General features: G+C 37.0%; 3 protein-coding genes and 1 pseudogene across 8 annotated transcripts; 1 reads left to right on the top strand and 3 right to left on the bottom strand.

The window, feature by feature from the left end:
- The first annotated feature begins 9154 nt into the window (after positions 1–9154).
- On the top strand, positions 9155–11620 carry LOC137961908 (transcription factor TCP4-like; annotated as a pseudogene).
- A 1613-nt stretch (positions 11621–13233) lies between these two features.
- On the bottom strand, positions 13234–17662 carry LOC137961909 (protein IQ-DOMAIN 10-like). Of its 6 annotated transcripts, none has more exons than XM_068808537.1 (7): positions 17401–17662; positions 17249–17317; positions 17007–17124; positions 15456–15626; positions 14516–14743; positions 13986–14099; positions 13234–13904 (listed from the first exon to the last, which is right to left on the bottom strand). In XM_068808537.1, exons 3-7 carry the CDS (start codon positions 17076–17078, stop codon positions 13530–13532), a joined length of 960 nt encoding a protein of 319 aa, XP_068664638.1. In that variant the 5' UTR covers positions 17079–17124; positions 17249–17317; positions 17401–17662; the 3' UTR covers positions 13234–13529. The 6 variants fall into 6 exon arrangements, with proteins under 6 accessions (XP_068664638.1, XP_068664639.1, XP_068664641.1 ...); XM_068808538.1 differs by having other exon boundaries at positions 17007–17144; XM_068808540.1 differs by lacking the exon at positions 17249–17317.
- A 12906-nt stretch (positions 17663–30568) lies between these two features.
- On the bottom strand, positions 30569–51357 carry LOC137964016 (uncharacterized). Its single transcript, XM_068811279.1, has 9 exons — positions 50660–51357; positions 50333–50518; positions 50091–50228; positions 40310–40375; positions 40071–40212; positions 39721–39800; positions 39583–39622; positions 39300–39473; positions 30569–30734 (listed from the first exon to the last, which is right to left on the bottom strand). Exons 1-9 carry the CDS (start codon positions 51325–51327, stop codon positions 30606–30608), a joined length of 1623 nt encoding a protein of 540 aa, XP_068667380.1. The 5' UTR covers positions 51328–51357; the 3' UTR covers positions 30569–30605.
- Positions 51358–62078: 10721 nt separating this feature from the next.
- LOC137962217 (GDSL esterase/lipase At1g28650-like) lies at positions 62079–65189 on the bottom strand. The gene is made up of 4 exons (XM_068808958.1): positions 65019–65189; positions 63054–63210; positions 62415–62696; positions 62079–62344 (listed from the first exon to the last, which is right to left on the bottom strand). Exons 1-4 carry the CDS (start codon positions 65187–65189, stop codon positions 62079–62081), a joined length of 876 nt encoding a protein of 291 aa, XP_068665059.1.
- Between the last annotated feature and the right edge of the window lie 6900 nt (positions 65190–72089).

Genomic DNA, 72089 nt, shown 5'->3' on the forward strand with positions numbered 1-72089 from the left:
TTGGACTTCTAAAATATTTTCTAGGTATTGAGGAATTCCAGTCAAAGCAGAGGATTGTATTATCTCAAAGGAAGTGTGTTTTGGATCTTCTAGTGGACACATGGATGATGGGGTGTTGACTAGCAGACACTCCTATGGATGCCGATACAAAGCTATGTGCGAGCTCTAGGGAAGATGTTGATATATGTAAATATCATAAGCTTATGGGAAAACTTATTTACCTCACAATGACCAGAACGGATATATCATATGCAGTAAGTGTGGTGGGTCAGTAAATGCATAGACTACAACTTACCCATTGGCAAGCCTTCGAGAGATACTGAGATATTTAAAAGGAACTCTAGGGAAAGGGCTTCTCTACAAGAATCATGGCCACTTCAACATAGAAGGTTTTTTGGATGTAGATTGGGTTGGATCACCTGATGATAGGAAGTCCACTTCAGGGTATTATACCTTAGTTGGAGGTAACCTGGTTACATGGAGAAGTAAAACACAGAATGTTTTTGTGAGGTCTAGTGCAGAAATAGAGTACAGAGTCATGCTCCACATAGTCAATGAACTTCTATGGACCGAATTCCTTCTTACTAAATTGGGATTCTACAAAAGATCTTCTATGGAATTATATTGTGACAACCAAGCAACTATTCATATCACTTCAAATTTGGTCTTCCACGAGACGACAAAACACATTGAAGTAAACTACCACTTTACATGGGTGAAATTTCAGGCCGACATCTTATCTCTCAGACATGTTTCATCACAAGGGCAAGTGGCAAACATTCTTACGAAACCAATCACATCCAAAATTTTAACCACCATATGCAGCAAGCTAGGTATCTATGATATTTTCTCTCCCCTAGCTTGAGGGGGAGTGTTGGAAGACATCTTGAAGTGGCATCAATTAAGGAGGATGATGCATGTCTACTTATGTCTTTTCTTTCACAAAGCTTGTAGCCCTAAGGGCATTGTAGTTATTATAAACCTCCTTCCACAACTATAAATAGAGGCTCAAGGCATGGGGTAGATCATAAAGTCTCTCTTCTTCTCTCTCAAATTCGTCTCTAGAATTTTGCCCTCTCCCAAGCTCTCTCTCTCTCTCTCTCTCCATCTCTCTAGCTGAGTTTTCTCCTCTTACCCTCTTCTCCTTTTTTCTCTTTTTTTTCTTCGTCTCCCCTCTCACCACCTTGGTCGAGGACCTTGTCATGGGATCCTAAATCTAACACTAAGGTAGTATTATATATAGAAATATTCAAACAATATAATTTACTAGTGTGTAAAATCTTACAATTGAAGATTGGAAGTTGAAATAGATTCATGTTTATACTAGATGTCCTTAAAAGCTTCATGTTAAATTGATGTCATTATTATTAGACAATATTCATGATATTCGTGGAATGAGACATGCATAAGGATATGTGTACAAGGGTTAATAGTAGATTGAGATATGCATGCTTGTTTAGATAACCATGCATAAGTTTTGGATTTGATTATGTTTTGGAATCTCTATACGGTTTTGTAGTTTTATTGTGACTAGATGTAGAACTTATTGAGTTTGTTCACTCAAGTGTTGAAACATTTTTAGAGGATCGGGGGACAAACTGAGAGCTGCCAAATTGGGTTGTACCCCTAATTCCTTTGGTAGATAGTATAAAAGTAGGTAGGAGAGTCTTATTTTGTGTAAGAGACCGATGCCAATGCGATGGTCATCAAAGGCAGGGTAGATTGTATAAAAGTAGGTAGGAGAGTCTCTATACCGTTGCCATGTATATAAGTGAATGTCATTTCATAAATCTATTGATGAACGACGGGGTATAACATTCGGTATGTTAATGTAAGCTCAACTCCTTATCCTCTATAAGTATGGGGACCTATTTATAATTTTCCGAGCCAAACTAGCCATTTTTAAACCATTTATAAGAAGTTGAAAAAAGTGTTGATCGATCAACTATGTATAACAATTCTACGTTGTGTTCCCTAAGTCTATTGATCAATCATAAATCAACCAAAGAGTTTTGAAAACTCATTGATCAATTAATCTGATTTGATTAATCAATCATGCTTTATAGTTCCAACAATGCAAAGTTCAATATGATCGATCACTCCATGGGGTATGATCGATAATTCTTTATACACTGAACTCGCAATATTTTATATGATCAAGCATGCTAGACTGGTTGATCTATCATGCTTTTTAGGCTCAACTGGAAACATTTTATATGATCGATCATGCATTATAAACTTTTTCACACTGCATTCTATATAACTGATCAAACTCAAGTAGGGTGATAAAACAATTTTTATTCACAATCTTACATAAAACGAATCCAATTCATTACTCTAATGCTAGAATTTTCATTGCATAGAACCATAAATAAGAAATCAAGTCATCAAATTAATTTTAAAATTTTATATTATATAAATATTTATTCTAGAGTCTTATATATCACTAAATAAAAGAAATTACATATATCCAACGAAAGGCTTGGCCACATATCAAGAGTTAATAGGTGAAAAAGGTCGCTGACGGCCACGGGATCAGACTCAGCATGGAATGATTGAATTGTAAGTGCTAAACTGTTTAAGAGCGCGACTACTCAGTGAGTTGGTACTTGCGGCCAGACAAGCCCCAAAAGCATCGTACGCAGCGAGTCAGAGAGGAATAAAGACTCGTTTGACTCAGTACAACTCTAGTGATCAGAATAGGGGACCATGTTGCAAGTGAAACTAGAGTCTATCATGGGTTCAAGCTAGAATAAAAATTATGGGTTTTAATGCCCTCTAATAGAGTGTCAAGCTAGAATCTATCATACTCTTATGAAATGTTACTATCTAAAAAAATGGTAATTTTAGTCGTACATATGGTAGGATGATAGCGACTATCCTTGTGGGAATAGACCCGCCAGGCCGTCACGCTTTGCCGTGGACGTTTGGAATGGCGGACTGGTGCTGCGCGTGAGAAAAAGACCACCCCACGACGCATTGCGACTCACGCCCATTTGCTTGCTTTTAGATTTCTGAATTCTGAAGCGTTCTCCGTCAACTCCACCGTGTGGGCCGACCTCATGTGTCCCACCGCGGGATTGAAATTTTGTCGGTCGGTCGGTCGGTCGGTTGTTGACGGTCTATTCTGTCCGAATCCTCCAGTACAGACGTGGATTTCAATTTTTATATCAGGGAGAGTAGAGCTACTTTTGCTCTTCTCCCTCGCTAAAAAAACTGAGGCTTTTGGAATTCAATAAGAGTTTCACTAATATTACACATTGGGTATCCAACTAGTACCGGCAATGCTTTCTCACTCATTTGAAAAATTGTTTGCATAAAAAGTGTGAGCTATAAAGCCTGATAAGTTATATTCATGATCTATATGGAAATATCATGAGTCACATAGTTACTCTTTCTCTTCTCTTTTTACATCTCAGTTATTGCCCATTCTTATACCATGTTGAAACTTAGGATTCCATGATGTATAATCACAGTAGTAAAGGATTATGGTGTGAGAAGAAGAAGAAGAAAAATTGTGGAGAAAAGAGGAAGAGTGATGAATTTGGAGAAAAGAGGAGGATTATGGGGTGAGAAGAAGAATAAGAGTTGTATTTATAAATATCAAAAGTACTAATATTACAAGAATACCATTCACCTTAGTAAGAATGAATAAGAAACATAATTCATAAACTAATTACATCAGTGTCATCTTTATGATATGACTCTTTATTTACCATCATGCCACCACTGTGTGGGCCTGTGGGCTTGAGCCCATCTTCCACACACTTGGATGGGCGGCCCTTCCTTGGTCATGTGCGCTTGGGCCTATCTTTCAACACTCCCCCTCAAGCTGGGGGCGAGAGAACATTATGAACGCCCAACTTGGTGTATTGGTTATTCCCGTATAAAATGGCAGTCTTCCATATCTTCCAACAATCCCCCTCAAACTGGTGGTCTCTTTGTTCTTTGTTCTTTTCTAAGAGACCCAAATGGCCTCATGCAATTCTCACAACCTATTTTCTTATTAATAGGTTACCATCCTCAATGCTTATTCATAAGTCCCCACATTCATTGTTATTTTCCCTTCCTTTGAAGGTCTTTGGTGGCACTTATTTTGTTCATGTCACATCCCCATAAAATAGTAAGTCGGATCCCAAAGCTCTTAAGTGTATATTTTTGGGTACTCTCGTACCAAAAAAGGATATGTTTGCTATAATCCTTCTCTTTGGAAGTTAATTGTCTCCACATATCTCACTTTTTTTAGGACACATCCTTTTATTCTTCAAATGATGCTTCTCTCTGTGTTTCATTTGTTTAGGTAGCTCCAAAGCCTATCGTGCCACTTGATGCAGATCTACTTCAACCCCTAAAAGCGTCGACAGATACCACACCTATGAAGTTTTGGATCCCTCTGAGGTAAACCCATTTTCCCCTATTGTTTTTGGTCTTTTGTTTGATACTAGACCCATAGCTCTTTGAAAGGAACCTAGGACTGTACTAGGCCCTCCATTTCTAATCCTACATCCAAGTTTGTTTCTCACCATCGTTTGTCTTCTTCTTCTTGTCAATTTTTTGCATCTATTTCTTCCATCTTTGTCCCATAGTCGTATCAAGAGACTCTTAGGCGTCTAGTATGTAAGGTGGGAATGGAAGAAGAAATGAATGCATTATATGAGAATTAGACTTGGGCCCTAGTTCCACTTTCTCTTAGCAAGAAACCCGTTGGCTGTAAATGTGGTTTTACCATCAAGCCCAATCCATATGGTTATGTTGCTCGCCTCAAGGCCCGCCTAGTTGCAAAGGGACATACTCAATGCTATGGAGTAGATTATGAGGAAGCTTTCTCCCCGGTGGCTAAATTAAACTTGGTACAAATCTTATTATAACTCACTACTAATTCCTCTTGGCCGGTATATCAATTGGCCGGTATATTATAACTTCTACTTCTCTCCCTCAAGTTGGGGATAAAAAAGGATATAGAGACCCAGCTTGGACAAAACACAATATGGGAGAAGAAAATCATTCCTAGTTGTATGACAAAACTTCGTACACCAATCAAAATGGTCATAGTCTCTAAGAAACTTTACTCAATTTCAGGGGCAAAAAAATGACCCAATTTAAGGGCACAAAAACAAGACTACTTACTTTTTAAGGGTAACTCAAACACAAATCACCTCTTGGGTGAAGAATAAAAAACTTGACTCGAGGTGGATGTTGGGTGTACTCCTATACTTTTTAGATAGTGGTCTAAGTATTACTTTAAAGTGATGAAAATGGTAAATTGCATAAGTACCAAAGAAGAACAAGTTTAACCAAAAGATGGCGACTCTGCAACAGTCATACTTCAAAACAAACCTAGAATGTGACTTCCTTTTTTTGGGAAAAAAAATAGGGGAGAATGTGATGGTAGAATTGTCAAAATAATTTAATAAACCATTTCGACCAAGTATGACCTCAAACAAATTTTCTGGAGGTAAGCATAAATTTTGGAGATGACGAAACAAAAGATACACAACCATGTAAAAAAAGCAAAAAAACTGAAAACGGTATCTAAGCAAGATATCACATACCTTGAATGAGTATATCATGGAGAGATTAAGTTTTGTCAGACCTCTCTGATTAGAAGATAAATTTGCCTTAAAAACTAGGACTTTAGGAAAAAAAGAAACTCAATTTACGTCAATGCATGGAGAAGTAATAGAAGATCAAATCAGAAAAAGAGAGATTTTTTTGTAGAACTGACCTTTGATACTTTTAATATTGATATCTCCAAACGTATGGCTCAGAATTATAAATGATTTATTGCTCAAGAAACTAGACTCAAGGAACTTTAAGATTCTTTCTTGAATATGTTATGACTGTTTAATTTGCTTGATTTTGTAATATGCCATTGTCGACTCCAATAAGAATATTTTCTTACATATAAATTAGATTGACATGAAACTTGCTCCTTTTGAAACTAGACTTAGATAAATTTTATTAAAATATAATATTTTTTAATGAAATATATTTATTTTGAAAGAAAGAATTTGATAGATTTTGGACTCGGCAATCTGCTAGAACTAAGTACTCTTTCTTCTTTAGCCAATAAGACCATTGACTCTTCCAATATTAATACCTCCCTCTAGAAAACTCAAATTGAGAATTGGTTTGATATGTTATAAAATACACTTACAAATATTTATTTTGATATAAAATTCTCCATATAAAGCCTCATTCTTGATGGCATAAAGTGCCGAAAAAATTGAAGTTTTTTTTTGTTACTCGAACCTCTCTTGCTATCTGATTTTTCCTTCTTCAAATATCTATTTATTTTTTTAATTTTCAAAATTCCTTTTGCATTGGAAAGTAAACTCAAAGATCTTTTCATCAATATATAATTTTTAATATGAAAAGTTTGGTACACAGTGCAATTGCCAAAGAAATAACAAGTACAGGGACATGAAAGAAAGAAAAACATAGAATATGAAACAAAACTACTAGAGATGATAAATAAAAAAGGATCACATTATCTTTGTGGTTGACCGAGTCAACTCACAAAACCCGTTCTAATACCATATTGAATTTCTAGAAAAGATAAATACTTCACTGATTTGTTGTAATTTGAGTACAATGAACCTCTATTCATAATAGAGGAAACAAGTATAATCCAATCATAATTAAACTACACATTGCTCTAGTTATGCCCAAAGTCTAACACTAAAATATAAGTCCTAGAATAATTAAATAACTGACTATAAATAGAAGATTAACATAACTATAACTTCTTTAAACTAAACCTTGTCTATGAGACCTCCTTCCTATGAGACTGTTCTTGTGAGAGTCATGTAAGACTCTTTCATGCTTATTCTTCAACATAAACCAAATTAGTTTTATGTCCCTCTGTTTGTATTTTACTTTAGCCTTGTTGAGTGTTGTTGTAGTTCTAGTGATGCCACGAAGAGATTGTCCATAAGTGAAAACTATCTGCACTAACTTATCTCAGTCCTCTGAGATTATTTAGGTATCTTGTGTTCATGTCAAGTCCTAGTCTCAAGTAGCATTATTAAAGTCAGTCCATGGCTAGTGTCTTGAGTAATAACTCATTATATTAATCTCAGCCTACCCTTGTTTGTCTCCAATAGTCCTATTCTTGTCTCTCATCTTGAGTTTGGCATAGTTTAGGAAGTTAGATTAAATGTAGATATTGGCAACCTTCTAATTGAAGTTACTTTCCTATCTAACCCTAAGTCAAAGCTCTCTATCAATCTTCTATCATGTACTTAGTCCTCTCTAATCCCTAAATTACCAAAATTTCACCTCTATAAGAGCCCTATAAACTCTAAAACTAATCGTAAATCAAGTCCCTAGTCTGAGTTCCAGTCCCGAAATACTTAATTTTCAACCATCCGCTATTCAAACTCTAACTAAACCGATACCCCTACGTCCCCGAGCTCCCTAAATTATGAAGTATAGTCTTTGTTTCCCACCCATTTTAGTCTTAATCTTATCCCTAATCTTATCCCTATTGTTCCTTGTGTCTTTCTAGCCATATTTTCTACCTAAAACTAGTCATATATCCCATAACCAATCCATCCTTTTAAGTCACCTAGGTCACAAATGAGATTACCAAGAGAGGAGATAGTTAAATATGGATAATCTCCATTTCAATCTCTATTGTACAGGAATGTTACGACCATAGCCATGCCATGATGACTACGAACTACGAACATTCTGAAATTCTGATGCCATGAAAGGCGACAACCCACCTCCAATGCCAAGGGTCCCATTAGCCAGGACAGGTTACATCTGCAGCTAAATCATTCCCAATGAGCTATTAATGTTTTCAGTCGTCCGTAAACATTTCAACGAAGAAGACATCGAAGAGACAGGACCCACGGCTGTTAGGTGAAGCATCAGTACTGCAAGATTACCATGGAATTGACAACAGAGGTCTGAATTCAAAAGGTCGACGACCAACTGTACTGCGGCATGCATTGGACCCTACAGCAGCCGACCATTACATATAAAACGTAACAAAAGAGATCCTTCTTTAAGGGAAATGATGACCGGCGTCCGACCGCCGACTTCCGGCGTCCGTTCAGGAAGAGCCCAGATATTTCTGTCATTTCTAGCTCTGTCCTCCAGTATTCAATGTAGTAATGGGTGGAGCTTGGAGTGGGGTCGTAGCTTCTGGTATTTCCTCTTCAGCTTCATCATGTATTTACATGAGAGAGGGCCCTGAGGAAGGCGAGACCAACTGTAAAGAGAAGGAGAGACAAAGGAAGAGGCAGAAACCTAAATAATGGAGAAGCTACGGCCCAGGCCCCGCCCCCCTTGCTGCTCTCCGAGTGAAAAGATGAGTCCACATGGCTGGGGCGGCGAATAAAGGAAAGCGACTCGACGCACAGATTCACACAAAAACGCCATGCTTTTGTGTTTTTTTCTTTACGTCTACTTGTCAGAACCCTACAAGAAAATTACAGTAGTTAATATCGGAAGAAAGAAGAAGAAGCAAAAACAAAAAAAAAAGGTTAAAGGCCACTTTCTCTGTTAATCTAATTATAAAGCTTGCTTAGTTTAATCAGTTTACAAAGACAGAGATCGATTACAAATCAATCCAGTGTAAGTGGTAACTAATTCGCTTTGGTGAGGATAGAATATCCCAGACGTGGGTGGGTCTCCGGTCTCGGTCTTAGATTCAGATGAAAGCATTTTGCATTAATTTCGTGGTAGAAGAGGGGCGATGAAGGAGGGTAGATTCGTCATTTGATGACCCACCCAGCCGCGTCAAGTCGCTGTCGAAGCAAATAACTAATCAAGTCATGGGGCACAACGCCACAGGACCAGGGGAGAGATTACAGAAATGCCCTTTCCCTGTCTTCACAATTACGCACTTTTGGTCTGCGTCTTCTGGTTTCATCGTTTCCGTGTTTCCGTGTTTCAGAAGGGGAGTTATTTGACGAGTTCCCGCAAAAGCAATAAAGAGGCGAGAAAAACCAAAAGGTGGAAGGAAGTCGCTGTCTGGTTCTAATTGAGGTGAAATGCCTTTGTGGTTTTTGACGAGTAATAAGAGAAATTCCTAAATCCTAATCCCTGGCCGTAAAACCTCAAAGCCTCGAAGCATCAAAGCCTACTAAAAGCCTTTCAAATATATTATCTTAAACGCTTCACATTCTGCCACAAAGAATTAGAGAGACTTGGAGGGTTTCAAATTAAGGGTTCTTTTTTTTTTTTCTTTCCTTTTGGACAAGCAGCTACAGCTACAGCTACTGCTGTGGCAGAATGGTGTAGAGACGGTACAGACCCTACGCTTCTATCTAACGCTCGGACGGCTCTGATATATCACGCTGTCTCGGCTCTTTTCACTTTTTTTTTTTTTTTTCTCTCCCCTTATAAATGTTAATCTTTGCTGCTTATGCCGTCTCTCTTCTCCCTCTTCCGTTTGAAACGCGAAGATGGAGAAATTTTAGAGAAGGATGAGATGGCCCTCCACTGAGATGATGACGAAATGGGTTGATTGCGGAAGAGGTGGGGTGTTGATAAAAGCCTACTTTTTTTTTCTTGGTGCAGAGTGTTGGTAAATGGAATTTGGCGAGTTGAATGGCACAGGCTTTTGGGAGAGGCAGCAAGTATCAGAGCGGGAGCAGCAACAACAAGAGAGGAGGGACGAAGAAACCCAGTAAGAAAAAGGACAGGAAATCGAAAACTGGAAGAGGAAAAGAGGCGGACTCTGGATCCTCTGACGAGGACTCAGCACCACCTGATTCTAAAACAACCTGCCTCACATAGCGGCAGAGCGGACGTCGGATGCGTTGGAAGAGAGGAGCAAGATCGGTTCTTTGCAGAATCCATTGAACCATCCAAAAAACGATCTTACCTTCCTCCTACAAACGCCAGCCAATATGCTCGATTGGAGAGGATAGGGGGGAGAGAGAGTAATAATCAGCAAGCCCCCTCCTCCAGGCTGGGGCTGAGGACCTCCGCTGGCGGGGGCGAGATCGTTGAGGTTCAGGGCGGCCACATTGTGAGATCGACCGGCAGGAAGGACCGGCACAGTAAGGTTTGCACGGCCAAGGGGCCGAGGGACCGGAGGGTCCGCCTCTCCGCCCACACGGCCATCCAATTCTACGACGTACAGGACCGTCTGGGGTACGACCGCCCCAGCAAGGCCGTCGACTGGCTCATCAAGAAGGCCAAAGCAGCAATAGACGAGCTCGACGAGCTGCCTGCCTGGCAGCCAGTTGCCAGTGCTTATCTCGGAACCCACAAACCCGAACAAGAGGAAGTTGAAGATGAAGTCGAAGAAGTGGAAGGATACCAGCACAGCAAATCCGATGTGGTTACCGTAGCGATTGGATCGAGCAAGAAGCCAATGGAGGCAGAGCAGCCAGGCTCAGCTTATGGTTTTCACCAGCTGGACCAACAAACGACCGGTAGCGGCAGTGGGTCCGGACACGGCTTTTTGCTGCCTTCTCTGCACTCCGATGCCATTGCAGACACCATGAAGTCCTTTCCGATGGCGAGCTCTTCTTCCTCTATCCATTTCCAAAATTACCCGCCAGACCTCCTTTCGCGGACGAGCAGCCAGGCCCAGGATCTTCGCCTATCTCTTCAGTCCTTCCAAGACCCAATTCTCCTCCATCACCACCAGAATCAGACTCCGCCTAGCGAGCAAACCTTTTTCTCTGTCACTGCGCCTATGACCTTCGATACTGCAAACTCTAGCTGGTCTGAACAGCAGCTGTCTATGGCCCGCTTTCACCGAATGGTGGCTTGGAATCAGGCGAGCCCTGCCGGAGGAGGAGGAGGAGGAGGAGGAGGAGGATACCTCTTCAATCCGGGCCCGCAGGCGGCTGCGCAGCTGCTGGCCCAGAACCAGCTTTTTCCACAGAGGGGACCCCTTCAGTCCAGTAACTCACCGTCTGTTCGTGCTTGGGCAATGGACCCGTCAACAATGGCCGACCATCCGTCTCTGTCGCATTCTTCTTCGGCAACTGGGTTTGCTTCCGGAAGTTTCTCAGGGTTTCGGATCCCAGCGCGAATTCAGGGTGAAGAGGAGCATGATGCAGTTGGTAGTAAACCAGCGTCATCTGCTTCTCGCCATTGAACATATTGCCGAAATTTGTGCTCACTAGGTAAAAACTGTTTGCCTATATAATCCTTATTTCCAGTTTATTCTACTCAATACATTTGTTTCTCTGGTCGTATAACTTTCCAGGTTTCCAGGAATGGAGCATCCTATTGAAGGAGCATCAGAACGATCTTCTGTTACATCTTACCGGAAGAACATGATTTTGGCTATCTATTCAATGGTGTTTTACCGCTAAAGAAGAAATCTGCTGCGCAGGTTTTCTATTCAGCGGTTCTTTATTTGTTTTAGCTATCTATTCAATGGTGTTTTACCGCTAAAGTAGAAATCTGCTGTGCAGGTTCTCTATTCAGCGGTTCTTTATTTATTTTCTGTTCCTTGTTTCGGGTTTTAGCTCATGGAGCTCATCTTTTATCTTGCTAGTTTGATGGTTGTCTACTTTTATCTTGTTTCAATGTAATTCCGTCCAAGAAAGTTGCTCAATTTGCCTGAGTTTGGAGAAGATCCAACAATGTCCGTCCTGTTACAGCAGAGCGTTATGGGCAATACTTGGAACTGCTTACTGTAGCTTGATTGCTTCGATTTGATATTGTCTAATTTTCATGTCTGAATTGCACGCAAAGCCGAGGCTTTTTCTCCATTTAGAAACGAATGGTCCCTTTTGTTATGTCTGCTTGACCGGTGCCGCTTCCACTCTCCACAGAAACTCATCTCTGAAACCTACATTACATCTTTATCATATAAAAAAATACATCGTCCAGGTAACTCCCAAGTTCTTGTCTCTGACATAGCAGATACGGCTTTGGATAAGTTGTTTCTTGGTTTAGTTTATTTTACAATCCTAGTTGCTTTCAGCTTTCAAGAACAAAGCGAGCAGTTGGGTCAGGATGTGGAAAGCTGAGATTTCCTGTTTCTCTTCGTGCTTCATCTGTTTTGCAAGAATTGATTAGTTTCTTAATCTTGACGGCGATATCTTTTTGGTGGTCATTCGTTTGTTTGGTCGTTTGGGTAGCAGAAGAGGGGGTATCAGAGAGATTGTAATTCATTGGTGGAAGCTTTTACAATTCCTACTTGAGTTGGTGGATAGAAAATGGTTGGCACCCATCAGAGCAAACTTATGCTTCTTGTATAGTTCACGACTGTAAAGAGAAACCTCGATTTGTCCCTGAGATCTGGTTTCGGGGTCTGTACAAGAACAGTTACTCGCTTAAAGAAACCCAGAAAACTTCACTTCTTACTTTGTGGCTGATAGGGCTATATCCTGAAAGTAAAGCCCAGTTCTACGATTCAGACGAATCAAAACTACCATCGTTGCATCTTGTCGGAAATTGAGAGACCTTCATCCGAGCTTCTCCAGCCTGATCTTACATTGCATTAACAGGTTTTTTGAAAGACTTTGTCTTCCTGTTGTGCTCAAATTTCACTAGGTAATTCACATAAAAGTAATTCATTTTCACTTTCACATTTACTTATGTTGTATACAATCATGTATCTTATTTTTAATATAAAATAGTTAAACTCTGTTTACTAGAAAAATCGCACAATTTGCTCCAAACTATTTGTGTTCCATCACAATAGAATACACTCGTTGCAATATCCTCGGAGATCAAATTCAATAATCAGGTTTTGACAAGATTATCACAACGAATCCACTATTGTAATTCATTGTTGTCATCCTTGTCTGGTAATAAAACAACATTTACTCTTGACTATTAAAGCCACAGTCATGAAATGATTCCATGTGTTATAATTCTCCTTTTGTAGTATGAAAACCAACCCAAGTTTATCTGAATCATAAAGATACAACCGGTAATTGGGATTAACAAGTTTGGATGCCATGCTCGTAATTCACTTTCACTTTCACTAAACACGAACTACGAATAAGATCAAACAACAGAAAACATAGCAGTAAACCCAAAGGAGATTGCTTGGAAAGGATTCATGACCCTTACCAAGAAGGTACCCCAAAAAGAACAGGTCTCTTAGTGCCAATAACTATTATATAATGTACTTCAAATGTTCTGCAGAGCTCTAATGTCAAAATTTATTTGCAGTCAGCTGATCAGTACCATTCAATTGTTAATGAGTATCAGTCATTACTGTTTGCTGGTGGAATCAGATGCGAGTGAGACCTCTACAACGACCAAGTAATTATTGGTCTAAATTGTTGTCACACACAATTGGGCTCATATGCTCGAATCAGATCCTAGTAAGAAAAACTGAATACATAACCTTTTTCTTCTCTTCTCCCTTTTCTTTCCCAACACGAAGGCTTGCATAATATATTTGATCACCATACTTTACACACCAGAGTCATTATTCTCTATTCACAACATTCCCTTGCTAACATTGAGGAGACTAAAGGACCAGTGTCAACTTCCTCAAGTTGCATCTTCCCACAAGACAAACTCTTGTGCAAACTCACTATTATCGGTCCTTCCTGTGTTTCGTGCTGCCTCCTTGTTTCCATCCGTCATTAAACTGAATTTTCCTGTGTAATATTTTGCATTGTGGGTGGAGAAGAGTTTCCCACCTTAGCTTTGGAATCTTGATTAGTTGCTTTTTCACCTGATAATCTTTTCACCTTCTTGGTGTCTGCTGCATATGTTGGCCCTTTCCCATTCAAATCGGGCTTTGCTGAGTTGGGCATTTTCACCACCGCAGATGGTATTTTTTTACTGTTACTACTCAACTTATTTGGAATTTTGTTTGGGCTTGAGGATTGAATATGAACTCTGCTCTCCCAGGGTCGTGCAGCAATCCACCTTTCCTTCCAGCTCCAGCCCCAATTACCGCCTTTGCTGAAGTCATAAGGAAACTGCCCCAGGATATGGCTAGAATTGGCCTTCCACTGCAGAATCATAGAATTAAAATGACTCTCTACCATGCTTTCCTTTAATTTATGCTGCTAATGATAAATTAAACAATATACCTGATGATTGAAGGCATATGCCATGGCTCTTTCACGCTTGACAGAAGCTTCTTCCCTTTGTTGTATCCTTGCAAGAATTTCCTCCATTGTTTCAGAGCCACCACACCATTCCACCTGTAATTTTGTTGGGGAAGAGAGAGAGAGAGAGAGAGAGAGAGAGAGAGAGTCCTCAAATAAGTAGGCTAGTTTTGAGCAGTTAAGAGATTACTGAACGAGTTCCATGCAACTAAGTAAACTTCATTTTGTGAACATACGCAATCATTTGAAGTAAACAAATACTTTGACACTTACATAAAAGTTTCAGTGAACAAAATTTGGATCATGTACAGAACTATTGAAAATAAATGTACATCAAGTCAATATCATGTTAAATTCTCACAGGTACTTGTAAAAGGACCTGATCAGTAAATCAGCCATATGGGTGAAAAGATTTATTTTAGTACGACTTAACTCGTATAAACTAGTATTGCATGGTTAAGAAAAAAAACCGATGCTCTAGTGTATTAAACTGCTGCAAATACAGATCCAACCTGTAATTCGTGAAGCTTGGCCTCCAGTTTCAACTGGTTCTCCTGTTTCTTTTGCTTAATGCGGCCTTCTGTAACCATAAATATTCGCCGCACTCTAATCTGGTTTTGAACTTTGATCCATGTTTGCAAATAGTTCATAGTTGCATTTGCTTGTTTGTTAACAGTTTGACCCTGAGTGAGAGTTTGCAGTCTCACCAGCCCTTTTAAACAACGGAAATTTTTCCTTACCTATCACATGTAAGTATAAAAAGTTAGACTACCCCCCCTAAAAAAAATCAATGTAGAATTGGAAAAGCAACCAATTTGCATAACTGCATGCTGTGAGATACCAATTCAAAATGATAAGATCATTTGTGAGTGTAAAAGCATCATGTACACAGAATATCTAGAAGATCACCTCTAAAGTTTCCTATGTTATTATATGACCCCAAGAAAACTTAATCATTCTGTATGAAGAATCATTTTAATTGCAGAGCCAAAAGAAAACCAAACAATTAGATGTCAGTTGTTCCCACCACACAAATACTTCAAAGGCTGTCATATTTCATGAGAAACCTGGTCGAGTGAGTATGACTGTAGGCAATTATTTTAATCTCCAATATGAAAGACGAATTCAACTAATCCAAAGCACACTAACAGAAATTATGCCAACACACCATTAAATGCTTGGAGAGTGTCATAAACATCAAGGATAGTTTTAACATGTCCAGTGAGTTGGAAAAATGCTAGTCTAATACCATCAACCACAGAAAATTAGGACTTACAGTGACAATGAGAAAACTTATCCCATCTATATCAAGCTCATATGATAGTTGAGCTAATAAGATAAAATTTCTGTCACCATGCTCAAAGAATTATAATACTGAATAGAATATATGGCATGAATTTGTAATAAGTTTTCTGAATATAGCTACTTTTATGAAATAACCAGCATACATACCATATATCCTCGAAAGGTGGTCTGTATCCGAATGGCTGCAATATCCTCAATTGGCATACCAAGAACACCAGGGTTATGACTTGAACCACCATTGAATATTTTATTCAGCCCTTTACGAGAGTGATATCTCCATTTGAAACCCTTTGATTTTTCACCACTTGAAGGCCCCTGCTACAAAGGTTTCACAGAAGGATAAAGAAGAACGCAAAATAGAAAGAAAGGATAGCCAAGCAACAGAGTTCATGTAGCATCAAACACATGGAAACAAAAATATTAAATCCATCATTGCAGTATCACAAATTCTAAGCATCATGGCACCAACTCAAATGAGAAAATGGTAACTAATTTAGAAGATTAAAAAGGTTACAAGTATTTCCTGGTTTCACAAATTGGTTATTGTATGTAAGTATCACAATCGTAAATCCGAAATTCAGAAAGCACATTGCTTCAACACTATAAACATCAACAGCCCCCTGAGAAAACAAAACAGATTCCCATAAAAAATTTGCAAATTTTCCATCATTTTGAGTTAATAAAGCAAGCTTATTGCCCTGATTGTCAAGATAAAGTTTTCATGTAGCATGGTCCTACAGCAATAACACTATAACCACATGGTCAAGATAAAGTTTGACAATGCATTTCACAGGCATAAAAAACGGAGAAATAATTTAAAAAAAATAATGAAAACCAAGAGTGATGCTGTCCATGATATTAACCCTGACCCAGCCATTTGGAAAGTTAATCTCTTCCATTACACTGCATATTATCTCTTGTAAAATCCAACAATAGAACTGGTTATTATATAGATGAGAAGAATCATTATAATGAAAATGCATTACAGCGAAAAGTATCATCATTTACTAGGTGCTGAAAGGCTCCACTAAGGGCTAGAATACAGAATAAGGTAAAAAGAGTGGAAGGACTGAGAGTCGTACCATGCATTTTTCTGTTATGTTAAATATAGGAAATGCAGGAAGAATGCTTGACTCATAGATCCTCCTAGAGGTGATTACGAAATAAAGGAATCTAGGTTGGCATTGTAATCAAACCAGGTATGCTTGCAACCTAAGTACATGTACTTTAATGTCTCTTCTTTTTTTTAATGAAATTATGTGTTACCAAAAATAAAGTTCGAAAATCTTGTCGTAACAGTAAGACGTTCTTGGTGGTCACACCAAATCAAAGGTTCACTCATGAACCAATTAGTGACACAAACCATTGAACATTTGAGTCTACACCATTCTCCGAGAGGACATGATCCAATAGAGTGTTTTGCCACTTGACCTAAAGCATCATTCTAGTTTTTGGAGAAAGCAAAGAAGTAGCATGTCTTAAGTAGTTTACACTTGGCTGAAGATTCGTTAGTATATCCAAGAAATAGCAAGACTTTCACTCCTCAGATAAACGATTAATTAAATTATTCAAGTGAATGGAACATATTTGACATGATCCGTCAAGCAGTTAAGGTTCAATCATTCCCTTGTAGAGAATGTCAAGGGGTGAAATGAATCTGAGAAATGAAAACAGACGAGGACTATGAACTCCATTTACCTTCGATTGATTTGATCTCTCTTTCTTCGTTTTCTTTATGTTAACTATTGCTTTAAACCAGTTTCCACCCATTTTCTTCAATGCAGAAACTGGCTAACTATGAACCATTTATCACAACCTGGAATAAAAGTTTCAGAACTGTGACAATTTCATCAAATAGGAATAGAACCAAAACATCAAAGGAATAACAGATAACTTCTTAAATTTAGTAAACGGACAGGGCAGCGTTCTGAAAAACATACCTGCAGGCTCCTAGAGTGAACTGCCGTTGGGCAGTGTTTTAGCTTCAACGAGCCAGTGGTTTTATGAAACTAAGAAATCATTACGAGATTGCGGAAGATAGTATAACGTAAATAGAGTTAAAAACGAAGTTATCCAAAGACGCAAATCATACCCAAGAAAATCTCGGGCTCCGAGACCAACAGTGTGCTTGGAGGGTGGTCTGGCGTATGGTGAGAAAAGGGGAGGGAGAGAGAAGAAAAGGGAGGTGATTGCCATTACACGCCTGAAAAGGAGTTACTAAAGAAATTAAAAGAAAAAAAAAGATTGGCCAACCAACTGCCCAATTCATTCACAGCTGGTGATTGCTGATTTCATACGATAAAAGCGACTGGGGAACCAACGGCTCCGGATGAAAATGATGGGCATCCTTTCTTTATTCCGAATAGAATTTAAAGCAGAAGAAGATCATTCGAGTCTTCCTCGCGGGCGAATGAAACAGGAAATGCTTGGAAGAAAAAAGTGGCTGAAGGAAGATTGTAGTCGAAGCAAGAACTGAGCGATATGGTACCTTCGAAATCAATTATTCCGACTTTCGAATAAGACGAAAGAGACCAACATGCTACTGGTCCATTACCTCATTTCCTTGGGTTTCCTTCCAATATTGGAAGCGGATGTAATCCTGTCGGTTTCATAATTCCATGATCATTAAGAAATATGGTAGGTAAAGAGTTTGTTCTATCGTATTTAAAGAAACCAATCAAATCGATTCATGTCTCCCAAACCCCATTCGTATTTTTTTTTACCAATAATATAAAATCGATTCAATAAACTGATCAGGTCCCATTGCACCAACCAAATTTAAGCTGCAGATTGATCTGTAATTATGTCATCATAATGTTATTTATTTTTAAAACATAAAAAATTTGATATAAGAGGAACTTTGCTTCCTCTCCTCTTCCCCTTTTTTTCAACAAAAGTGCATCTCCTGCCTCCTCACCATTGAATAGCTGCAGAGAGGGTGAGGCATCCCTTTCCATGTGGTTGTAGTTGGAAAGGGTCAGTGCTTCTTTTATCCACAATGCCCTCTAATGTTTTTTGTTGATTTGGATAATATATAAACACAAAATATTTCAAGAGAACGAGAAACGTCAGAAGAAACCAAGGGAGAGAATGAAGAGGAAAAGAGAAAGAAGTGTACAGAAAAAAATTGAACCAAGAGGAAGAGACTTGAATGTTCTACCCCATGCTTTGAAGTTGTATTCATAATTGTATGAAGGTGTTTAAAATGACTACAATGCTCTTGGGGTTACATACTTAAAAAGATAAAAAAAACATAAGATGACATACATCAGCATGCATAATTATAATTTTTTTATCATCTTTATGAATTTTTTCCTTATTTACTAGTCATGTCACCCCTACACACGTGTGTGTCTCTTAACACTTTTTGTATTATAAGGAGAAATTTTTTCCCATGTTGAACCATCAATGTGTCATTGGGTGTTGCTAATGAGCTATGTTCTACCGATTTGTTACATCTATTTTATAAAACAGCTTTATATTCACATAAAGTATTTTTATAAATATTTAAATCATAAAAATAAAAATAATAGGAAAATTAATTCTTATTTAATTCGTTTTTATTATAAAAATGTCATTTTTAGATCTATGAGAAACTAATTCTTTTCATCTCTTAATTTTTTTTTTTTTTTGTGGAACATCACTAATTAGATATAAATACCAAAAAGGGTTCAAAAACAATTTCATTTACACTTTGGTCTTATGGTTAAGTATAAGTCTTAAGAAGAAAGAAGGTATTATAATTCATGCAAGAGATAAGCAATTTATGAAACCTAACTCTTATAAAGAGACCTTCTAGCTATCTCAGTTTATTGAATACCCATTGTGTATTTTTGCTAAGAGATTTGGTGGATGCCTCCATCAACACAAGGTCCAACTAAACTTGAGGCTCCATTATTATCCAAATTATGTCATCTCTAAACAATGCTTAAGAAAAGCCATCATTATGAGTTTTAATGCCATAAATTTGCATGCTTAAATGTTCAAAGATTTGATGAAGAGGATAAAAAAAGGGAAAATGCCCCAAAAATTCTAGGGAGGGTGGGAGGTTTGAACTTGAAAGTAAAGGCCTTTGATGAAAATACAACTTAGTAGACAATTAAACCCAAAACATTTGTAAATACTAACATTATAAAAATCACCCAAGTGAATAGGTATAACTGAACATAAATCAGCCAAATATGACCACTAGACTTGATATGATGTCATTGTAATATCATTTTTATAAAAAAAAATATTTAAAAATTATTTAAGTGAGGGAGAAATCTCTATCAATTTGCAAAAGATGGAGGCGGGAAGTAGAGTCATGCCTGATTAGAGCTCTAAACCATTCGAATGATGTTTCTAACAATAGGTAGCCTAAACCCCTTTGCTATTTGTATGACACTCTCCCCAACATTTGAATGGAATGAAATAGAATAAACAAAAGGTTACTAAAAAAATTTCATTGGAATGAAAATTAATTCATTTAAATGAAGTTGTCAAACAGAAGACAAGAAGATGATCATTAATATGAAATAAATTTATTGGAATGATTTTACCAAAAAATGTAGAAGGATTTTTCGAGCTTCGGTCTGGAGTTGACCTACCATGACCTACCATTCGGATAATAAAAAAACTCAAAATAACAAATTTAAAGTATTTATATGTAATTTTCATCAAAGATTTGATGGATTTTACAAGAGGACAAAGGGTCTAATTTCAAAACCTAATGGCTCTATCTCAGAACATTATAAAGGTATTTTTGACACCAATTTTCTACCTCAATTGAGCAAGAAAGTATGCTATATTGACACAAAAATATCCAAAGCGATCCAGGACCTCCAGATCATCTTTGGGTGTAGATATTGAGCAAAATGAACCCAATCCTTCATCCTTTTGAAAATATCTATGCACAATGGAGTAAGTTTGTAGTTAGTATTTTTTTACTCAATTTATGTATTTTACTTTCTAATTATTTGAATATTACCAAAAATTATAATAAGCACAAATTTCTGATTTATCTTCCTCATCAAGTTGGCCTTCGCATAAGTACACTAGGTGGCATTTTCAACTATGATATGAGGTATTTTAAAATCAGCTTAATGAAGAATCATTTTATGTGAGCAAAATTTTAAGTAACCCTTGCATTGAAATAGGCCAAAATGTTATGTACAAAAGACCAAACATTCAACTAACTTCCTTAGGTAAGCCCTCGTGCCTATGGTTAAGGTGCTGAAAATCCTTCGGCTTCCATAACTTACTTTATTGTTGAAAATCCCTTTATTGATCTAGGTTAGTATAGCGTTGCTTGCTACGAAAAATTTCTTAGTGGGTTTAGGCTTGTTGTTAACAACCTCTTCAAATTTAGTACTGTTAATACGTTAAGTTAGAGGAAGAATTGGAGAAAAAGTGCATGTAAAATTTCTAGAATTGCAACTACACATCGAGACAAAAAAAAAAAAAATAGAAGGAAGAAGACCGATTTGCACATAATTTGGATTGTCTACCTTGGATCTTTTGAGGCCATGAGTACTAGGAACATGAGAAGATGAGACAATAGACAAAAACGAAACACAGTTGGAAGATAACCGATGAGTGGAAACATAATTGGAGATTGGGTCTAAAGTGGAGGATGCTCGATTAGTAGTGGTCCGTGGTTCTTTTTCTATGGCGATAGGGCGTGCGGCATATGGTGGGCCAATCATAATTGGAGAGGATAGAGGAGAACAAGTGGTTGACTGGAGGTGAGAGAGTGTCCTCATGTGGTTGCTCATCTTGTGGAAGTTGGTGATCAATGAGCACACTTGCCTTGGGCATACTTGCAAATGGTGTAAAATCAGGAAAATAATTCGCCGAAAAGTATGGCTGGTCTTCAAAGAATGTGACATCAGCAGAGATGAATGTTTTGTTCAAAAAATATAAATTATTAATGCAAAAATATTTGTTGCGGTGAAGGCTACATTTCTGAGAACAGATATAAAAGAGTAGCAAGAATAGGTATGAAAGAGTCTCAGAAAGAAAATCTTACAAAGTATCTCATTCTAGTCAATTAGCTTGATCAACTTGATCAAGTGGAAGTGGAAGAGTCTCAGAAATGAAAATCTTACAAACAAAGCCACTTCCAGCATGATGTGGTCGTTCTCTTCTCTGTATTGGTTGGCTTCTCTATTTCTTCTCACAGGTTTTATCTCCGTTGCTCGTCCCTACTACGATAAACTCATCGTGCTTTACTGTTTGAGAAATTAGACGAGCATCATTAGCTTGGTTGCCAAAAGACAAAAAACTTAACTTGAAAAGAAAGTTGAAATTTGAAGTTTCCTCTTTCTTATTGCCTTTCAGCTCTGTGTTTCCTTGCCTTTGTCGTTGCTCAACACCAGTATCAAGCAAAGCATGCAGCCATTGGAGTGCGACATCAATGGATTCGTGTCATCAAGAGCAATTTTCAGACCAAGGCTTCTTCCTGCTTCAAATACGTGGCCTCCATTCTCATCCTTCATGCAAAGCAGTCCAGACGCTATAGATAAAGAAAGTTCTCTGGTGTTGGTGTTTGTGTGACTGGCCTGGTTACGCTCGTCTTTGTAGATGTTCGTGCAAGTGACTGTGCAAGTGGAAGCAACCTTGTCAAAGGAGAGGTTTAGGGTTTTAGGGTTTATATTCCATGCTTATGTAGTTAGTAATGTCAGTGAGGAATTTCTTGTGAAAGCAACAGACAAAGTTGAGCTCATGATATTGCTTGGCTTTTAGAGCTGTTATCAGTGCTTATAAGCATACTTGAGCATGAGGAGCTAGCTTCAGCGGTGGGCTTTTCTTGCCTTTGGTTCTTCCTATTACCACCTCAAACTGAATAATCCTTGGGATAATCCATTGGTTAAAGTTATAGCAGTAGAAGTATAACATTGAAGTCTTTAAAAAGAGAAATAATTTGTTGACTTGATTATAACTGAGTATAATAAGACGTTATCTATAATAGAAGAAATAAGTAGAATAAAATTATAATTAAACTACTTTTGTCCCAGATAAGTTATAAAACAACTGAACATGAGTAAAAGATTAACATAACTAAACACATTTAAACTGAAATCTTATGTGAGACCTCCTTCCCATCGGAGTCCTCTTAGACTCCACCATATTAATTCAGGCTCTGTACGACTTCTTGTTGTAAGAATCATGTGAAACTTTTTCTTACCGATTATTCAATACTCCCCTCAAGCTAGAGTTTATAAGTCTAACTTACAACGAAAATGATTCTTGGCCTTCAAGAATAAATTCTTCATATTGGACTCCCTCGGATTTACATATCTTGGTCACATAAAATTTAATTACCACAATATATGAAATTCTTCATTGTAGATTGTACTTATTCTTCTCAAATAGAAACACCCATACTTCAATTATAGAAGGAGGCGCAACTACTATAGCACTCCACTTTCAAACAGAATTCTTATACGAAAATAAAATAAATCTGTAACAATCAAATTCTTACATGTATAGAAAATAAGGAGAAGACGTACATTAAATCAAATAGAGTAATGAAAGTGACTAGTTTGATTCAGTTTATGGAATCCTTCATACTTCTCCTTCTATTATCCCCCTCAAGTTGGGATGTAATGGTAAATTATAATAATTATCTTCTCCTTTAAAGTGTCCCAAGGATAAGTACTCCACCAGACACACAATCTCAAAAATAAAAATATGGGTGATAAAAAAGGAGTTGAAACCAACCTCAAAGGATTTCAAACAAAATAGTGATAGTAGTCACTAAAAGGGGTAACATCTTTCACTCAAAGGACGACGATAAAAAACCCCTATAAAGGTACCAATAAAAAGTTTTAGTGGACTTAAAAACAACCATAAATAAAAAAAGACCAACTTAAGCAACACACCAAGGGTTGGCCTCAAAGAATAAGCGAGAAAAATGATAGTATGAGAAATGTAACTTAGTAAAAGGTTATAAGGGGATAAAATGAAGAAAAAATAATCACCACAGTAATAAGAAGGAGACTGTAATGGTAGAACCGAGATACAGTAATTAAGAAGGAGACTGTAATGGTAGAGCTAAGATAACTTAATAATCCAATTAGACCAAGTAGGACCTCAAAGGAATTTCTGAGAGGTGACCAAAAGTTTTTGAAGTTAACAACGTAGAAGCTTAATTCTAATTGGACTATCACATTGATTGGCTTGAACTCAAGATTGACATTGTTGAAACATGTGCTTGATTATCAGTCAATCACACTCACTAAATAACAAGCATAATAGCTTCAAATTTTTTGAAAACCAATAAATCATATGTGCTGATGCAACATGAATCTAACATACCAAAAACTCAAAAGTGAATGCAATAGACGATGTGCAAGATGCAGCTTCATCACATGGAGATAACCCACCAAAACCTAATATTATGACAAGACCCCAATGTAATAATTCTGATGCTGGAAGACGTTAGACAGGTCAAGACAAATTGTAAACTGAATATGAAATCTGCTGTAACCAGCACGCTGAAGAGGATTAAGGCAAAAAAAAAAAAAAAAAAAAAAGAAGAAGAACTCACCTCCATTCCAGTACCACAAGAAGCATATTTCTGGTTTTTTTTGCTCAAGATCATATGCAAATTCTCCGAACTGGTTGAGAGTTTTGAAGATAGCAGATGCCAAGCTTGCAAAAGATTTCCAGCATGTATTAAAGGATTTCAAAAAACTCAGCGGTTTGCTTCTGAAAGAGAAACAAATATGCACCTTTTGTTCCTCAAGCACTCCTTCCATCGAGCAATATTTCTACCAATTGCTAAACCATGCACTCCACTTGAGACATGAAACGTTGTTGAGCTTAAGTGCTGAGTCTATGGAGATAATCAACACGGAAGATTGAACAGCTGGGATAATCAGACAGCTTTGAGGCATGCCCTTCTCCCCACTTTCCTAATCCTTGAATACCACCTCAATGAACTCCAAAATACTCGTTGAACTCCTGCATGTTCTTGGCAAAATCGGGTCCTGTTGTATATGCCAATGCTGCGACAGCAAGCATGGCTTCCTCGTATACGGTTGAGCAGCGGCACAAAACAGCAGACACGTGGGGTGGTAAAGCAATTCGAATTGGCTAGAAGACAGGAATTTGTCCACGAGGCACGAGGCATATATGCGTAGGTCGGATTCTCTTAAAAGGGCCGAGGAACGGGCACGTGAAAAAAGTTGCAGAAAAACAAAGACAAGATCTTGCACTACATGCAAGAGTTGCTAGTAAGCCCGAATGCTAAAACATATATGAAATTCATAAAACTGAATTAAGCGGAAGCAAGGATGCATACCTCCGGCCATGGCAATCAAATTTCAAAAACTTGTAGGAAACTGTCTAGTCTATCCAAAGTTTATTTGATAAAGAAGAACGACAAACTGTTTTGCTAAACCAAATCCGTATATCCTTAAACCCCTCTTTCCCATCAAAAGAGGGAGTTGTTGTAACTACTAACATTCTCTCACTTGATTGATTCATTACTTAATATGTACTATTCAATATTTATACATTCTCAAAAAAAATCCCCATAGATATAATGTTCTTAGACCCAAACAAAAAAATTTTAATTGCATGAATCATGACAGTAAGTCCTTTAGAGCAACTATTACCTTCCACTTATCACAATGCAACTTTCTCCTTTGAATGAGAACCATATATAGCATATATGTGCCTCGAGCACCGGCTATAAAAAATCCAAACATTTTTTTGGTGCCTTAGCTTAGAGACAAACATTCATCACAAAAGATTTAACTCTTAGAGGTCCATTTTAGGTTAGATCCATTTGGGATAATAATTGAAGCGTTAGATGATTTGGACATCCAAATTTTCTTGCTTGAGGTTTTGTAGGTGACCACATCCTTTTTAGTTGCTTTGGGTACCCACCATTGTTTGACGCCATTTGCATTTTTGAATTGGTAAATGTGGGCATAACATCTCACTTCATTGCAATAGTAGCATCGAATGTGAGGAATGAGAGTGAACTTCTTTATTTGTCTTTTCAATACTCTTCTTTTCATAAGCAATTCTATCACATGATAGCCTATCTATCAACCCACTTTGCCTTGAAGCATTGGCCATATGGCTTTTATAGCTTCCTTCAAGGCAATAAATTCTTCTTTGAGCTTATCAATCTCATGCCTTTGAGCATTTCATTTTTCCTTATATTTGTTTAGACTACAAATTAATCTCTCTAAAAGCAATTCTAGTTCATTTTCATAATCTAATCGCTTACCTCTTCCGAATTGGTAGACTCTTCATCATCTTCAATGATCAAGTACCAAGAATGCCATTTTCTAATTTTTGAGCCTAAAAGGGGTCTTTCTTAGTCACATGCCAAATATCACAATCCATGGATTGGAGAAAGAATTTCATTCTTATCTTCTAGTACACATAATTTACATCATTGAATAGAGGGGAACGGTTGGCAGATTGTCCTTTGGGAAGGAACAATTTATCTTGATATGCCATCTTAATTGAATTTCAAAATCAAATGGATTTTAACTCAAATCAAGTTTTGGCCCATGTGGCTTCTCAAGAGGAGGGTGAATTAAGAATCGTAAGTTTAAAAACTTAAGGTGTGGAATAATAAATGAAGTCAATATAAAAAGTAAAAGTGTAAAAATTCACACACCACAATATTGACACCAAATATTTTGTTATCGATGTTCTCCTATTGTTATTCACCACCCAAGAACCCATGCTTGAGAAATTTTGCTAGAATTACACAAAAGAAATTTTGGCTATTTTTTAAGCCATATGTATACTTAAATACACGATTTACAATACAATATCCTCAAGAGATTAACTCAATTATAGCTCTAGCAAGCCCTTTTTATATAGATTTAACTAGGTTCTAGATGAATCTACCACAAATGAAAAATACAAAAGAAAGGTAAAAACTTACACCATTGTCATTTGGAGAAAAATCCTTCTCCTTTGAGAGATCCACACTTCAAGCCTTTGTAGCACAATGTAGAATGTTTGGAGCTTTACTATGATGTATGCAAGGAGATGGAGAAAGAAAGAAGTGTAGAATTTTGTTTTGACTCTCTTTCTCAAAAATGCACTTAGGAAGAATCAAAGGATTGAGAATAAATGATGGTGGATATGCCAATAAAAGCTTACTAACTTCTCAATGGGAGGTTCAGTAGGGAAATTATAAGCGCCCCCCCCCCCCCCCCCCCCCCCCCCCCCCCCCCCAAAACTAGCCCTTTTTTGTCCATTTACAAATTGAGTTTACATTGATCGATCAGTGTAAAGTGGTTGATCGAGCAATCATGTGTAACAACTATTTTTCTATCATAATTTGACTTACTGATAGACAATATGATCGACCAATATCTTCCCATGGGGTTTGAAATTTTAAGTTGATTGATTAATTTACATGGTATGATCGATCAATCAGAATTTCCACTGACAGTGCATTGCAAATATGATCGATCAATGACCTTGTTATGATTGATCATGTTTTATATCCCTGATTGGCAAAGTTTTGTATGATCGATCAGTCTTTGAGGTTGATCGATCCTGCTTTATATTTTTGGCCTATATACTTCTGGTTAATTGATCATTGCCAGATGTTGATCAATCATTCTAGTGCCAGTTCACTATGTATATTTTCAAACCATGAGAATTTGTGATCCTAAGTGATTCTAACATGTATGTATGCATTTGTAAAAAACATGTTTGAATGTAAAATATTTCCTAAAGCTCCAAATATGCATTGTACTTCAACTTTTTGAAGAAGTGGACTTCTCTCTTACATATACTGAGTTTTTTATATTTCTCATTGATTACTAAGCTCTAGTCTTCAAATTTTCTTCATTTTCTGAAGGTGTTTCTTCAAGAGTTCTTTGACATTCCATGGAGGTTAAGGTCTTTGAGAAGTTTGTATTGAGTCAATGCTTTAGACCTTGAAATTGATGTCTCTTGAAGGAAAAATATATAAAATACTAGATTTGCAATTGTCAACTCAATTAAGTTTTGTTACAATCAAAATCAAGAAGTGAGTCAACACTAAGTCAACACCCCTTACTCTAATCCTACTCATTAGAGTTGTTCAATATTTAACTCTTGTGAGGCCTGATATCTCTTACTCTGTCAATCTTGTAGCTCAATATATGCACTCCCCGACTTCTTTTCACTTCAGACTAGTTAATAGAATTCTTCGGTACCTTAAAGGTACCATAGTCTAAAAGGAGACTATAGTCTTCTCAAAACCCTCATCCCTCGATACTATTGCCTTTTTCTTATGATGATTGGGGTGGTTATCCCCATATAAGGAGATCTACCACTGGTTAAGCCGTTTCCTTAGGACCTAGCCTACTATCTTGGTCTACCAAAAAATAACCAACAGTCTCTTGCTCCACTATTGAAGTCGAATACAAGGTAATGGCTTCTACGTTTGTTTAAATCACATGGATTCAATATCTTCTTAAAGATTTTCTTATATACTCAATTAAACTTTCATTTCTTCTATGTGATAATTTAAGTGGTACTTGGCTCACAATCAAGTATTTCACTCTCCTAGCAAGCATATCGGAATAGACTATCATTTTGTTTACTAAAGTCACAATGGGATCTCTTCAAGTTCGACATATTTCTTTGTCAACCAGCTCGCAAACATTTTTACCAAACCATTGACTTCCAACCGGATTCAACTACTCACAGCCAAGTTGATTGTTCAGTTCACCTCTTAGTTCAGCTTGAGGGAGAATGTTAAGCAATCTAAAGGACATGTCAACACTCAAAGACATGCACAAGGGGATGCAAAGGCACACATATACCAAGTAAGAACATTCCACCATGCAAGCTCATGCAAAGGTGGCAAAGGAAGCCATGTCACTGATGCAAAACCATGCAAGGGATATGTCCATGTCACCCATGAAAAGGGGGACATCCCCATGCATAGATTAAGAAGATTCAATCCCTACAATCACTCCCATGAGAGCCCATCCACAACGTCTCAAAGCCACTCAATGATCTCATACAAACTATGGTCAATCTATCCAAATCAATCAAAGAGAAATATTCTCTCAAATCACTCAATCAAGGGAAAAAAGTCAAGGCCAAATCAATCACTTACATGGAGGAAATCAAGATCCAAGAATCATGAGAGAAGAAAGGAATGATTAACCATTGATTTGTGTAAAAAAGTCAAGACACCTAGATGACACTAAGCTAGAGGACGTCCATGATACTTTTTTTTACTTAATTAAAGGTTTTAAAAGCCTATATAAATCCTTGCACCTTTTCTCTATTCATTCAAATAAATCGTCCCCTTTGGCTCGTTCTCTTGGTGTTTGGTCTTAAATGCCTTGAAGCTCTTCCATTCTTTCATTTACTCATTCATGGCGGCTTACATTTTTTCAAGGTTATCAACTTAGAAGAAACTTTGCAAGCCTAACATTGATCAAGTAAAAAAGAGCCCTAAAACTCTTTTATAATTGTTAGATGTAGCTAATTAGAGTATTTTTGCCAAACATGAGTTCTTGGACAATGAATACCACTAAGAAAATATTGATAACAAAACATCCGTTGGTTTTTGTGGCCGTCTATTCTATCTTGCATTTAGTATTTATTTACACTTAAATTTTTATCTTATACTCAAGCTCGACACCCCAGGACAAGGCTAATTACTTTGCTCATATAGTTTCTAGTGAAGGTGCCTTAAATGGTCTCACTTGGTCGACCACACTCAAGCAGCATAGATAATTCTCCAACACCATGCCATGTGACATAAGTGGATAGAAGCTACACTTGCATTGGACAAACTCAAGAAAGTCATGGCAAGTAAACCAGTCCTTGCACTTCCAAACTTCACATAGGAATTTATCATCAAAAGTGCACACCAAGCACAATAATTAGTGTGGTACTCATGCAACAAGGCCATCCCATTTGTATTTCAGCTGAGCACTCACCCATAAGCCCCTTCTTCGGCTGGCCTACTAGAAAGAGATGTTCACCTTAGTGCAAGGTGTGCAATACAAGCAACCATACTCGTTGGAATGAAATTTTGCACTAACAAACAGGCCATGCATCTCTCCGTTATCTGTTGGAGCAAAGAATTTCAACCCCATTTACAACAAAAGTGGGTGGCTAAATTGTTGGGATACAATGACATTGTATAGAAAAAAGGGACTAGGAATTCTAACCACTAATTTCTCTATTCATCAACTACGAGCCAACATGGTTTTTTCAAGGGTGTTGGAATGATACGATCACTTTTATCATTCTACTAATTAATAGGGTCTATTTTGTCATTTCACCACCTATTAGGGGTTTTCTACTAAGTGAATGCTGTAATGGTTTAAGTTTAAGGTAAGTATGATTAGGAGTAAAATAGGTAAATAGCTAGAAAGAGGAGACGGCCCTTTTCTAAATTGTTCCCCTAGGATGAGAAGTTGCTTAGAATGGTAACGTCCCTTTCTAATTAGGAGGTTTTCCTAGTCTAGGTCAAACAAGGAGTGATAAAGAGTCAATTTCCTTTTGTAATAAGGTCAAGCAAGGAGAGGTAAGGAGAGAGAACGACCTCTATCCTCATCAGCCAATCCCTGCCCTGTTGTTGTATCCCGGATCCACCCCTAATTTGGCCCATGACACAATCTATAATTTATTTAATATTATATAATTTAAAATTTAATCTATATAAAAATATTATATTATATAATAAAAATCCCCCCGAAAAAAATTAAGAAAGTTCTTTTGATTTACAAAAGATTAATTAATTAATTACATTCAAAGTCGAGTTGGGGTCAGGTCGGGTTCGGATCATGTATGAATAAACTTGTTCCACCCCAACCAATACAGGGTTTTTTCCCTAACATCGTTCTCGCACTCTGCAAGGTGAGGAAGAAAACCCTAACCAAACTTTTTCGGGTCAGATCGGGTCAAATTCCCCCCTTAACCCGACCTGATACCTACCCCTGAATTTTATTGTCCTTCAGCCATATTTGTGATGTTAACCAAGATTGATCATCCTAAGAAATCTGACATTTATGAAAGAATCACTAGGCAAGTTGTTGTCAGGGTCTCCAGGAGAAAAACTCTTAACAACTGCACATCGATGATTTGGCAAGCTGTTTAGCTTGTAACACCATGATAGTGTATTCCTAAAAGTGAAAGCGGAAAAAGATCTCTGTGAACACTTCAGTTAGTAGATTAGAAGTGCCGTTCTTTGGACATGTTGGTGATGAACTTCCGAATTTTCTGGATGTTTTAGTGATGCAAGAGAAAGCAAGTTCAATCATGATTGATGTAATCGACTCTACAGCTATGAAAATCAGGAAAATAAGTAAATGACTAAAAAGGGAAGGATATCTTATCCTCATAGACGGGATGATTAAGCATCAGTAACAAATTGTTGTTCACTAGAGCACGGGCTAGTAGCTCCTTCGCATCCTCATTTTTCTTCTTTAACATGTTGCAAATCTGCACGAGGAGCATCAAACATTATGGGGGTTGTCCATGACCAAAGCAGTACTTACCCAGCAACCCAGTAGCTTTCCCTCGCAGCAAATGGACTAGTATCCAACATTGGAAGTACACAAGTAGCAAACATTACCACTCCAGAACACACAATATTAATATATATGAGATATCTTAGGGTCTGTTTGGGACCCCTAGAAAAAAAAGAAAAAAAAAAGAAGTTGATCATTATTATTATCAAAAATAGTTGGTGAAAATGAGATAATCATCAAATTTTTCTTTTCTTTTCTTTTCTTTTCCATGAGTTCCAAACAGACCCTTGAAGGACAAACTGAGATTTGATAAGTGATAAAATGTAAATAATCCATGTTTTACAATCAAGAAAAAATTTCTAGACAATTCTATCAACTTCTCATCTATGCAACATAAAGACTTCATGAAAAAATATGAGACATTTAACGAGCTTTTTGCTTTATCTACAAGTATCACAAGGGAAGAGCTACTCTGTTCGCGTGTTCATCTATTAAATTTATTTTATATTGCATTTAGGCTTACATATTTGCAAAGAAGGAGATTTGAGGAAGAAAGATTGCATTTAAGTTTACATATTTGTAAAGAAAGAGATCAGAGTAAAAAAAAGAGGAGAAAATTGAGAGAAGAGGAAAGGGAGAAGGAGCCTTGGCTGCATTGAAGCTCGTACCAGAAAAGCACTGACCTCCATCTCTTTTATTAAGGGTTTAAGTGATAATTACAAGGAAAAAAGGCCCTCAATTACAAAAAAATCATATAACTCATACAATACAACTCTGTTTTGAATGAAACTTGAAACATAAGAGTTTAATGTGATTATCGAACTAATAGACATATGCTAAGATAAATCATAACATAAAAAAATAACCAAAATACCACTGAACTGGTATTTTAATATTCCTCCTCAAGTTGGAGAGTGCATATCAAACAATCCCAACTTGTCACAAAAGACCAAGTATTCACGTGCCCAAAGGTTTTGTAAACACATGATTTCACATATGCAGTTACCACCTTTCTTTGCATAATTACATCTCTGCTAAAATGACTTTCTACCTTTATACGTTTAGTTCTCTCGTGGAATACATGATTGCTTGAAATGAAGATAACAACCTGATTGTCACACTTCATAATCATTGGTTCTGGCAAATAGAAGCCAAACTCAAGAAGAGCGGACTTAATCCACATAAACTCACTAACAATATGAGCCATTGCTCTATACCTGGCCTCTACACTCGACATGGCCATTACTATCTATTTCTTACTTTTCCAGTTTACTAAGTTCCCCCCAACAAAGCAACAATATCCTAATGTAAAACATCTAGACCTTTTCTAGGGGCACCCCTTTCAAATACTTTAAAATCCTCTGGGCAGCTTCTAAATGCACTTTCTGAGGATTTTCCATAAACTGGCTCACAACTCCCAAAGAAAAGGATGAACTTGGTAACAGTAATGTAGATCAATTTACTACCAAGCATCTGTATTGTTTTTTTGCCCTTGGGGTAGGACTCTTGTGTCATGGAGATTATGAATGATTTCCATGGATGTGTCTACTGGTGTTGAACCCAATAGACCATATTCCTACAACCTATCTAACACATACTTCCTTTGAGAAAGGACCATACCTCTTTCACTACGAGCAACTTCGATGCCAAGGAAGTACTTCAGAGGACCCAAATCTTTGGTCTGAAAGTGAGTGCCAAGTGCTTCTTAACTGTTGCAATGCCTTCAAGATCATCCCCAAATGGTACAATATCATCCACATACACCACCAAGACGACCACACCAAGATGATCAAAATAGCTTCTACAGAAACCAAACTGCATCACTACTGTACTAAACTTCTCGAACCATGCTCTCGGACTTTGCTTAAGTTCATATATAGTCTTCTTTAACTTACATACCCCTTCTTTCTCTCCCCTTGAGCAACATACCCAGGAGCTTGCTCCATATATACTTCCTCCCATAGATCACCATAAAAGAAGGTATTTTTCACATAAAGTTGAAAGAGACCACCATTTATTAACTACTACAGAGGCCAAACATACATACCCTTATGTCTGGCCACAGGTGAGAACGTCTCAAATAAATCAACACCAAAGGTTTGTATATATCCTTTTGCCACTAGCCTTGATTTGTGTCATTCAATAGATCCATCAGCATTATATTTAATATTGTACACCCAACAACATCCCACAATAACTGCCCCTAATGGTGGATCACAAAGATGTCAATTTCTCCTAGACATTAAGGCATTTATCTCATCATCCATAGCTTGTTTCCACTTAGGAGAACACAAAGCATCCTACACAAAACAAGGAATAGTAGAAGTAGATAACGACATGGCAAAAGATTTAAAGGAAGGGGATAAAAAATTCAAATGACACAAACTTTGAGATTGGATGAGAAGAACAAGACCTTTTACCTTTCTGAAGATTGATGGGTAAATCCAAAGCTTAGGAGAACTAGACTTGTAGGCAAAAAGGAAAATGGTTGATCTAGAGGAGAGGGCTCAGAAGCTGGAGCTTTTGGGGGCATAGTACATGGTAACTCATGGCGAGGGCGCCTACCATAGAGGGACCAGATGATACAGGAAACTCAATCAACGATGCGAAATATGGAGTATGCTCAAAGAAGGTTATATCAGTTGACACATGTTTTTCTTTGAATAGGGTCATAACACTTATACCCTTTTTGTTGACGAGAATATCCCAAAAAGACAGTTGACGGATCAAGGTGACAACTTATCTAAGGAATTACCCATTACACACACAAAACAAGTGCATCCAAATATAATGAGGAACAAAATATAATGAGGTTTTAAAACTTGTAGAGGAACTTCACCATACAATTAATTACGAAACAAGAGGTCAAAACAACATCTCCACAAAAAAGGATTTAAGAATATTCATATGTAATAATAAAGTCCAAGTAACATCATCAAGATGTCTATTTTTACATTCTGCTGTCTCATCTTGTTGAGGAAAATATGTGCAAGATGTTTGATGAGTAATATCATGGAAAGCACAAAATGATGCAACCTTTAATTGAGATACTACAATCCATTATCATACGAAAAACATGAACTCAGGCACCAAACAGGAAAATATACTCAACAATGTTTTCCCAGTTGATAGGCTCACAATCAAAAGAAATACCTGTTGGCTAGGAAATAAAGGATTGACACAACTTAACTAGTGAATGGATGCCCCAAGTGTAGGTGTCATAAGTATGAAGAGTTTGCAGTAGTAAGTGCCACAACTTTGGGAATAGAAACATCATCTAGCAGGTAGAACCTTCCCTTTTCATGCCCAAAACCAATCCTCTTCATTTGCTAATTCTAAAAAACACAAGTAGGAGAGAAGATTACTAACCAATTTAAAGACTTAATAATGTGACTCACAAACAAGAGATTGACCAACAATTTTGGAATTACGAGAACTGAATTCAAAGATATCTCAGAAGTGGTCTGTCTAGTACCCTCCCCCTGAATTAGAGAGGTGAAATTATCAGCTAAAGTAACTTGGCGATAGGAAAGAGAAGGATGAATAGAATGAAATAAGGATGACACACCTGACATTAGGAGGTAGAAGCTCCTCCATCGATGATTCAGGAGGGAGAGTAGGACACATTCAGTGCAATCATACCTGTTCTCGCCATTATGGTACTCACTGATGATGAAGGATCGGACCAAATGGAAAAAGTTGTAGATGGTATAAAAAACTGGCCAAGTCACTATAGTAGCTGTTAAATTTCATCTTGTGAACCAGAGTGAGATATACCTCTCTCTGTGACTATGGAATTGGCCCAAGGAGGTCTATCAAATTTCTCCCAACACTTATCAGAAATATGGTTGGACCGACCTCAGTGAATGCACTTTCAATCCCCTCTCATTTCGTCCAAGGCCTCGAGTAGAAAAGGAGCAACCTCTACCTTTGCTACTACTACTGTGAAGCAGTCCCTCGAGCTTACTAGCGAATTATTGAAGGTTAAGAGTGGCAACATCTTTTTCAGGTTTATTCACTACTGCACCTTTTGCCTGAAGGACTCTGTTAAAGGTTTGCTCAAGAGTAATCACATTTTCATTAGCCAACAATTGAGCCTAAATAGCATCATATTCAAATCCCAAACCATCTAGAGAGCTGACAACTCTAATCTGGTTCTCTTACTTACGGATGTCCACAATATTTGGAGTAAAAGGATGAAAGGTGCTGATTTCCTGTACCACCACTGTCATTTCAGTGAAATAATTCGTCACTGACCTATATCCTCGTTTCATATTAAAATACTTGACAAATAGCTCGTAAATTTGAGACAAATTACTCTCTTGAGACAAAATAGAAGCCAAAGTAGTCCACATCTCTTTTGCTATCCTACAACTCAAAATCTAGTCACTAAATCATGACTCCATACTGTTAACCAACCAAGTCATAACTTGATTGTCCTTTGCTTCCAAGTCCTGAATAACTGGTATAGGAGGATCATCTACGGTATATTCAGCCATCCTTCTAGCCTTCAGAAACATAAGAACAGACCTTGACTAATTCACATAGTTTGACCCATTCAATCCGATAGTTGTTATTTGAATAGGTTGAGAGTGTTTGGCATCTAAACCCTCAGTTGTCCTTTGGATAACAACCTATGTGCTAGATTCAGCCATTTGATTTCCCCAAAAGACCACAATTCAATGCAACTATGTGTAGGCAAGTGGGCCCCATAATCAAGAAAATTAGGGCACAATTTCATTCAATGTACCCAATCAACAATAGATAGAGTCACACTTTGCAATTAAGATAGTAGATTGAGTAAAAGGAGGTTTAATTGCTCAAACAATGAATCACGCAGACAATGGGGATGTTGATGCAATATGACACAGGATGATGCAGGCCCTAGGTAGGTTGCGCAGGCAATAATGAAGCTAGGGCTTCAAGTAGGGTCCTTAAAGGGCTTCAAATCGTAGTAGTCACTCAATTGAGAGTGGAAGCCACCAACTAATAGGTTAAGGTAGGAAGAGGAGAAAAGATTGAGTTTTTACCCTGCCCGTACAAAAAAATTTGGAAGCACCTTTAATAGGGTTGCTGAATGAAGAAGAAGAAGCCACAAAACTTGTTGGAAGATAGGGCCCAAGCCCACACGACCAAGGAAGGCCCACATATCCAAGTGTGTTGAAAGATGGGCTCAAGCCCATAAGACCAAGGAAGGCCCATACATCCAAGAGATATAGAAGACGGGCTCAAGGCCCACAGATCAAGGAGAAGGCCTATATGCCCACATACAATGATGGCAGGATGGTAAATAAAGGGTCATCTCATAGAGATGGCATTAATGTAATTAGGTTTAAGTTCCAGGGTTAAAACCCTAGACCCTAAACCCTAAGTTCAAGGGTATTATTGTAATACATTAGTTTCATTAACCTATAAATAGAGCTTCAAGGAGAGGGTTAAGACATCAAGTCCATAACCTCTTCTTCCTCTGGTTTTTTCCCAATGAATCCCTTTCTCTTTTTCTTCATGAGCTAAATCCATAGAGTCCTGAAAATCAACATGGTATCCGAGCATTGATTTTCGGGACGCGTAATATGATTTTCGGTATTAAAAAAACCCATTATTTTTTCTTTTCTTGTATTGATGTTTTTTTTTAGTTGCTGAAATTCAGTTTTTAGATTGTTTCTTTTGCCGTATTGTTAGTTTTTTTGTCATTGTTGGAACTTTATCTTATTTTTTATATTGTAAGTCTGCCTCAAAATTTTGCCGGTGACAGAGACAACGAAGGAGCAGATAATTCTAACTACTCGGCTAATTCCTACTGTCCAATGCTCTTTGCCGGAAGTTGCTGATAAGTTGCTAATTAATCTCACTAGTTCATCGGCAGTTATGCTCTCTGGTTGTTGTCGTTGCTAAAGAAGAAGAAGACGATTGCCAGTCTTAATTTTTCCTAAGTTAGGAAAAATTAAAACAGCGTCAGCCCACTCCTGATTCAACCCAGCGAGCTGAGTCTCGCGTCAAACTGGGTCGAATTAACCGAGGATGCTTCTGTTCTGCGGAGTCAACCCAACTTGGCCACTTGTGTTTCTGCTTCGGTATACGTGTCTAGACTAAAGCTTATACATATTTCTGCAGCGACTCGAATATATTGGTCTACTATTTGACTCGGCGCGACTCGATAAATTTTTCTCTGGCTGGATTATTATTTTGAAGAATTGACAGATTATTCCTTGGTCAGCATATTATTTGGTATAGATATTTGCATTAGATTATTTCATGGGTCAATTTTACAAGGATTATTTTGGTTCGTGTTATATGGGCCCAAGCCTATTTCAGCTACTGCTATTGCGTCTCTTTGGATGAGACATTATTATTAAAGAAGAGGTGGCCTCAATACCTTTTCTTTTACCATAATTTATTTGACTCTCAAAAATACAACGGTTGGGACACCATGAGAGTTGGTGCCCGGATTGGGACAACATCATTTATTTAACTCTAAAAAATATCACAGTTGGGACACCATGAGAGTCGGTGTCCGAATTGGGACACCATAGTAAATAAGCCCACTTCCCTCCATTAATGTCATTTATTACTCCTACCACTTGAGAGTCGTTGTCCTGTGGAGGGACACCGTGATAGAGGAGTTTTTTTAATTACACTTCAGAGCAATGCCGATAGACACACTACCTACAGAAGATGGAGTGTACCCAACATCTAGCATGAGGATTGGAGTATGAAGCAATGTCTTAGCCGCTAGGAGTGATTATTAAGCTTTATTACATTCAGAGCAATGCCTATAACCAACTACCTATCAGAAGATAGGAGTAAGCCCAACATCCAGCATGAGGACTAGAATATGGAGCAATGTCTTAACGGCTAGGAGTGATTTTACTTTCACTTATATTATGCCAGTTGGGCCTCATGAACGAGAGCACCAGCGTGAGGGGGAGTGTTGGAAGATGTGCCATTTTATAAAAAAAAGATTTTATACATCATTTGCAGGAAGTTGGCAATTCATGCTGTTCTCTCACCCCCAGCTTGAGGGGGAGTGTTGGAAGATATGGCCCAAGCCCACACGACCAAAGAAGGCCCACATATCCAAGTGTGTTGGAAGATGGGCTCAAGCCCATAAGACCAAGGAAGGCCCATACATCCAAGAGATATAGAAGACAGGCTCAAGGCCCACAGATCAAGGAGAAGGCCCATGGCCCACATACAATGATGGCAAGATGGTAAATAAAGGGTCATCTCATAGAGATGGCATTGATGTAATTAAGTTAAAGTTCCAGGGTTAAAACCCTAGACCCTAAACCCTAAGTTTAGGGGTATTACTGTAATATAGTAGTTTCATTATTCTATAAATAGAGCTTCAGGGGGAGGGGTAGGACATCAAGTCCATAACCGCTTCTTCCTCTGGTTTTCTCCCAATGAGTCCCTTTCTATTTTTCTCCATGAGCTAAATCCATGGAGTCCTGAAAATCAGCAAAACTGAAGATCTACCCAAGGCTGCCTTCACTACTCTAATACCATGTAAAGAAAAAGAATTAAGGAAGAAAGAAGAGCAGAAGTGTTGAGAGAAAAGGAAAGGGAGAAGCAGCCTTGGCTGTGTTGGTGATTGTGACAGAAATGCATGAACTCCTCTTTTGTTAAGGATTTAAGTGGTTTTACAAGAAGGACAAAAACAAAAACTCATATAACTCATAAAATACAACTCTGTTTTGAGGGAAACTCGAAACATTAGAGTTTAATGTAATTATCTAATTAACAGACATATGGTAAGATAAATCAAAACATGAGAAATAACCAAAATACCCCCGAACAAATATTTTAATAATATTAAATCCATACCTTTCTGCTAAATAGAAAGTACATTCGCTTTTTTTCTCTTTATAAACAATCTTGACCTTTTGTTTCAGAAAGTACATTCTTGAATGATGAGCAGTCTGATCATTTTCAGATAAACAATACGATATATATTTAAATTTAAAATTAAGATGATTATTTTTAAAACTATTGAATAACATTCTGTCATCATTAAGTTTCATATTCATTTGTCTCATTTAATGATATTGACCTGTTTTCATTTCATGCCTAAAACTTGAAAGCTGGTACACACCTTTATTTCTAATAACTTGCTTAAAAGAAAATGAAATTATATTCTACTTTTTACCAAAATATAAAGAAGGAAATTTTGATTACCTCAAAATATCAACTGTAAAATTATCTGTGAGTTTTCATATGGTTGAGCTAAGGTAGGTCCAGAACTCAGACATTTATTTGAGAGCAAAATGCTGCTCATGTTCTAGTTCACACAGCAGAACTTACTCCTCATATTTCAGAATTCAGAACGATTACTGTTCCATAAAAAGTTTTCTTTCTCAACTAACAGCAACATTACTTTCAGGACAGAAGCAGCCACAAGAAAAGTATAACCTTGACAAGATGTTTATGTAAATAGGCAAACTTTTTCAATATATAAAGAAATTTGCGTTTAGTAGCATTCTCAATGAAACACTTAATAAGTACAAAAAATAGCACAGATCCATAATGTACTCACATCTTCAAGCTCTTTTGCACATGCTTCAGCCTTTTCTATATTTCCATTTGCCTCTATCAGTGACGGAACTTCTAAACTAGTCATATATAAATCAGGAGGAATGAAAAGTGCTGAAGGTATCTGATCAAGGGAGAAACTTTTTAGATTATGCAGATTCTCATCACGATGAACAGCCTAGCAAAATAATAGAGTGGACAGCGAATATCATTCTCCTCATCATGAGAGCAATCCTGACAAAAAATGAAAATTCACTAAGAGAGAAAGCTTAAATGGTCAAAATTACCTTGGCCTCCTCACTTTTTGGTGAAACTTTCCAAAGTTTACTGCATAGAAATATAGAAAATCCTATTAAGCAACCAGCTCCATCTCAAATTTTACTGCATGGTAATACTGGCCACCAAAGACATTGAAATTGTAAAACCTGCTTGTATTGGGATTTCCTGAGTGAGACTCCATGACACGCTTTAAAGGGTTTAAGATGACTGAACCTGCATTGGACTCCTGCAAAATGACCTGTCAGCTTATACTAAAGTCTACCCAAAAGAAAGAAGGTCTGGCAACAGAAATGAATAGGGATTCCAAATCAAATGTTTGGAAAGATTATGAAAATAAAATATATTATAGTTCATTGTTTCTCATACATTCATTTACATGGAAATAGGGAAAATAAGGTCATTCGTAAGTTCCAAAGTCATCCAGAATAAATATAAATGATAAGAAAGGAAGAGGGCGTCTTTGTGACCAAAAGGTAAAGAAACGAAAGGAAATGACCTCAGATGTCTTCTTCCTTAAAGATGGACTTGGTAAAGCAAAGTTCTTCTTTTCTACTGAATCAGTCATCTGGGATCCCAAATCTCTGTGCCTCATTGGTTTCTTTTCTTTTTGGACATTGAACTTTGATAGATCACAAATTCTTGTCACGGAAGCAGGAAATGTACATAGCAAATTTTCAGATTGCCTAAAAGAGCCCCATAAACAAAGATAAAGAAAACAACTACTAGCTTTCACACCTTGAAATCTTCAGGCTAGAGATATCACATGCCTTCCTACCAATATTTGAGGGAGAAAGTTTTGACCTGGCAACAGAAACATTCTTAGAGCTTCTAATGAGTGCAGCATTTGGTATTATAATTTTTGAAACCGTACTCTTTAGCTTAGATGTAGCTGCCTGCTTAGGAATATTGGCAGGGCAAACTTGCAAACTGGGAAAAATCATTTTGGTTTAAACTCAGTAACATATGAGTCATTGAATGTCATGTGAAGAGGTTAAGTACAACTATTCTCTAAAAATCACACACTTTATGTAACAGAAAATTTCAAAGTTACATTTTTAAATCAAGCATGAGAAAGATGAAATGACCATGTACGTATTCCATTCAGAAAAGCAGTTATAATACTAAGTTGAAACCTAGACTTACTAAAATATTTGGTGCCATAACACTAATAAAGAGCACCATAGGGTGGGAGTTTCAATATGAGTTCGTTAAGATGTCGAATGAGTGAAGCGTTGAGTTTAGAAGACAAATATATGGGAATATTTATTCCAGGAAGGAGAAGACTTAAGAAATTTTAGTTCTATCTATCATGTAAAAATCATGATTTGGGTGAAGGAAGAGGAGAAAATTGAGAGAAAAAGATAAAGGAGAAAATTTTTTCTCTGAAGAGACTGAAAAGGTTTCGTTGGAAATCGTGCACGAATTCCCAGACTTTTTAAATAACTGTTTTGAGTTTCAAATTACAAAAATGCCCTTACACACTTAATAAACCTTAATCTCCTTGTATCTCCCTAACTACACATCTTATGTACATGAAAATTTAACCATTAGCATAATTTAATGTGAAGAATAAAATAGCATAAATAAAATTAACCACAGATGTGGTAAAATGACCAAAATACCCCCAGAAGGTAAAATGACCAAAATACCCCTGGATGTATTTTCTAACACTCCCCCTCAATCTGGAACATTTATATCCAGGAATCTCAGCTTGTTGCAGAATGATAGAAACTCTCACTTGCCAAGTGTCTTGGTTAAGACATCTCCCAACTGATCTCCAGACCGAACAAACGGAGTTACTACCTCCTTTTTCATCACCACATCTCGAATGAAGTGTCAATCCACTTCTGTGTGTTTAGTTCCCTCATGGAAAACCGAATTACTGGCAATAAATATTGTAACTTGATTATCACAAAGCATGTTTGTTAAGGAATAGTCCCACATGGATTAGTGAGTACAAAAGATCCTGAGTTTATTAGTTGGGAAAGAGGTTTCCTAAGTTGACTAGTCATTTTGGGATAGGGCCTTGGACCCAATTTAACATAGTATCAGAGCAGGTACTCATATGTGGGCCTACACCTAAAATCTATCTAATTGTAGAGCCACAAAAGAGGACCTACACCTAAAACTATCCACTTGTAGAGCCGCAAAAGATGGTCCACATGTGAGGGGGAGTGTTAAGGAATAGTCCCACATGGATTAGTGAGTACAAAAGATCCTGAATTTATTAGTTGGGAAAGAGGTTTCCTAAGTTGACTAGTCATTTTGGGATAGGGTTTTGGACCCAATTTAACAATGTTCATCGGCTCTTCCTAGTTGACCCCCAACTCATATGAGACTGATCTAACCCACATCAACTCGCTCACTGTGTGAGCCATCTGTTATCATATATATATATGTAAAATAGGGGCATTATTGTAATTTTGTGAGAGTTATCACTTACGGGACTATATGTTCCCTAAGTTCTCTTTCTCTGTATGAAAAACGTCTCGATATCAAATTATTTTCGGGGAAATAACTTGACACCATCGTCCTGCATTCAACTTCTGCGCTAGACTAGGCTACAATATTCTGCTTTTTACTTCTCCAACAAACCAAATTTCTTCTAGGAAAACATAATATCCAGAGGTTGACTTCCTATCTAGTTTGGACCTTGCATAGTCAACATTAGAGAAAGCATCTATCTTCATATGGTTGTTAGGTCCAAAGAAAAAACTTTTCCTAGTTCCCTTTTCAAATACCTCAAATTTCTTTGTGCAACATCTAAGTGTATTTTCCATGTATGTTCCATAAATTGTCTCACTACACTTACAACAAAAGAAATATTAGGTCTAGTAACTATTGCATAAATTAACTTTCTCACTAACCTCCGATATTGTGTTTTGTCATTTAATTCAGCACTCTAATCAACATGGAGATCATATCCCATTTCCATTGGGTATCAACTAGCTTGGCTCCCAACAAACCATACTCTTGAAGCATATTTATTACATACTTACGTTGTGTTATCACAATGCCTTCTTTACTTTTTGCCACTTCAATACCCAAAACATATTTCAACGGTCCCAAGTCTTTAGTTTGAAAATGTGCAAACAAATGAGACTCGATATGACTTCTAAATAATATAATATCATCTACATAAACCAAAAACACCATAATTCACGAGGACCTCTTCATCACAAACAAGGAGTGATCACAATGACTCCTTGAGAATCCCATAGATACCACAACCTAGCTGAATTTTTCATACCAAGCACTTGGACTCTACTTCAACCCATAAATTGCCTTCTTAAGTCTACATACTCTATGTGTCTCCCCCTAAGCAACATATCCTGGAGGTTGCTCCATGTACACCTTTTCTTCCAAATCACCATATAAGAATGTGTTTTTAATGTCCAACTGACATAAGGACCACCCCTGATTCACTGCAACTAAAATCAAAATATGAACAGATGATAAATAAGCAACAGGCGAAAAGTTTTCAAACACATCAATACCAAAAGTTTGAGTATATCCCTTTGAAACCAACCAAGCTTTATACCACTCAATAAAATCATATGCATTATACTTGATAGTGTAAACCCAACGGCAGCCAACAACTTTTGCCCCTGGTGGTAGATCACACAGTTGCCAAGTGCCCCGATCTATCAAAGCGTCCATTTCAACATCCATAACTTGCTTCCTACACTGAACAAGGGATAGTGTAGGTAGAAACGGACAAATCCAATTTTTTATAGGAGGCAGATAAGGAACAAAAAGACAAACTGAGATAACGGATACTGCGTACCTTTATATTTCCTGCACCTTCTTGAGTGCAATAGGAAGATGTAGATCATTACCTCCAAGATCTTGACAAGAATTAGAATCATGGTCCGGAGAGAGAGTCGGAGGTGATACTTCTTTCTTGCGTTTATATATCTGTATTGATTTCTCAATTGTGACAGTTTGTGACGGTCCAATGGTCTCATCAACTAGTACAGGGATAACAAGTGCCGTTCCAGGTGAGACAACAAGAGCAGATCGTAAGGACACAGAGGAAAAATACGACACATCCTCAAAGAAAGTAGCATCAGTAGATACAAATGTTTTTCTAGTGGACAAGCAAAAACATTTGTACCCCTTCTATGTGTGAGAGTATCTCAAAAATACATATTTAATTTCTCCAGGAGACAACTTATCCCTAGAAGATCAAACACATGAGAAAAACAGACACAACCAAACATTAGGGGAAAAATAAAAAATAATGGCGTGGACTGCAAAATAACTTGCATAGAACTTTTTCCTTCAAACACAGACGAAGGCTTTCTATTTACCAAGAAATAAGTAGTAAGGGCAGCATCACCTCAAAAAGACTTGAGCATATTCATATGTATCATCATTGTCCTAACCACCTCCAATAAATGGTGATTCTTACGTTCAGCTATGCCATTTTGCTGAAGTGAAAGACACATGATGTCTAATGAATAATTCCTTGTTCTTAACAAAAAAAATCTGAAATTTCTTACTCATGAACTCAAGGTCATTATCAGTATGCAAGATATGAAGTAAAACAGCACATTGGTTTTTTATTTCATTACAGCAAATTTTGAATACATCAAAAGCCTCAATTTTTTCCTTAAGGAGGTAAATCCAAGTACACCTACTAAAATGATTGATAAACAAAATAAAATACCTATGACTAAATTGACTAGTTACAAGACAAGGACCGCAGATGTCTAAGTGTATAATCTCAAATAGATTGCTGGTTTTATGAGATGAGACTGGAAACGAAGTTCAGTGATACTTGCCCAGTTGACACGACTCACACTGAAAAGAAGAACTCAAAGGAAATTTTGGAAAGACTTGAGTCAGTTTTGTTGTAGACGGATGACCTAACTGCAAGTGCCACTGTAAAGGAGAATTTGTGGTATGTAACTCCTGAATATTATTTTGCAGATGGTTCTCCAAGTAGTATAGTCCATCTCTCTCACGAGCGGAACCAATTGTCTTCCTTGTCGGGATATCCTGAAAAACACAATGAGTAGGATAAAATGTGAGAGAACAATTCATGGACTTGGCTAGTTGACTAACCAACAACAAATTTAAGGGCAACTTGGGAACAAGAAGTGCTGACTGAAGAGACAGAAAAGAAGCAGGAATAACATTGCATACTCCTTGAACAGGAGAGGTAGAACCATCCGTAAGATTAACATGTTTGATACACAAAGACTCTTTCAAATCGAAAAACTATGATGACATACCTGACATGTGTTAGAGGCTCCTGAGTCAAGAACCCAGGATGGTGAATAGTGAATATGATAAGTTGCCATACTTGAGTCAACTCTGGTAGAATTAGGGACAGGGATGGAAGCATGAGCTATAGATGCTAAGGTTGAGGCAACAGAGATAAGAGCCATGCGCTGAGCAATTTGCTACTGCTGCTATATCAATTGTTGCATTTCATCTGGATCACCCGGTGTAACCGATGTAAAAGAATCTAAACTCCCATTTCCACTGTCAAGAGTTGTAGAATTAGCCCGTGCTAGTTTCCCAAACTTAACACAACATCTGTCAGAATAATGATTATCTTTGCCACAATTAATACACTTCCTTTCTGACTTGTCATCACCACATCCTCTACCTCGGCCTCTTGCTCTACCTCTAGAGGAATCTGTAAGAGCTGATATAGTGTTGGAAGCATTAAGAGCAGTAGCTTCCATTATCTTACCTCCTTGACCTACTCCAGGTATAATAGTCTTCCCAGCCCTTATAATACGATTAAAAGTGGTAAAGAGAGTAGGAATTTCAACTAAGCTAACACCTGGGCTTTAATTGCATCAAATTCAGCACCTAAACCATCCAAAAAGTTTGCAACCAGCAACTGATTTTTCTGTTTTCTCAACTCATTTTCATCCGTAGTAAACGGATGATATACTTTGATCTTCTACCATATGCCAAGCAATGTAATGTAATACTCTGTAACAATTCTATTTCCTCTTTTCAATCCAAAAACAAGTCTGTATACAGCTCATAAACCCGAGAGAGATTACTCTTTTGTGCATATAAAGATTCTAGAGACAACCACATAGAATTTGCAGTCTCACAATTCATCACCTGATTTCTCAGAGTAGAATCAATACTATTGACAATCCAGGTCATAACCTGACTGTCATCTGCCTCCCAATCATCATTTGGTAGAACTGGAGGGTCATCTCAAATAAACTTCAACTTCTTTCTGCCCTTCAAATACATCCTGACAGACTTAGCCCAATTAACATAATTAAGCTCTGTCAATTTCTCACAAGTGATTATGATGGTATTCTTTCCATCAAATCCAGAATTTTTTCGAACAGAAGTATAAACTTCTCTTGTCTCAACCATAATACTGTTATATAATCACAAAATCACCGATCTAAGCTTCCAAACAATTTCCAAATTTTTCACCAAGGTGGGCCCCACTTACAAAATTAGGGTTAGGGCACAGAAATAGAATATGTGCACCTCAACAAGTTAATAACCAGCAATTCAAAGTAATCTCAACCAATATCATGCAAAAAGTGCAACAATTAGGGCTGACATCACAATTGGATGATGACATAGACATCAACACTAGGTTGGGTGACACAAATACTAAGAAACCCAAATAGCAACCCAATTAGAGCAATAAAAGCATAGAGAATCCTTCAATGATTCATAAAGACCACTAACCCTAAGGTTATGGCAAAGAAAAGAGGACAAAGACAACTTTGATGAACCAGTATAAAAAACCTGTAGATTTTCACCTTCCAGCCAGTTCAAAAGTGACAAGAATCTACAATAGAATGCTCCCAACAATGATCTACTACTCTGATACTATGTCAAAATCAAAATTTGGGTGAAGGAAGAGGATAAAATTTAGAGAAAAAGGGAAAGGAGAAGTTTTGTTTGAAGATCTTGAAAAGGCTTTGTTGGGAAGCATGCACGAATCCCTAGACTTCTTAAATAGCTGTTTTGAGTTTCAAATTACAAAAACGCCCCTATACACTTAATAAACCTTAATCTCCTTATATCTCCCTAACTACATATCCTATGTAAATGAAAATTTAATCACTACCATAATTTAACATGCAGAATAAGATTACATTTGGCTGAGAAATGCTCATTTGGCCAGCAACAACTGAATTACCTAGGTCATTTGATCTCAGCAGACGGCATCTTGGTTGACCCTTCCAAAATCATGGTCATGCTCCAATGGAAACCCCCACCAAATGTCAAGGGCCTCCATGGCTTCCTAAGCCTTACGTAGATTTGTAGAAGGCTATGGTAAAATTGCTGAACCTGTCAACCAATTGCTCAAAAAGATGTCTTCCAATGGATAGACAACATCTAGATAGCATTTGACAAGTTGAAGCACGTCATGACTACAGTACTAGTGCTTGCTATGCCGGACTTCTCTAAGTAATTTATTTTGGAGACCGACACCTCCAACACAGGTATTGGAGCTGTACTCGTGCAAGAAGGGCACCCTCTGGCATACTTGAGTCAAACCCTACCACCCAGGGCCCACTTGAAATCCGTCAATGAGGGTGAACTTATGGCTATTGTCTTCGCTGTCCAAAAGTAGTGGCATTCTCTTCTTGGTCGACACTTCATCATCAGAACCAATCATAAGAGTCTACGTTTCCTTATGGATCAATTTTTAATGGGAGAGGAACAACAAAATAGGTTACCAAAACTCATGGGATTTGATTTCAAGATCCATTACAAACCAGGTGCAGATGACATTGCCGATGCACTGTCATGCAAGGAAGAATCCATGGACATATCTACTCTCTCCTAGGTATGTTTTTCCGGTCTCGAAGAATCCATAAGGACGACAGGGTTTGCAAAATTCAGCAAGAGTTGCTAATAGACAGCACCAGCCACCCTCACTACCACATTGTAAAAGTTGTTTGATGTACAAGAACCACTTACCTCCTATCTACTGCTGCTTGTATTCCTTGCCTTCTCAAGGAATTCCACTCTCCCCTTCTGGAAGACATTCAGGGTACTATCACATCTACAAGCGCATTGCAACCGTGGTGTATTGGACCGGCCTCAAACGAGATGTGCAACGCTTTGTAGAAACCTGCGAAGTCTGCCAGCAGAACAAATATAATGTCCTCACACCAGCAGCACTGCTCCAACCACTCCCTATCCCCAACCAGGTGTGGGAGGATATCTCCCTCAACTTCCTCGGAGGTCTTCTCAAGGCTCAAGTGTTCGCCACTACCCTTGAGATCGTTGACAGATTGACCAAGTATGGCCGCTTCCTCCTTCTCAGTCACCCCTGCACCGCCACTCAGGTCGCTTCCTTGTTCACCCACAAGATCATCTGCTTGCATGGGTTTCCTCGGTGCATAGTATCCAATGGAGATCGGATCTTCATTAGCACCTCTTGGAAGGAGCTCTTTAAGCAGTCTAGACTCAACTCTGCCTGAACTCAGCCTATCACCCACAAACAAATGGTCCGACTTAAGTGGTCAGCAAATTCTTGACCACTTATCTCCGTTGTTTTGTGAGCAGCCACACACTGGCCTAAATGGACAGCTTGGGCCGAATTCCGCTAAAACACCACCTACCACCGAGCCGCTGGCATGATTCCCTCGCTCTTTATGGGAGGGATCCGCCAACACTCTTTCGGTAGTCCATTGATGCCTCTCCAGTAGACGAAGTTAATCAGCAACTTCAGGCTTGCAACACTATTCTAGAAGAACTCAAGGCCAATCTGGACAATGCTCAAGCCCACACGAAGGCACATGCTGATGGTAAATGCAAGGAACTGCACTTCCGAGTAGGTGATCTCGTTTACCTCAAATTATAGCCCTATCGACTCCAGTCCTTGGCTCGCAGCCCCCGTTTCTACGGACCCTTCAAGTTTTTGGCCAAGATTGGTGAAGTGAGATATTGGCTAGTCCTACCCCCATATTCCTGCATCCACTGCATCTTCCACATCAGCCAATTAAAAAAACCTACTCACCATCCCATTTCCAGCCAGCCCTTACTTCTCTACCTAACCGATGATATGGTTATCTCTGTACAGCCAGCCAGCATCCTTCATACCACACAACTACAAGATGGCACCTATGAAGTGCTAGTCCAATGGAAAGATCTATCTGACTTTGAAGCAACATGGGAACCCTACACCACTATCATGTCCCAATTCCTTTCTTTCCACCTTGAGGACAAGGTGCCACTCAACTAGGGGGGGCAGGGTGTGATGATAGACCCCCAATCCAACGTGTCTACAGCAGAAGGGGGAAAGGGAATAAGGCAGACATGGGGAATTTGGGGCACCCAAAGGCCGATTGCACTCCACCTGGCAGCAGCAGCAAGGCTGTTCCTTAAAGGATATGTTAAGGAATAGTCCCACAAGGATTGGTGAGATAAAAGATCTTGAGTTTATTAGTTAACAGAAGTAGTTTCCTAAGTGGCTAGTCATTTTAGGATAGGCCTTTGAACCAATTTAACATGGTATTAGAGCAAACACTCAGTATGTGGGCCTCCACCCAAATTATCCACGTGCCTACACGTGAGGGCCTCCACCCAAATTATCCTCATGCAAACACGTGAGGGAGAGTGTCAAGGAATAGTCCCACATGGATTAGTGAGATAAAAGATCTTGAGTTTATTAGTTGGCAGAAGAGGTTTCCTAAGTGGCTAGTCATTTTAGGATAGGCTTTAGACCCAATTTAACAGGATAGTTAGTTACTGGAATATGAATACAAAGGGGGCCGTAGAGAAGGAAAAGACAGGAATCAATAAGTCTGTCTAGAGGTTCTAGACCCTCGAAGTCAGAGAAGGATTGACATACAATAACAGCTCGGAATTTTTCATCTCTGTTCGACTTCAATAGCAGGTACAAGCTCTCAACTCTCAGGTTTCCATCATTAGGGTTTAGAGACCCATCTCCCCTATTTACAACTCAAACAACACCAAAAATTATAATTATGTCCCTAAAACCATAGGAATGTACTTTCTACAAGAAAACACTTCCCTAAAAAATATGAAATACTAAATTAATTTAAAATAATATCTTTTAACAATATAAATTGTTTTTTATGGTCAGGTAGAATAAGCAAAAAAAAAATCATATTGGCATACAACAACTAGGCCAAACATTGAAAATATTTGGATAGGTTGAATTTCATATAGAATCACCAGATTTTTCAGAAACACATTTAACCTTCAGGTTTAACAAGAAAAACTCAGATCTATTTATCTGAGTTGAGTCAGATGAGCCAGACCGAGACCTCCAAGTTTTAAAACTATAGTCTGAAGTAGGCACAGGACTCACAAACCATCATCATCTACCTATTCCAGCCACTAATACACCAAAAATGCAGAACAATATAAAAAATCAGAACCAAGACATTCATGAAAATCTCAGAAGTTTGTTTGCATCTTGTCCACTAATTATGAAACAGAAGTAAAAAGTAACCAAAAATAAGTAATAATAGTTGCAAAATAAATTGTACTAGCCGTATTGGAAGAAAAAGCTCTGGGACAATGAGCATACGTGGATGTAAGATGGCCATTATCTTTCTCTTCATTGCCCAATGCAACATGTAAACCCTCCATTGCAGGTTTTTTTAGTGACTTTAAAATATTAGTCTTTGGATTCCCATCTTTTCCATTGCTTTCTTCAATTTTTTTGCTGTAGGAAAAACAGAAGAAGAAGATTTATGAACCAAAAATGATTAATTCAAAACAAAGGCTGCAGAGAGAGAGAGAGAGAGAGAGAGAGAGAGAGAGAACAACCTTTTCAAATCAGGCAGACTTGAATGTCTAGCATTGATTTTTCCATCACAAAGAGGCTGGGAATTCTTTGGAATTGAAGCAAGATTCAGTGCTGCTTCACTCTCTCCAAAATTCACCAGAGATGGTGAGTGAAAAGTACCCATAGTTTTTTCTTTGATCGAAACAGGATTACCAATATTCATTTGCCTATATGAAAAGAAATAGCATCATGTTTAGATTTGAGTATTTTCCAAACCATCCCATACAAGGTTGATGGGACAGAGGCTGAAGATTTACGAAACAAGCAAAAAACCTATAGTGCAGAGATGTCACTAGAGTATGTCTTACCTGTTCAGTGGTGATACAGCCTTTGGAACTGAACCTTGAATTTGTTTTATATCCTTCAAAGCACGAAGTTCCATTGGTTGGACAGCCATGACATCAGTGACTTCAACCTCTGTATCACCTTGAACGGGATTGTCACTAAGTACATTTTCCCTGATCTCAAGAGTGCAGTTCTTGGAACTACTTCTAGGTGAATTTTTTATGGGAGGTGAGCTCCTAACAGGGCTGGAACGTTTGAAGATGTTTTCTTTATGAGAATTCCCTAGTTCTGTACCTTGAGCTGTGTTTAATTCTCTTTCCAAGGCAATGTCTCCTGATTGTACTTCTTGTGCTGCCCCCAGAAATGAATCATCACTGCTAACCAATTGGGTAGAAATTTCTTGAACAGGAACTTCGAAATATTGTTTTGAATTGGATTTCAGCAGAACATGCTCACTGTATTCATGAGCCACATGAGATTCTCTTGGATTTTCTTGTGAACTGCCATTTACAGGTTTCTCAGGGGTAGTAACAGTTTGTGTCACAATTTGACTTCCAATATTGACAGAAGTGGAGGGAGAATCATCATTTGCAGCATCAAGCTTACGTTCCAAAATAAAATCAGGTTTTGGAGAGGACCCCCTGTCTAATATCGGTTCAACTTTAGCTTCAGTATTCTCTGTGCTGTCCATAGATGCAGTCAACTTGCCTGAATAATTCTTATGTTGGTGGCTTCCAGTGGAAAAATCGAATGCCTTAGCTTCTACGAAGTTATCAGATTTTTTTTCTCCTTTTGGTAAGCTTGATCCTAGATCAAAACTCACTTTGCTGGAAACAATAAAAATAAAAAAATTAGTGAAAAACATTTAGACAAAAAATCATTGATTGATAAAAGCCTTATTAAGTGGTCAAGAATCAGAACATAGACAATCAGTCAGTAAGTAAAAAGTCATAACAGCACACATTAAAAAATACTTACTTGGTAAAATCAAAATCTAAATTGAACAGGTCACTTTTCTTTTCTTGTTTTCCAAGGTTAGAATGTCTCCCAGGTGTTCCCATAGGCATTCGAGGTTTTCTGGTTGGGCTAGAGAAGTCCAAGTCAGACATGTCTAACTTGAAGGACGAGATTTTATAAAAGCCATCATCAAAGCCAAAGTCCATGTCCCTGGAGAAAAGGACAAAAAGGACAATTTCACTCATTAATTGTATTTCCTAACATAGACAAAACAGTCAAAGCTTTGTCCTTGGGCATATGGAAGAAATCTTTAGAAGAAAATATTTAGTAAGAACGCCAAAGAAAGTGAAGGCAAAACATGGGCCTACAAGTTTCATCACACTTACAGTTTGTCAAACTTGAAGCCTTTTTTCCTGCCTGGCGGTGTTCCACAGTTAAAATCCAAAGCATCATTTGTTACACTTGCTGATTTCCAGGAAGTAAGAAAATCGTCACCAATTTCTTCATCTGTGGATCATGAACTGTCAGTGCTATATGGCTTGGTCCAATTCAAAATATAGAGATTGTACAGTGAAGAAACTTCTGTGGAAAATGTGGTCTTGCTGAAGGTAAAATGAAAAAAAAAATACACAAATCATAATAGTGTGTATTTATTGCTTCAAAAAATAAATCTTTAAATATAGAAATGCAATAGCTAGACATTGTTATAACATAGTAGTCGTTACTCTGATCAATATTATGAGTTTTATGCTCACATCCTCCAAAATAAAAATAAAAAAAGACATCAATTGCTGATAGTTTTGCATCAACTGAAACTTTCCAAGCAAAATGTTACCAAAGAGAGCACTTTTCTTCTTTGAAGCATCTACTGTTGCAGTTTCCTTCTTCGATCTCTCAACCTTCTGTGACCCCTCCATGCTTTATTGCAAAAGTAGATCTAATGCTTGTAGCCTGACGCTGTAAGACTATACCAGATCGTCAGGTTTCACTAAGACAAAGAGAAAGTGAAGTTCTTGACCATGGCATGGATAATGGAAGAATCAGAACATACTTAAAAACAAATAAATATAGTTTCAGACATATTCCTTTGCTAGACGAAACAAAGTGACAGAGATAAAGATAGGCCACAAAACTGTAGCAGAAGAATGAAATGGATGCCGTGTTCTGAGCCACTTAATAACAATAGTGGAAAATTAATTGTGTAGATTGTTTGATTTATTTCCACGTGGTAGGGCATATTCAAGAGGCTAATACTGCATTCAAGAATTTGCTTCATAACTAATTATTCCAACTCATAGCTAGATGTTGCCAAATGATAAAAATCTATTTTTTCCTTCTAATGAGTAGCAAGTTGGGTATGCAGGGATATTTAACAGAATACTTCTGAGAGGTCTCCATTATTGGAGAAACTACCAATTTAAAAACCCAGAACCCCACAGCAAAGTGTAGTTTCTGACTGTTAAATTTAAAATATAAGTATATAAATAGTTGACTTGTGAAAACTTTTCACCTAATTGAGCAGAATTTAGATAAAATTCAGTGTTGATCAAGTCAATTTGTAACTCTTACTGCAGTTAATGAAGCAGTAAAAGTATAACCAAGTGAGAGATCAGAAAGATTTGAAAAGAATACTCCTGATAACAGTTGAATCTGAAAGATCTAAGATCAAAACTGCTACAGTTTAGTGCAAAGACATCTATCAATATCTAAAACAACGTAGATTGTCAGAATCAAAGAGGAAACACCAAAAATTTCAATTCAAAAGCAAACAGAAGTTATCTGCGTTGTGGTTCTGACCAAAATCCTGTATCGAACATGAAGAACCACTTATATGAAGGATATCAAATAAACAAACTCATGAACTAAGAATACAGCACTCTCCCCCCACCGGATAACTAAACATATGAGGACTATTAAAATCAACAACCTTCTGGAGGATTCTAACGAGATAAACTTCTAACAGAAGTTCTGAATTGGATCTCAAAAAAACAGTTCGTTCAGCATTCCGTAATCAGCCGTTCCACAAAACAAGTAGTCAAATATAACATGCATGAAACATCTGAAGTTAGCCTTAGCAGGATGCCTGATCCATAACAAAATTTATTTCTACTGTCAAAGTCTTTTCTCTTTTCAAGACATAGGCCTCTCAATTTTTTTTGAAAAAGAAGACATAGGCCTCTCAATGGTACAACTAGATCCGAGAGAACTCAGGAATTACGAGCTCATTTTTCATGTGCTTTTCGAAAGGAAATAGTGTCTTCGAAATGTGAAGAAACTTCAATAAGGAATTAAGGAGATAGACGTTTCACTTGTTCCGACAGCTCTTTCATGTTAGATCAAGGCCCAATACAGGCTAACAGGAAGATCTCCAAATATTTGAAGGTAACATACAAGAGATCTATCGATGTTCTAGGCAGAAATTGAATTATTGAGAAGAACGCATGATATCGTCCAATAATAAGAAGACCGCTAAAAATTCAGAGACGATTAGGAGAAATACGAGAGAGCGAGAAGCTACTCTGCGAATCAAGAAGAATCTTTGTTGCAATGGGAAGAATACTCACTTCAAGTAGAAACCATAGGGAGCCGTGGCGTATGAAGTTTGCTGCATGCAACTTTGTATAGGCGAAGGCGAAGGCGGGAAGTTGTTGTTTCTCCTGTTCGAATGAGCTCGGATCGAATGACGTTGCTGCAGCTGTGCGGGCGGATAAATTAAACCGCCAGAAGCCCCTCACGTGGCTTCTAGGCTCGAGGTCGGATTTGCTGGACAGCGCGGTACAGCGAATCAATGTGCCGGTCACATTTGGCAAGCTGATCCACGATTTCCTTGTCCCTTACTTAAACTCTAGCTAATAAAAATTACCACCTAATCAAATTCTAACAAGGCATTATAACACATGCCTAAAATTCTATCCAAATCCTAGGCCCCAAACTCAAATTTAAAATTTTGAACCAAATATCTATCCAACCAGAAGTAGCCAACTACCGGCTAATGACTTGAAGGTACCAAAACTCCTTCAAAACACCATTTTGATGTCACCACTGGTGCTCTCTACTTTGGTTGTGCAACACTGTCCTTCGGATTCTTTTTGCTACACACCTCAACCTCAGGGCACAAGATGCAAACTAAATATGTTATATAATATTTAATTTGAAATAATTTTCAAATATAATCATTTAGATGTCATATTTATAATGTGACTTCTTGATTAAAATCTAATCGATAAATATTTTATCATGTAGATGAAAATAATTTGTTCATATAAAAATTACTTACATGTATCTTAATATATTTTTTAATATATATTAAAATATAAAAAAGGGAGAGTTTATAATCCCTCCCTTAGGACACAGGGAGGTGTCCAATGACATGTTAGAAAGACATAGGATGGAACGGTAAATTAGTTAGACTTCTAGATTATCTCATTATGTGAAAACAACTTGGGGTGGGATAGAATGAGTAATGGGTATTTTGTTATGTGTTTCATGTACCATACTTTTGTTTTGTAAAAAATAGTTTGTCCTCTGACTCTCTCCCTTCTTCTAGCCTCTGTTTAATTTTCAAAACGAAGCTTTGTTCTTTAAAAGACAACAATATTTGCGAACTAGACTACAACATAAAATGGTTTTACAAGATTTTAGTAATGGAATGAAAACAAGTAGATACCATAGAGGTTCTTGTCATTCTTTTGCCTATGCGGGCTAAAAGGATAAAATAGCTATGAAATAAAGATAATTAAGCAAGAAATTAATAGAAGAAAAAGAACCAATTTATGTAATTATCAAGTTAAACCCATACGACTACCTTTTTTTCAATTATGAGATAAAACAAAAATGGTTTACAAAACATCCCAATTAATCACATGGTGACAATAGTTTATTATTAACCAAGAGAAAAATAAAAGACACTTCGCATTCGATATTCATAGTATACGGTATTGTTATGTGTTGGCCCAGATAGCTTCTCAAGATGGAGGTGAACTGAGATTTAAAATTAAAATTTTGAAGTTTATATGTAAAATTAAAATAAAATAATTAATAAAATCACACATCATAACAAAAGTCAAAAGAATTTTTATTCTCGTTCTTTTTCTATTGGTAATTACAACCCAAAAAATCCATGTTATGAAATTTTTACTAATAAGCTCTATTAGTTGAAATTTTACAAAAAAAAAAAAAAAGAGAGATTCTGACTCTCTTTTAAGCCACGTGTAATACTCAAGTACTTGATACAAATCTCTCCTCGAGATTTTACAGCTAGATTATAGCTCAAGCAAGCTTATTTTCTAGATTCCAAATTCTAGAATGATCTTGATAAAAAAAAATGGAAAATACAATAAGAAAAGGAAACATTACACCCTTGAATTATGGAGAGACAACTTTCTCCTAGAGATTTCCAAGTTCTCTATCTTTCATGCACAAGAGAAAAGTTGTTGAAGCTTTGAAATATTAGGATACACAAAATTTGAGAGAGAATGATGATTTTGTAAGAGTATAGTATTATTCCTCTCGAAAGTGAATTTATGAAAGAATTTCAAGTAAAATGGTGGTTGAATGCAATAAATTGCCAATAAATGATCATATTGCTCTTCTACATGAGTTTGGAGAGATATTTATAAGTTTCCTTACCAAACTAGCATTTTTTTGCTTCTTTTCAAAAAACTGCAAAAAATGTTGATCTATTACTGGAAAGGTATGATTGATCAACCATGTGTGATAGCGTTATACTTTTGCTATACTTTTTAGTTCCCCAAGCTGGTTGATCAATTAAGTCATTGATCAATCAAATTTTCAACTTCTCAAAAATAGTTTGTTGATCGATCAATCCAAGTAAGTCGATTGATCATGCTTTATGAGTCTGGTCATGCAATTCTTGGGATGATTGATCATAAAATAGGGTATGATCAATCATGCTTTATGTACTCTGCCAAACTATATATTTGTATGATCGATCATGCCATTGATATGACTGATCATGTTATATGCCAAAATGAAAACAAATTAAGTTTTAAAGCATGATGATAACTTGGTTAGGGGGTTTTGCAAGTCTAAAAATATTTGAATGCATCAATTGAATATGGTTTTGAAAAAATCAAATGCCCTAAAAATCTAGTGCTCATGTGTGCCTTAAAATCAGACTTTAGTGGTTGTCCTCATACATAGCTAGATTTCTTGAGATATTTCCAAACAAATTAGACTCTAGTCTTCAAATCTTCAATATTTTCTTGTAGGTAACTCTTCAAGATAACTTGACACATCGTAAAGCTCAAGGTCTTATCTTGAGTTTGTCTGTTCTACAAACCTTATTATTGTGTCTCTTGAAGGAATTGCACCTAAAATACTTGATTTACAAATATTAGTAAAAATACAATTAAATTTTTTTATCATCAAAATATAGATGAAAGTCAACATAAGTCAATAATCTACCCCTTTTTTATGATAACAAAATCTAATTCCAAGTACATGATCTCATAAGTTGTTAAATTTCTCCCCCTAGATTTGTCATAGGTTTGAAATTTAAATTTATTTTGTCTTCTCCACTTTATGTCATCTCTCAAAAAGATTAGCCAATAAAAAATAAAAGAATTGTACACAAAAATAATGGCTTGTGGACTTTCATTCATATATATAGTGTGTACAAATGACAAAAATATGACCAAAGAGATATACGATAAGTACAAAAACAAGGTCAAATCTAGGTCAAAAAGATGCTAGTCAGAAAGAAGGTTAATGCACTACGGGCAATGGTGGAAGCCAATGTGATAGAGAGATGAAGTCGATCACAAAGTGAAGGAGGTTTGAAGCTTCTAGTGGCCTGCTTTGAGTTTACTTGGGTAGATTGAATGTGGACGAGAGTTTCTTTCATGGCTGATATGTCATCCTCAATTTGCATCTGACAATCTTAGCTAGAGGAGTTAACATTCCTCTTTCTCTTCACAAATTGATATTGGTCTCCTTTGCCTTTATCAGGACTAGCCTCATCTCTTGAGATTTCATCTTCATTAACCACTTTTCCCTTCTAGCGCTTGGACACCCATCTTCCTCTAGCTTTCTCGAATCTGAACTTGAGGACCTTGAACTCACCAATATGCATCTTCTTGGCAAGTACATAGATCTCCTCCAACTTGAGGGCAATTTTGTGCACTCAAAATCATAGTGATGAATTATCCAGATGGGAGGCCATCTACCCTAACGTTGTTCGGTACATCTACCATTTGTAGGAATATGAAATGTGTAAAATTGAGAGGGATCCACTGGGTCAAGACTCAGAGCCAGAAAATGTCACAAGTAGTGAACCAACAAAAAGTTCACTTCCTTGGATTGAGAATGTGTGGCACTATCTCCACGAATAGTTGGTGGTCCATGTTGAGATCTTTTATTTTGATCACGTATCAGTTGCCTATGGTCTACCTGGCTACCAAGCTAGTGGCATTCATAGTAGATTGAGGGTGCTTTTCCTCTAAATAATTGGGTCAAGTTTCCTTAATGTAACATCTCAGCCCATCTTTGGGTGTGCCTAGGAGCTCATGAGATCAGTGGTGGTCATAGAGATGGAGGTCTTCTTGACAAAGGAATTGTGCTCAATACTCCATTCTCAAACTCTTCTACCTCAAGATTGGTGTAAAACACCTTTACCAAATTTGGGTAGATAGGTAGGTTACATTCCAAAATAGTGGAATAGGACCCAAAGAGATCATTATAAGAGGCTACCTTTAGTCAATATAATCTGATGTCCAACCGGGTGGTTTCCACGATGCTCCTATCAAGGAAATGCTTCATGTACCGACATTATTGTGTCTTGGTGCTGAAGTGACCACGTTAATTAGGCATTTCAGAATATTCTTCCTCCGGTTGTGGGGCTTTCTCCTTGTCGGATGTCCTCTTTGTACAAACCATGGTGAAAAGGGCAAGGAATGAGAGGAAAAAGGTGAAAGATTTCTTCCCAAGGTGAAGGAGGAAAGAAAAAGGGCACACAAGGACAAAGATGTAGTCTTTGTTGATGGATTCCCAAATCCGTCAAAAAAAATCTTCAATAGAGAGTGGAAGATGAAAAAAGGGTTTGGAGAAGTTTTTGAAGGCTTAAAAAGGTTGAGGAGGGAAAATGTCAAGTTCGTAACCTCATCTGGGTATTTCTGTATGAATGTGATTAATCAAACTTGTCTGTCAATGACAAGTTTTCTCTTCCTGAGATGGTTTCATGGAGATGTTCATCAAAATAAAATTTGGAGATGTTAACTTTTTCCAGCAATTATCTTTGATTTCATGTTGATACAGGGGACCACAAACATTCTCATTTTAAGCTCACTTTAATTCAGTGATGTAAATGGTAATGATAAATTAAGGCAATGTTGACAACTTGACTTGGTATTTTTGAAGAGCGTTTCCAAATGCCCCTGTTATAAAATTCAAAAGATAGATTATTCCTTTTCATGTTGTTGTTTTTCTTTATACATAAAATTTTTTTAGCGAATAATACCCATCTTGGTTGTTGAATGAATTTCTTCATCTTGGAATCATAGAAAATAAACAACTTTGCTGGGAGTCAAACCCAAATTCTCAAGTTAAACCGGTGTCGTATCCATTAGGCCACAAAGTCTTCAATGACTCTTAAGTCATCCATTACAAAATTCATGGACTGTTCAATAGATAAACAAAACACAGGAGGAAGGACTGGGTTCAAATTGTCTTACATTTGAAGGCACATAGATAATTGTACCTTGGAAGTGATTTCTCACAACAACAAAGTTTTAGACATTCAACCACACAATCTAGTTCTAGGCCCATAAAGAAAGCCACCTACAATTTTTTTTTTTCAAATCACGGTTGAAAATCTCAGCCGCCTCTATGATCATGCTTCTGAAATCATGCTTTTGTACATATGATGCTTAACTAACCCCATCTTAAGCTAGAATTTCAGATAAAGCATATGCCTTCTCAAAATCTCAGTGGCATTGCAGTTCTACTGTTAACAAATACTTGTGCAGCAAGTAAACATAACAGTTGTATGAGCAAGAAAATTCCTCCTCTTATAGTACTCTTCATTCCTAAAACTCGCAATTTCTACTATTAAAAAATGTGGAGTCTAGCAGAAACCAAAATGTGGGGTCTTAAAATTTGCTTTTTTTCCAAAAAAAAAAAAAAAAAACTAACAAGTTGTTATGTTGTATTTATATTCAAATTGGAAAAAAAATCTTCCATCTTGTCTGGTAGAAGTTCCCCAAAATCTTTGCTTGAGGCAAAATGGTACTACTTCGAATGTAAAGTTCTTAAAGATGCCATTTAGAAAGTAGCCTCCTCCAACCAATAAGCCACATAAAATTCAATTAGAATGATAGAAAATCAAGTTGTGTGTTTTTTAATATAAAAGAGATATATATACAATGACAGGAGCGGTCATCAAATGTGCAGTTTTCTACAATGATAATATTTGAAAATTGGGGATCCCTTCTAACTATATAAACTAAAGGAAATAACATGTTGAAAAACTATACCAGAAGTAACTGCTGTAACAAAAACACTCATAAGTAGTTGCAAGAATATGGGAAGAGACTGACCTCTATTTTTAGGGAAATGTTGAGGGTCCTTCATTAGAATATTAAAGAAAAAGGATAAAAAAAATAGGTGTAGGCGACGTAATTATATACTATGTCCCCTTCATTTAGAAAGAGCTTAGAAACCTCAATACCAGCCTTCAAGATGAGCCAAATCAAACTCTAAAAAAATTTATAAAACATCATAATTAAACCCAAAAGAAGGCTATACACAAGTGGGACACTAAAATATTCAACGAACTTGCACCAACCCACCAAGATTCTCTCATTTGAGAATTTCATCATCCAGAACCAAGAAGTAAAAATAAAGACATTAATAGTTGAACCCAGTGAAAAGTAGCCTCTATTCAAAAGTTCATAAAATTTAAATAAATCAAGCAAATAGAGAATTTTAATTGTCTCACTCCAGTGGCATGGGTAGGACCATAAAAAAATGCTACCTAGCACCTTCACTTTGAAAGCACAATTCTCTGCAGGGATTTCCTTGATATTCATCCATATTCCAGTCACATCATACAAGACCATTTTGGAGAACTATTGTCAACCACAAATTAAATGAAACAAAGTAAAAGAAGAATTCTAACTAAATAAGAACACCTTGAGCTTATTCTGGTCCTTTTATTTGTGAAACCAATCAACTAAACCTATAACAACATTTAGGGATTTAGAGGGGGGGGGGGGGGGGGGGAGGGGGAGGGGAGGGGTTAAAAAATTGACTCATCTTCATCTTCATCTCAAGGTTGAATCAAAATTGCAAGTTACAATACCCAAAAAATTGATTTATTAGGAATCACATTGAGGCGGAAGAAAACATTATCCATGTCGCTTGATTCTGACAGCTTCAACTATCTTCTAGTGGTTGTGGATATCATCTAACATATGGTGGGTCGCCCCTCCCTTTCCTGAAACAAAAAAAATTGAAATCTCAAATCACACCATTAAACACTTCTAGAGTGAAACCAAACGTCAACACCAATAAGAAAAGCAATTTTTTGCTTATAGATAATAAGAAGAAGAATAAGTGAAAGGGTGATTTTTGGCTCTACATAAAGCCTACGAAACTACAATATTGATGCCATTACAGCTCCTCTTGCATCTTTCTCGACAACAACAGAAGCTTGTTCTAATAAAAATACATTGCATTGCTTAAAGTATAGCTATTAGGCGAGAGCTGGCGGTGGCGAATGGAGCTAGATGAGAGGCGGCTGATTCCCCCAGAAGTGGAGGAGGTGGTGGAGGAGATTCTCCATCCTCTCCGTCAAACCTAGAAAATGATTTTGACATAAAGGACTTTCAAAACTCCTAGTGGAGGAGGGTATGTTAAGCCCCTTTTGAAACAGACAATTAATCAAGTAAAAGGGATGATTCAATGACCATCGTTTCATTTTTGTATCTTTCGTAAGTTAAAGACTTTTGTATTGGATCATTGCTTCATATCTATGTCTACACTTACACGATTGATCCAATACAAAAAATCATTTGGTGCTAAAGATGTGAAACGACTATCTCAACTGTCCAATCATTATCAGTTTGATGAGATAGCCATTGATCATGATCAGACTGTTGAGATAGTTATTTCACATATTTCACACCAAATGACTTTTCCTATTGGATCACCCTTTTCTACACCTATATGAACATCTGTAGGCACATATTGATTTATGAGCTCATGCCTTATTGTTATTTAGGAGCTAAAAACTCTATTTCCAAATAAACCAACAATCCGCCTCAAGGATCATTTCTGAGAAGAATGAGGTAAATGACACAGTACATAAGGCTAGCTCATTTATTTATTGGAAATATGATATCCTTTTTTAAAAAGACTAGGAAGGCACAATAATTTACACAAGCAAATCTTTTACAAATTGGTCAAACCCTAAAAGTTGTTGTGTAAATTCTTTCATACAAGTAAAAAGCATATAAGATTGCTACTTCAACACACATCATGTTCATTCCTAAATAAAAGAGGACGATGGGAAGCCAGGCATACGGAAGCAATGGAAGGCTCAGTATATGGTCCCTTCAACAAAGCTTCGGCTACGGAGCTGTACATGGCCTCTGTAAGATGAATGTCGTCCCAACTCACAAAGGACAATGAATTCTTACATGCTTGCGACCCCGGGAGGCCGCACTGAGTTGAAATATTGTAATTGTAATGTCCTCCTCCACCACAACACGCTCTTAGAGTTTCATTAAAACCTGCAACTTATCGCATACTTAATATAAAGGTTTATGTCAAAGGGTTTCACAGCGAAGAGGAGAGACTAACCAAATTCATGCGGGGATCGAAAAACCCACATGGCTGCATTGTAGTAATCCGCATAGATGAGGGTAACGCCACTGTGGAGGGCTCGCAAATGGTCCAACTCCATTTTCTGCTGCTGGTTATATTTCTCAACAAATGCATTGAAATCGTCAAGACAACCAGTTTCAGTGTTGTAGTGTTTCCTGACGGAGTTCCAAGGGAGGGAGAAGTTGGACGGTGAGCAGCCGATGGGTAGGTTTCCAGGGACCAAAATAGTGGTGGCTCCATGCACAATTAGTACCCGAATAAAATAATATAAAGTACATCTATAGCAGCTTACACTAAAATTTTTCTTAATTCTGATAGAGATACGAATATGGGTTGATTGAGTTCACAAGACAGACTCTAACTCAAACTTTAAATCTTGTATCCAGCTACGGCATGTAGCTGAAGTGTTGTAATCTTTATAATCTTTACAGTCTCTGTTGTAAAGATACATTACGGTCTTTATAAATACCTTCTTCCTCATAATAAAAAGCACATTAAATTACTTCTTTTCTTCCAATTATTCTATATGGTATTGGAACTCTCGATCAACCCGTATCCTTATGTCTATCAAATTCTACTTGTGTAATGCCTTTTTGGGTTTCTTAGTCACCTTAGCTGCAGATTTGATTGCAGAGACTATTTGAGGCAAAAAACTATGCAATTGCTTTATGCTCCATCCTTGAGCAAACGGGTAATTCAAGTCGTTCCCGCTGATCTCTCCTAATAGAAAAAAGGTACTTCTAAAGACATTTCGGCAGTCTGCAAAGTACAACTAAGATAAGAATAAAATTGAAATGAAGAAAATGAACAACATGGTTCCTACATTGATTTTAGCAAGGCAAATTAACCATATACTTAGCCATGGAACATACAAACATTCAAAGGGAGTTCGCGCAGAGATGTTATCTCATTATCTTCTCTAATGTTCATTATTTTATTAGAATTAAAACAAGTGTGTCACTTCTAAAGCATCTTCTCTTAAAGCTAATCTGTTATATGATAATAAGTTTGGACACAAATCGAACTGGCCTATTGAACGAGAGTCAATTGGACCCTATTCTTCTTTCTTGTCAGCACTTCTCACTACAATTAAATTTCAAGCACATTAGCAAGGCATATTCATCCATCGAATATGTTTGATCCCAAATATGATACCCAACAAGTGGCATAAGCTAGATTCAATCCTCATAAAGCTTTGAATAAAAATTATTTTTTAAAACTAACGTTCATAATATCGATTTTAAATTATGCATTTAAAAGCCAATCGTTAGACATAAAATATTCATAATTTTAGGATAGTCAATAATTTACCAGGTTTATAATTTGCTCCAAAAATTATAATTTTACTCCTGTTATCAGTTTCTCTTGGAACAAACTTTCAAATTTTATAAAAAAAATCAAATTCTCTAAACTAGCAAGATGCATCAAATAATCTATTTATATGATATTTTTTTATAATCTATTTATATATGTTTATATTTATATGAATTATATTTATATGTGCTCTCTTTGATTCATTTGTTGTTGTCTTGTCTTAAATATGGATTGTAGCACCTTATACATGAATCTAGTTTGATCTTGTCTTGGTTTTAACTTCATCTTTGGTCTTAAATCCAAGAGGACGTGGTTAAGAGATTTTTATCCCACATCAAAGAAAAAGTGGTGCTGAAATTTTAGCAAGTGTGATTGATTCTTGAAGATACAACTTCAGATCATAAACTCTTTGAGTGGTGATTATTTGTTTGGTGATTGATATTTCATTGCTTAAGATATTGGTTTTAATATGGTTGGAAAAAGTGACTTACTCAAAATTACCACAATTATGCTTAAGGGGTTATCGAATTGCTTGAGTTGGTCACAATCTGTTAAATGATTTCTCATCACTCGTGACTTGTTGAGTCACTTGAATAAGCCATCTCCTCGCCTAGGTGAGGAAGGTAATGTAAACACCAAGTGGCTTAAGGAAGTCCTTAGTTGGTTGATTAACATCATGGAAGAGTGTTGCAACTAATGTACTGCATCTTGAGACTGCTAAACAAGTGTGGGATACTTATGCAAAGTTATACTCTAGTGCCAACAACTTGCTAAAATTATACGATGTTTTTAAAAAAATGTATAGTTCCAAGCAAGGAGATAATGTACATGACTATCTTGCATAGTTTAGAGGTCTCATTCAAGAATGGAATCTTGTTCAACCATATTCCAAAAATATTTAAGTTCAAGAGAAACAAATGGAAGTGTTAGCAATAGTCATATGTCTTGCCAATATCAAACCTTATCTTGAGATAGCCAAGACTCAAATCCTTAGCTCAAGAACTCTTCCTTCATTTGAAGATATAAGTGCTACACTTATATGTATCCCGGATCCATCCACCACCTCCCAAGTTGATGTCTCCTCATCCATGTACTCAAATAATAGAGGTGAAAATTCTAGTAATCGGGGTCGAGAAAGAAAAACTAGAGGTGGTAGGAATGGACAAGGTTGTTCTAGATCTGAAAATCAAACTTGTTCTCGAAGTGGGAAAACATGTCAGATAGTAGACTTTGCCTTCTATAGATGAAGAGTATGATGATATCTACCTTGAAAAAAACCTCTCCCACTATTGCAGCTACAACTATCTCTAGTATGATCTCAGCTACTTCACCCTCTCCATCCTCGATTATTAACTTTGGGGCCTCTAAGCACTTGACAGATAATGGTAATCTTCTAAGTTCTATCTCCCCTTGTTTGACAGATAAATTTGTTTCCATAATAGACGAATCACACGCCAAGGTACAACGGATGGGATCTACATATGCTACACCTACATTGCATTTACAAGATGTGTTTTTTTTTCCCTCAGTTTCCTTTAAATCTTCTATCAGTCGATCAATTAACAAAAATATTTAACTATTCCATTAAATTTTCTCCTACCTCTTGTGTCTTTCATGACCTACAGACAAAACAGGTGATTGGTGGATGTCATAAACAAGGGGGCCTATATTATCTCAGGCAGTCAACAGTCACATCCACATCCAATTCCCAACACCAGGCCCTTTAATGGATCAATAGAGTAAGCCACTCGTCTCTGCAGTCCCTTATGTTAGGAATTAAACGCCTTAATTCCAAATTAGCGAGAGCAATAATATTAATCGTAGAAGAAAGAAAAAGCAAGCACGTGAACAAACAAGATTTATACAGGTTTGCCTCATGGTGAGACTACGTCTTGTCTTCAACCGTTGCAGTAATCCACTATGAAGATGAAATAGTTTATAAGAGAAATCACACACACTTACAGGTGTTTTCTCTAACCTCTCTCGGGCTGCAACTCCAGCTCCTCAGTGATGAAAAAACCCTAACTAAAGCACCCTTCAATTATAAAAAAAAATTAGGGCAATCACGAGACAAGAGTAAAATTCCCAAATGGCCCTTAATGAAACAATAGTTAATATATCGTGGACCAAGCGGGGGCTCTGCCCCCATCCAACCCCCACGATGACCTTATCGCGAAGATCGATCCGCGTACTACTCTACATTGGGCATTGATTAGGCTCCACAACTTAACACCTTAAACATATGATTCCCACATTATCATTTGAACTGTGAAAGTTGTCAACTAAGTAAACACCAACGGAGCGCTTACTCCCCTTGACGTGAAACTAAAGGTGTTGCTCCTTTTACTTTAGTTCATACTTATGTGTGGCGACCCTTGAACATCTCCAATGTTTCTCATTCAAAGTATTTTATTACATTTGTTGATGACTTCTCTCAGGTTACATGGTAGTTTTTACTTAAAGATAGATCAGAGGTATTATCTACTTTCAAATCATTTTTTGTTATGATGTCTACACAATTTAATATTACCTTAAAGGTTATTCAGTCAGATAATGTAAAAGAATATATGTCGAGAGAATTTCAATCTTTTTGCCAAGATATTGGAATCATACATCAAACCTTATGTGTCTACACACCACAACAAAATGGAGTGGCTAAAGGAAAAAAAACTTTCTTGATGTTGCTCGGGCCCTTCTTTAATATATGCATGTGCCCCACTTCTAATGGTCCCATGCTATCCTTATGACATGTTTTCTCATCAACATGTTGTCATCTTCGGTTTTGAATGATCAATCGGCCTTCTTTCGTCTCTTTCCTACTGAAGACATCTTTTCCCTTCCTATAAGAATATTTGGGTGTACTTGCTTTGTCCATGTCACATCTTCACATATGACTAAATTAGATCCCAGAGCCATTAAATGTATTTTTTTGGCTACTCTCATACTCAGAAAGGATACGTGTGTTATAATCCTTCACTCAAGAAAATGTTTGAATCCAGATATGTGACCTTCTTTTGAAGAATAACCTTTTAATTCATCCAATGGTGCCTCCACCTGGTTTCTCTCTTGTGAATGACTTTCCTAAGCCAAGTGTGCCTATCGAAGAGAAACCAATTCATGAGCATGATGGCTTATCTATTCAGCCACCTGAAGCATTAGCTGACACCTCACCTGTGGAGTCTCCAGCTTCTTTAGAGGTAAACTCTCCTTCTTCTCCACATATTTTTGGTCCCCCCCCATTGATACTCGACCAATTGCTCTTCGGAAGGAGCTGAGGTCTTGCACTTGACTGTCTACCTTTCACCCCATCTCCATTTTTTTATCGACTCACTATTTATCACCATATTGTCATCACTTCCTTGCCTCCATATCATTTCCCTTGATTCCTCAGTCTTATCAGGAGGCCCTTCACCATCTAGAATGGAAAGTGACGATGGATGACAAAATGACAGCTCTACATGAGAATCAAACTTGGACACTTGTTCCCCTCCCATCCAAGAAACAACTAGTAGGGTTGTAAGTAAGTCTTAACTGTTAAGCACAATCCGGATGGTTCCGTGGCCCACCGTAAAGCTCACCTCGTAGAAAAAGGCTACACTTAGTGCTATGGTGTAAAATATGAGGAAACCTTCTCCCTCGGTTACCAAGCTCAATTCAATACGCCTCTTATTATCTATTTCTACTAACTCTAATTGTTTGGCATTTTAGCTTGATATAAAAACACTTTTCTCAATGGGGATATTTAGGAGGAGATTTACATTAAACAACCATATGGCTATGTTGTTGAGGGCGAGTATGTATGTCATTTACATAAGTCTTTATATGGGTTGAAGCAGTCTCCAATGGCTTGGTTTGACAAGTTTAGTTAAACCATGCTTCGATTTGGATTCACCAAGTGTTCTGTGGACCATTCGGTATTTGTCAAGCACACTAAAAAGGTTAGTCAAACCATGCTTCGATTTGGATTCACCAAGTGTTCTGTGGACCATTCGGTATTTGTCAAGCACACTAAAAAGGGTGTGGTGCTACTTGTTGTATACGTGGATGACATTATTCTGACATAAAGTGATACCGTGATCATAAGTCAAATTAAACAAAAGATATGTAGTAAATTCAAGACAAAAGATTTGGGACTCCTCAAGTACTTCCTGGATGTTAATGTCCTTCAGTCTAGGCGTTGCATTATCCTATCACAAAGAAAATATGTATTTGACTTGCTCAAAGACATATGAATGATGGAATGTCGCCCTACTGACACCCCGATGGATACAAATGAGAAATTATGTGATAACTCTGGTGAGGATGTTAATGTGGGCAAGTACCAAAGGCTGGTCAATATCTTATAGTGACTAGACAATATATCTCATTTGTGGTTAGTGTTGTCAACCAATATATGCACAAACCTCATATATCTCACAGGTAGGCACTAGAGAGAATCATCAATAGTTGAAGAAGTCCCCTCAGATACTCTATAAATAGGGTGGCCTATACGTTGTATTCATGAGTTCATTAAAAAAGAAAACAAAGAGAGCATAGGACATGCAGTTTTTGTTAGCATGTTTTCTTTCAAAAATTTCTTATCCTCTCTTTACTTCTTCTCTCACACTTGCTTGGAAAATTGACTCTAACATCTGGTATCAAGAAGCATTTTTCTAGAAGAAAGTTTGTCATCAGAAGCAAAAAGGATCGATATTGACAACTCTATTGAAAACATGGAAGTTGAAGGTGACATTGAGTTATACATAAGCCTATTTCAAAGATTTTCTATGAAACTTCTGTAGCACAGATGTTGATGACCTTGAGTTAACACAAGGTCAGCCTCGAAGGTGGAGTAGATATTAGGTCCTGCTAGGAACAAACCTAGAGGTGGATTAATAGGTTTATTAATTTTTTCTGCTATATTTTTACTCTTTTTTGCTTAATTCTATTTGTGTTCACAAAATTTAATTAATTTTATGTGCAATGTTGATTTTAAATTCAAATTTAAAGCACATATAATCAATTAGACAATAAATATCCATGGATTTATTGCAGTTCACAATACTATCTTGGATTGATATTCCACTTCCAAGTATGAGTTTCTATTTTATCCAATTACCCGATTTTTCGTTTGTCGTTTATTAAAGAAATGGAAACGAAACGAAACAAAAAATCTTACCAATATGTGTAATGAGGTAATTTTACCTTTTTTTATAATTTTATCATTTATTAAATAGAATAAAATGGATAATACCTATTCCTTATTTCTTTACCCATTTAGTGATCATGTAAAGGTATTATTACAATTTTGTCGTGTAGGGGACTTGTTATGTATGTTTTTATATGACTTTTTACTACCTTCAAATATTATAAATATATATTTATATATTTTCTATTTTTAAAAAATTTTATATATTTTTATAAACAAATTTCTATTTTTATTATTTTTTACTATTTTTTGTTTATTTACCCATTTACCTGTTTGTTAACCAAGAAAGAAATTGGAATGTCTTAAAAATAATCGGATAAAATGGATACAAAATACTAGAATGGTAATCAAAATAATATGCATAATAGCCTATTACGTTTAATCCGTATACCATTTAAACCCCTATTTCCAATATGTTTTCATCTAAAGTTAATTCACTATGTTTGGGTTACCAAATAGTACTTATAGTAAATTACTTTGAAGTCTAAATACAACATTACACACATAAGCACTTACACCACTCAATTCACTACAACAACCAATTCTAATATACACCCTCACCTAGATTTAAAACAAGAAACTAAGATATCCAACCAATACCCACAAAAAGAATTTTCAGCAGTTTACTTGGCACTCCTACCTAGAACCACAAAGGCATAGGCTTAGACCACACAGAGATTTTTATCAACACTAGTCCACAAACAGAGATTTTTAGCAACACTAGTCCACAAAGGGTCTTATAGTTAGTAGCAACAAAACAAAGATTACGAGCATTTACTCCTTAGTCCAAAGACATCTCTCAATCAATTTGCGATCAGGATAGTCTAGCCAATACAAGGCTTGACCCAACTTAAAGGATACTTACTTTTTCAGCCCTTTATAACAGCTTGATTTGGAAAATTTTACAATTTATTTACAAGTGAATAGATACACCAACCCCAAATACCTATTTTATGTAATATTAGCTCAATAAGTTCTAATTTGACAAGATTTTTAAAATTTTAAATCATGAATTTGTTTTTAAATCTAGGGTGTCGACCATAGGTTGACTCCCATATTGTTTTTTTTTTATGATAACAAAACCTAATTGATTTAACAATTTGCAAAACCAATTATTGCAGATACTTCACCTTCAAGAGTCAATGTATCTCAAGGTCTAAAACTTCAAAATGATCAAGTCTACTCAAAACGTCAAGCATCATTGAAGGTCGTCTCTTGAAGAAGCACCCACAAGGAATAAGACAATAAGAAGACTAGAGTTCAACATAGAAGCCATATGTCTAAACTCAGTCACAATGTAAGAGAGTACTCCTAAACTCCATTCTTTAAGTACAATTGTGAATATGAAGATTTAGGTCATAAATTGCATGTAGATATTTTTAGGAGCATCATAAACATGTTAGAGCACTTAGATAAAGATGTTCTCATGCTTTGAAAGTCAACTTAGTTGAACTAGTAGTAGAATAATCAATCAGCCTCTACCAATGATTGATCATCCAGAAATATGCATGCCAAGATTATAAAGCATGATCGATCAAATTTAGTTGATTAATTGATCATCCAAAACATGACCATTTCATGCTATAAAGTATTATCGATTATCCCATTTGGATTGATCAATTGATTCTGTCTAGGCAAAAAATTTCTACATGGAATGATCGATCAACCCACCTGATTAATCAATCCGTTTGCCAGTTAGGGACTTCAAACATGATTGATCATAGAAAATGCATTGATCGATCATACTTGTGTTGACAACCAAAGGGAATTCTGATTGATCGATCATCCCCTGGCAATGATCGATCAACTTAACTTTTCTGGACCAACGATAACATATTGATCGATATGTCCATCAATGAATAAGTCACTATTTGATAGAAAAATAGTCGTTATGATCGATTGATAGATCAATCACTTTATAGAATCGATGAACTAACTTTTGCAAACAGGTAAAAAATGGCTAGTTTGAGTTAGTAAAGTTATAAATATTACACTAAACTATGTATTTAGATGCTAATGAGCATTTATTGAAAACAATTTCAAGTTTTTACTCTCAATCTAGAAAATCTCTCAAAAAGTGCTTTAGAGTAAAATAATGAGCTTTACCCTTGAAATTTCACAACTCTTTCCTTCCTTTCCTTGAATTCATATTAGCCAAACTCCTATAATCACTCCACATTGTGCTGCTAAAGAAGTGGAAACTTGGATCTCTCGAGGAGACGGAAATCTCTAAGTAAGGGTGTACATTTTTCTTTCTTTTTGTCAATAATTTGAAAATTCATCTAGAACCTGTAGAAACTAAATAGCAACAGTCAGCTAGTGCTAGAATCTAGTAGTAATTTCGTGGGGAGATTGGTACATGGCTTAAAGAAAGCCGAAATCTCTTTGTGTAATTCCAACTATTAGAGCTTTAAATAGTGGAATTTCCCAAAAAAGGGTTCTTGGGCGGTGAATACGAATAGGAGAACATTGATAACAAAAATTCACTTGCCTACTATGGTGAATCCATGTTTGATTTCCATTGAAATTGTTTTGATGCATGATTTTTTAATGCATGCACTAAGTTTTAATATTATTTTTTCAATTCGCCCCCCTCTTAAGAAGCCACATGGGTCCACGTAGGGGACACATGAAAAGGAACTCAATAAAAATAAAAATTTCAAAGTGGAAGCCCAAGTAATATGTCTTAAATTAACTTCCTATCTTGTGTTTGACTTGTCGGATGCTGTTGGTAATCACTACCTGCCAAAATAATATCATCCATGTACACAAAAAGTAGTACCACCCCTTTCTAATTATGCTTGACAAATGCTAAATGGTCCACAAAGCACCTTGTGAACCCTAATCAGATCATTGCTTGTCTAAACTTGTCAAACCAGGCCCATGAAGATTGCTTCAGACCATATAACAATTTTTTTAAGCGGCATACGAACTGCCCCTCAACCATATTTCATGGTGGCTGCAAATAAATTTCCTTCTTAATAACGCCATTGAGGAAGACATTCTTCACATCTAGATGAAAAACTAACCATTGAGCGTTAGCAGCAAGAGATAATAAAAGGCGTATCGAATTGAGTTTGGCAACGGGTGAAAAAGTTCTCTCATAATCAATCCCATAACACTAGGAATAACCTTTAGCCACAAGACGA

The sequence above is a fragment of the Aristolochia californica genome, unplaced genomic scaffold (genome assembly GCF_029961685.1).
Source record: "Aristolochia californica isolate CCGP_79_NKW_82.1479 unplaced genomic scaffold, dmAriCali1.0.hap1 SCAF_4, whole genome shotgun sequence".
NCBI classification, from domain to species: domain Eukaryota; kingdom Viridiplantae; phylum Streptophyta; class Magnoliopsida; order Piperales; family Aristolochiaceae; genus Aristolochia; species Aristolochia californica.

Coding starts and splice junctions, on each gene's coding strand:
- LOC137961909 (XM_068808540.1), bottom strand. CDS start 17,078: ATGGGTGGAAACTGGTTTAAAGCAATAGTTAACATAAAGAAAACGAAG. Junction 15,627..17,006: donor AGAGATCAAATCAATCGAAG/GTAAATGGAGTT, acceptor AAACCTTTGTAG/CAGGGGCCTTCAAGTGGTGA. Junction 13,905..13,985: donor CATATGCCTTCAATCATCAG/GTATATTGTTTA, acceptor ATGATTCTGCAG/TGGAAGGCCAATTCTAGCCA.
- LOC137964016 (XM_068811279.1), bottom strand. CDS start 51,327: ATGGACAGCACAGAGAATACTGAAGCTAAAGTTGAACCGATATTAGAC. Junction 40,213..40,309: donor TCTAGCCTGAAGATTTCAAG/GTGTGAAAGCTA, acceptor TTCCGTGACAAG/AATTTGTGATCTATCAAAGT. Junction 39,801..40,070: donor TAAGGAAGAAGACATCTGAG/GTCATTTCCTTT, acceptor GTCATTTTGCAG/GAGTCCAATGCAGGTTCAGT.
- LOC137962217 (XM_068808958.1), bottom strand. CDS start 65,189: ATGGAAACAAATTTATCTGTCAAACAAGGGGAGATAGAACTTAGAAGA. Junction 62,697..63,053: donor CTCTGCAATCAAATCTGCAG/CTAAGGTGACTA, acceptor TATATTATTTTA/TTCGGGTACTAATTGTGCAT. Junction 62,345..62,414: donor TCGATCCCCGCATGAATTTG/GTTAGTCTCTCC, acceptor GATAAGTTGCAG/GTTTTAATGAAACTCTAAGA.